The sequence below is a fragment of the Rutidosis leptorrhynchoides genome, chromosome 6, assembly GCF_046630445.1.
Source record: "Rutidosis leptorrhynchoides isolate AG116_Rl617_1_P2 chromosome 6, CSIRO_AGI_Rlap_v1, whole genome shotgun sequence".
In the NCBI taxonomy this organism is placed as follows: domain Eukaryota; kingdom Viridiplantae; phylum Streptophyta; class Magnoliopsida; order Asterales; family Asteraceae; genus Rutidosis; species Rutidosis leptorrhynchoides.
The window spans coordinates 416,395,124-416,467,212 of record NC_092338.1 but is presented as its reverse complement, the minus strand read 5'-3'; the positions used below and the strand labels follow the sequence as shown (position 1 = coordinate 416,467,212).

Genomic DNA, 72,089 nt, shown 5'->3' with positions numbered 1-72,089 from the left:
ATTCCAACTAATTGGGGATTCGAATTGTAACAAGGTTTTAATACTTTGTTTAATGAATACACCAGGTTATCGACTGCGTGTAAACCAAGGTTTTACTACTTTGTTAACAATTACACCAATTACCCTTGAATGTAATTTCACCCCTGTTTTAATTATTCTAGTGGCTATTAATCCATTCCCGTGTCCGGTTAAATGAACGATTATTCGTACATATAAATACCCCGCCCATCGTGTCCGATTGAGTGTATATGGTAATTTATAGGGACGCCCAATTGTAAATCTTTATATTAACATTAACAAACTTTCATTTAGTTAAACAAATATAAAGCCCATTAATAGCCCATAGTCTAATTTCCACAAGTGTCGTTCTTTTGTCCAAACCCCAATTATGGTACAAAGCCCAATTACCCAATTTTAGTAATTAGCCCAACATCATGATTACTTCGTTTTAAATAAGCATAATAATAACTTAGCTACGAGACATTAATGTAAAAAGGTTGAACATAACTTACAATGATTAAAAATAGCGTAGCGTTACACGGACAGAATTTCGACTTACACCCTTACAACATTCGCTAACATACCCTTATTATTAGAATTATAATTAAAATTAAAATTAAAATATAAATTATATATATATATATATATATATATATATATATATATATATATATATATATATATATATATCGTATAGATAGAGAAGAGAGAAAATAGAATATGAAAAATGATCAGAATTCGGTTTGCTTTATAGCCAGAGTTGAAATTTGGGGCTCCGCGACTCGCGGCAAAAGCCTCTTCAAACTCCGCGAGTCGCGGAGAATGTATTTACAGCTCACACCCTTGGAGTTTCTCTGCCGACGGTTTTTTATATATAAATATAATATATATATATAATTAATATAATTAATTATATATTATATTATATTTATATACATAGTTAACTTGTAATTTTTAGTCCGTTGCGTCGAGCGTTAAGAGTTGACTCTGGTCCCAGTTCCGGATTTTCGAACGTCCTTGCGTACAATTTTATATTTTGTACTTTGCGTTTTGAATCTTGTACTCTTGTAATTTCGAGACGTTTCTTATCAATAATTGGAACCTTTTTTATTGTCTTTTGTTCTTTTGAGCTTTTTGGTCGTTTGCGTCTTCAATTCGTCGAATCTGTCTTTTGTCTTCACCTTTTATTATTTAAACGAATATCACTTGTAAATAGAACAATTGCAACTAAGAGCTTGTCTTTCTTGAGGAATAATGCTATGAAATATATGTTCGTTTTTAGCATTATCACAGAGTTTTGGGTATTTTTCACGAGCTTACCGACGCACAATTAAGGCAATATTTGGTAAGCTCAGAGTAGCATGGGGGAGTAAGTTTTAATGAACAATCCTTTTGGAGAAGGATTAGAGGGCCAAATTCATCTACCCCGTTCAAATCAAGCAGACACAGGTATACTGAAATAGCAACCCCTGACGATAAGCTACTCCATCGACTTATCGCATGTACCTTTAATGCGAGAGTCGAAGGACATGAAATGGTTAAATCTCTGGATCTATGGATAATGGATCAAATAAAAAGGGGTTGTCACACCGATATACCGGGGTTAATTGGGAACTATTTGCTGGGTATAGCTACGGATGCGCGAAGAGACAAACCGCTTCTAGGGGGCCACTACATTACGCGGATTGCCTGTCACTTTAATATTGATCTTAATTGCCTCATAGAATGTGACCATGCAATGAAACCCCTGAAAAAGGTTTTTTATGTTAACGCCGAGATTTTGATGTACGATGGAAATAGGTGTTTGGTACCTTTTGTGGTAGGTGGCGCGAGTGGTAGTGGCGCGAATGTACAACAAGAACAACAAGAGAAAGAGGAAGCAGAAATGGAAGCCCAGACAAATGTTCAAGGTCAAGGTCCTTGGTATCCGTCTCAATCTGGTTGGGATGATTTGGTCAATAATATAAACAACATGAGGGTGAGTCAGCAAGGAATGGAGCAACACCAGATTGCTCAAGTACATAACCAGGGATGGAACAGTTATGGTATTGATTGGAATAACCATAACACCGAGTTATATTATTCTAACCCCTATCAGTACTATGGAACAACACGTCTGACACCCCAATACTACACTGATCCTGAAAACCCACCTCCGCCTTACCCAATTTATAATGCTAACAATGCGATGCAGGATGCCAGGAACCGATTTGAGCAGGAATACCCGCGAGGACGCCAAAGCAGAGATGGCTCAGAAAACTACTTTTGGCCTTACGATAACTAAAGGCCTGCGAGCCAATGATCATCTTGTTACATTTTTGAACAATCTATTTATTTGTTATGGTGTGTATTAAAACAATATTGGTTTGTATTTTTAAACTAATTGTGTAGTTTGATAACGGATGTGATTGTAAAAACCCCGTTATTTTTATTATTATTTGTGTGGTTTGTTAATTTATGCAGCGTGGTTGAACTTCAAAGACTGGCATTAATTTCAGCAACATTTGATATTATGATGTATGTATGTTGATAATCGAGGAATGGACGATGCTCTTATGCTGGCAGTAAGTTCAGCGGCATTCGTCTACACGTTCCACGATTTACAGGTTAAAAATTTGAAAATTTCTACAATCACCCTATCACTTTGCCCTCTAAACTTAATCATTTTTCTGATTCCATGCATTGAGGGCCTTGCATGATCTTAAGTGTGGGGTAGGAGATAGAAATTTATCGGGAATTCATTTTACAAAAATTAAGGCGTTTATGATCAAAATTTTAAAATTTTCAGGTAGCCTTAGAAGCGAAAATTGTCCAAAACCATTTTACATACATTGTGTTCTAAAACTAGAAAAGAAATGTTGAGTTATGTTTTAAATTATTAATAGTCTTTGAAGTTGTATATCATTCAATTATTTGAATAAAAATCCTACTAGTTTAGTAAAGCTAACTTGTAGGTCACTTGTACAAAAACGAGTGTAAACCGTGAGAGAGCGGTGATTGCATAGCGTGGTCAGAAACCGGACCTCACGCCAGATCGAAAACTAAAACAGGACGATCCTCATTGTTTCTCCTAACAAGGACAATGTTGCGTCCGACCACTTTATTATTACCCATAGGATGTATCCATTCCATCCTCAAGGAAGTAAAGTCTTCTGAACGACACACTTGCTGATTTGTTTCAGAAGTTGTAGTCCAGACCAGTTGTAGGGTGACGAAAAATCTTGAAAAGTCATTGCTAAAATCGACTGGAAATCTACCAGGCCTCAACGTCAAACAGGGAAACTGGTAGTCAAAGCTTATCTCAATGAGGGAGATTTGCTAGCCAAATGGGAAACGCACCATGATACACGAAATGTCAGTGAATTGATCAGATTCCCAGTGGATAACCTCCGGAAAGGTAAGATATCAGCTTTTAAGCCTGATGAACCTCAATCTTTATGGTTGACTTAACGGATTAGATGATTACCTCATGATTATCGATGATATCTGGACGTAATGTGTATCCTCCTAAACGCATTATTTTCTTACCAACATCTAACGATGTTAGGTACTGTGGGAGGGATTGGCTTGACCAATAGCGGAAAGCCCGCACTCATTTTCCAAAAATTCAGAAAATCCGACAAAAATCGGAAAACGTGCCTAGTGTAAAAACTAGCATTATATTTTCAAAAACATAAAACGTTTTTTATAAGGTCCTGATTTCTGTAGGATCAAATTTTTCGGATACTTGGCTCTAAAACTCCCAAAAATATGTGCTTGTGTTCTCATTGTGTATATAGCGTGAGTGTGATTACAATAAATGTGTGTGTTATACTTAAAGCATGTGTTTCATATAGCGTGAGTTTGCGTTTCAAATAAACGTGTGTGTTTCATGTGTTTTGCGTTACTTGTGTGATGTGTGTACTCTATATTGTGTAAGTGTGTTTGATAGTTTTCTACTTTGTAAGAATGAATTGCTTGAGGACAAGCAAGGTTTAAGTGTGGGGTGTTTTGATATTGCTCAATTACATCATATATATATCTCGCAATATCGTGTAAAATACTCTCGAATCAAGGATAGTTAAGGCGGTTTCTACAAGTAATACACAAAGGTATGAAAAGTGTATCGGAAAGTGGTTTATAAAGAGTTTTGGTGAATTATGACCATTCTATAAGTTGTGATTTCATCATAGTTGATCCCGATACAAGTTATGGTCAAATTAGCACTCTAAAATGATAAAAAAAAGGCTTCAGGTATGTTGGACGCCGTCCAAAATGATTGGGACGCCTTCCAAATGAAGGGAGATTTGGAAAAAACGAGACAGAACAATTCAGCACAAGGTGTATATCAATGCGTATAGCAATATAAAGACACGGGAGAATGAAAAACACTATAACCCCAAGGTAATGGTAGAAGAAAATAACTTCCTTCGGTGGTAGATAAAAAAGAAGAATGACAGATATGAAAGTTAGGAGTATATCAAGAATCAGAACTGGATGAAGCATTTTTCACAATCTTTTGAAAATAGGAAATGAGGAAGAAGATGTAAGAGTGATGAAAATAATGAAACGGAAGAGGTCAATTTATAGCGAAATATCAAACATAGCAATCGAGGCAAATTACGCATTTAATCAAAAGAAATCTTAATTTCCTTAAATTCCGAAGAATCAAATCTTATTTAGATTATGAAGATTTTCTATTCTTTAAATTACGGAAATCAATCGTTAATATGTCAAGAGTTAAGACGAATCTCTATTCTTCACTTCACTCTTTTACGATAACTTCTCTCATACGCTTCGAATAATCGGATTGTTTTATCCATATTATTCAACGGTGATAAAACTCTATTTATCAACACATATACGTCATGAAAACATTTCTATTGTTAGACATGACGACCTCACTCAAATTTCGGGACGAAATTTCTTTAACGGGTAGGTACTGTGATGACCCGGAAATTTCTGACCAAATTTAAACTTAATCTTTGTATAATTAACATTTCTGACACGATAAGCAAAGTCTGTAAAACTGAATCTCAAAATTTTTGAACTACTTTCATATATTCAAATACCTTTCAGTTGTTCTTGACGATTCGCGAACAATTATATGTATATAGATACATACATATATATATATATATATATATATATATATATATATATATATATATATATATATATATATATATATATATACTATAACTTGAAAACGTAACAATGTATTAATTGTTTGATACCGTACATTAAACTTATTGGTTTAAATATTTATTTGAATATATATGAAAAGTTGGAATATTAATTGTATGAATAACTTGCGACGTATATTTAAAACGTGTTTATGAATGTTGAAAATATGTATTAACTTGGTCATAAAACGATTTGTTATTATATATATATATTAACAAATAGCGAGACAATGATTTATAGGAGTAAATGACCAAAACACTCGAAAGTTTTAGATACACTTAAAATGATATAGTTTATTGATAATTTAAGACTATATTTTGACAAAGGTACGAGTCACAAAACGTAAATTGCGAGTTTTCTAAGCGTACGAAAATGCGTTCGAGAAACCGGAACCGGGACATAAGTCGAGTGACAACGTACGAGTCATCGGAATGAAAATTACAAGTCAACTATGCACATGAATTTAATATAATATATAATTAATTATTTAAATTATATATATTATATTTAATTATGTCGACAAACAAGAAAATAAAAAATATGTGAGCTGGATCTGACGGTCATGCGATCGCATGAGAAATAGGCATAAAACCCATGCGATCGCATGGGCATCAGAATAAGGAATTATGGCTATAAATACCAGGTTTCTGCTAGAGTTTTTTTACACTTATATTACTCCCTAAGTATTTATTTATTATAATAATTATTATTATTATTATTATTATTATTATTATGAATATTATTATTATTATTATTATTATTATTATTATTATTATTATTATTATTATTATTATATTATTATTATTATTATTAAGATTATTATTATTATTAATCTTAATATTTTTAGTAATATTATATATAAAATATTACGACTAGGTCATGAGCGTGTCACTTTCAAAACAAGCTTCAAACGGGATAGAACTAAGAAAATTATGGGTTATAGCTATGGAGGTTATGGGTAATGTTCATGGGTATTGTTCGCAAGTCAAACCTAGTATTTATCATCTCTGTTGCGTCTACGTACTTTCCTGCAATATTGAATCTCAATATTGATATGTGAGCATTCATATCTTATCTTTTATATATTAATAGTGTATACATGTCTAGTGCTCGAGTATATATTTATACATGCTTGTATGCTAAATTTCGTCGTTAAACAGTTTATAATGAATCACGAATTAAATACATATATTACTGGTAAAAGGTATATGATATACATGTTTTCGGAAAGCTGGCGAAAAATCAATAACTTTTCATTTAGAAATCGAGTAATTTCGATGAACGAATCAAAATATACGGTCAACTGAATTATAATTGACGTTAATTGGAATTGCTTTTGAATCTGCAATTAATATTTAAACAACCTGTTTATGAGATTGATAAAATACTACTAGCCAAGTAAATGAATCCTTATATAAGGCACGTCTCGTTTTGTTGAACAATTGTCAAAATTGAATTTTTGAAATGACTTTTGATAACTTTTGTATGTCGATCTCGAGCATTAGGATTGTGATACACTATAACCCAACCTAGTTTATTAGACATGTATTGACCAACATATGTTCTCTAGGTTGAGATCTACGGTTAATCTTGCATTCCGAGTTACGGTCACTTTTTGATGAATGACCTTATGTGCTGCTAAGGTGAGTTTATAGATCCCTTTTTAAATGCTTTAAATATTTTGGCCTGAGAATACATGCAGTTTATTTTAAACGCAATGGATACAAGTACATACTTAATTCTACACTGAGTTTGAACCGAAAATCCCTTAGCTTTGGTAACTAGTAACTGCCATTTATAAGAACTGGTGGGCACGAGTAGTAGTATATGGATCCATAGGGCTTGATATCCCCGTTCGAGCTAGAGCGCTAGCCTTTTAATGGATGTATGCTATTTGAGAAGCGTACACGTTGGTTTGTGTGTATTATTAAGATGATTATACAAAGGGTATAAAATATATATACGTTAAGTTTAGTTACCAGGGTGCTCAATTTCGTAGAATATTTTGATAAACGTTTCTGGATGAAACAACTGAAAACTTGTGATTCACCTTTATATACAGATTATGCGCAACATTAAAATTATGAACTCACCAACCTTTGTGTTGACACTTTTAAGCATGTTTATTCTCAGGTTTCTAGAAGTCTTCCGCTGTTTGCTTATATGTGATACAAGCTATGTGCATGGAGTCATACATGCTCTATTCAAGAAAACTTTACATTCACAAAATCATCACCGTGTATCTTATTTTGACTTCATTGTCAACGGATGTATTATGGTAAACTATTATTTATGGTGATTGTCTATATGTAGAAATCATCAAACATTGAAAACCTTAGAAATTGATATTCATTTATTGTGTACCTTTTGAAAAGAATGCAATGTTTACAAAATGTATTATATAGAGGTCAAATACCTCGCAATGAAATCAATGAATGACGTGTTCGTCCATATAGATTTGGAGCGATCGTCACAGTTGGTATCAGAGCGTTGGTCCTAGTGAACCAGGTCTTGCATAAGTGTGTCTAACTGATAGTTGTTAGGATGCATTAGTAAGTCTGGACTTCGACTGTGTCTGCATGTCAAAAGTTTTGCTTATCATTTCTTGTCAGAAATTACATGTCTATCATCTTAAGTCTAAACGCGTCTTATTGCATTGATTGCATAGATAGTGTATAGATAAAATTCATATCTTGGCATATCTATTACAGTAAACTTTGACTGCCATCTTCCGAAAATTTCTCTGTAATTTACGGGATTTTGGTATTATATATATATATATATGTAAATTATGTATTGAAGAGTACCAATCTAAATTCTATAATCTATTTCATATCAAAAATCATCTCTCTAATTATACAAGATAGATCCCGTATCTAGTTCAAATTCCTTAAATTCCGACAACTATTCCGATATGGATATTTACCTGAACTCTGAAGAAAGTGTAACCGGAATGGATCAACCAATCAGCCATCACCTATTCTGGATGAATTGGGGATGGGTTCGTAGCCTACTTAATCATTGGAGACAAGAAGAAGGTGATCCCTTCCATCCACCACATTCACCTCTTGGCGAAGAACCTGAAGCACTTACCGGCGAACCTATTCGTAATACTATTTTCTCTCTCATTTCCAGAGTATCTCATCATGATTATATACTATCCCATATTATAAATCTTATTTATACGATCATCCGAACCACCGATCATCCCGGTATAATAGAAGACGTCAACGATCTTCGTGCTCGGGTAGTGGCTTTGGAGAATATGGTGCAAGGGTTACGAACACCAGCAGCAGCACCCGCAGCATAACCGGTACCACCATCATCCACACCAACAGGATCATTACCACCACCAACAACCACATCCGCATCACACGCCTCAACATCATAATCTGTACCTCGGATATCAACATCATACGCACCATAGGTACCAAGAAGTACCAGCAACGACAAACGATGAAGTATGGATTCATAACTTCATCGGAGAAACATTCTACGGCGATTATGTAATTTCTAAAGTTTAGAGATTATCTATTCTAGCCTTAACCCTAAATCAGATAGAGTAGAAACCCTTATCTGAATGGTGTAAGATACAAGCTAGACTTATTTTACCAACAGCATCAACAGTACCCTTAGCCTCATCGGCACAGTCAGTGCTGTCAACATCGTCAGAATCAGCAGCACCTCTAACATCACAAGCTCCGTCAGTTCAAGAAAGCACTGTGGACATCATTACGAGTCAACAACGAGTATATTGTATTAATGAATTATGAAGTAATAACTCAATTCCTCTAAAGAATTTATATGTATATCTTATATATATAAATTTTAAAACCATCATAAATCTTTTCATACTAAGCTATTATGTATGAATTGAAAAAGAGTAAATACTACTCAGTTAATTCATATTACTAATATGCTATGATGTACATCCTTCGTTAACGACTTAACCATCGTTAACTACAATCTCTGTTTCAACTCAATGAATTCCATTTCATAATGAACTTAGTGTATTAATCAATTACATGTTTGATTTTACCCTTTTATCTTCGATGTACTCGAAACTTTCTAGAAAACATCATTTATATCTTATGAAGTTCATAAGAATTCCACGAGCATCAACATCCTTCACCGAGGAATAAGAATAAATAATGAAGTATTGATTTCATTAGTGAAATACTCCGCGAAGATTATGTAATCCTTAATATTTTAGAGATTATTCATTCAATTCAAAAATCAAATGAGCTTAATATGATATTAACTCATCAAATCTGTATTACATCTGAAGAAGATATACATACATATATTTTCATAAGGATGGTAATAAAAAAAAAATTCTTTTGTACAAAGTATTAATTGTGAAATCTTTAACGGGTAGGTAATACTCGGGAAATATATAAGTTCACAATTAATATGTTATACTGTACATTCTTCAACTTTGATTCAAAAATTATTAACTATGCTCACAGCGATATACAATCGTTTCCATACAAATTCAATTACATATTCTGATTTTGAAAAATCAGAATCCAAGCCAAGATTTAACAGAAAACATCACTCTTAGATTCTTACATCTTTCAAATGCTATACTTTGACTTCAAAACTGTGCTAGAACATCACTTCTATTCATAAACCCAGGAAAAAAAAATTTGTATCGTTCAAAATTCTAGAACATCATATGTATCTTGACAATTACAATCTTCATGCAAACCCTTCAAACTTTTGAAAACACCTTGGATTGATAACCAACGATTCGGTTATGATAACTTTGAATGCTGATGAAGCAGCAAAAACTGTAAACGACCTTAACAGACAAAAGTTTGATGATAAAGGATAGTGTGCTGGTAAAGCTCAGAAAAAGAGAAAGTTTGGAACTGGAAAACGGATTGAGCAAAGTATGAAAGAGGCTGTGGATAAATCACAAGTACGAAACCTGACTTCAAAGAATCCAAATGATTCAGTATCTGCTGAAGACATTAACGAATACCTTGTTTCCGAATCTAAACCTTTGCGGACAATATTCTTCATCATCCTCTGATATTAGAAATTCTAAGATATCATCGTATCTTTCATTATAAATATCCTCCATATTTCTGGAGATAATTCCATAATCATTCTTATCGGAAATCAATTTTCTCCTTGCGATATTTGTGTAACATCATAAAAGAAACTATTTTAGTTTCTAAATTCTGAAACCTTCGAGTTTAAAATATGAATATTTTTGAAGAGGTGTTGGGAACTGAAGCATGAGTTAGTATAATATAATGACACTTGATCAACGTGATTATATTATAGTAAGTCATGCTGAGTTTCTAATGGAACGTGATAAAGGTTCACATATCATACCCTCATTATAAACCATGTTACATAACTCTTTCATTCTATTTAACCTCTAAACTATCAAGAAAATATTTTCTTAATGATTCGGTCTTTTTCGAGGTATTCTGGTAATTTGACAAGTCAGATTGTGCTATTACCGTTTCTTTTTAGAACATTAATTATGTTCATTCCGAAATTCATACCTACGAATTCTGGACCATTATTCACTTGATTTAAAGTCGGGAAGATAAAACAAAAGCATGAAGCTTCAAAATATCAATGGGAGTATATGTAAATCACAGTAAATTGGAGAGAGTATTAACTGTGGATGTCAATAATTATGGAAAGACAGAAGCAGAGACATCGAAATATAAGGGAAGATATAAAACCCAACAACCACCCAGAAATTACAAACCATGTATATCAATGCGTATAGCAATATAAAGACACGGTAGAATGAAAAACACAATAACCTCAAGGTAATGGTAGAAGAAAATAACTTCCTCCAGTGGTAGATGAAAAAGAAGAATGACAGATATGAAAGTTAGGAGTATATCAAGAATCAGAACTGGATGAAACATTTTTCACAATCTTTTGAATATAGGAAATGAGGAAGAAGATGTAAGAGTGATGAAAATAATGAAACGGAAGAGGTCAATTTATAGCGAAATATCAAACATAGCAATCGAGGCAAATTACGCATTTAATCAAAAGAAATCTTAATTTCCTTAAATTCCGAAGAATCAAATCTTATTTAGATTATGAAGATTTTCTATTCTTTAAATTACCGAAATCAATCGTTAATATGTCAAGAGTTAAGACGAATCTCTATTCTTCATTTCACTCTTTTACGATAACTTCTCTCATACACTTCGAATAATCGGATTGTTTTATCCATATTATTCAACGGTGATAAAACTCTATTTATCAACATATATACGTCATGAAAACATTTTTATTGTTAGTCATGATGACCTCACTCAAATTTCGGGACGAAATTTCTTTAACGGGTAGGTACTGTGATGACCCGGAAATTTCTGACCAAATTTAAACTTAATCTTTGTATGATTAACATTTCTGACACGATAAGCAAAGTTTGTAAAACTGAATCTCAAAATTTTTGAACTACTTTCATATATTCAAATACCTTTCGGTTGTTCTTGACGATTCGCGAACAATTATATGTATATAGATACATATATATACTAACAATGTATTAATTGTTTGATACCGTACATTAAACTTATTGGTTTAAATATTTATTTGAATATATATGAAAAGTTGGAATATTAATTGTATGAATAACTTGCGACGTATATTTAAAACGTGTTTATGAATGTTGAAAATATATATTAACTTGGTCATAAAACGATTTGTTATTATATATATATTAACAAATACCGAGACAATGATTTATAGAAGTAAATGACCAAAATACTCGAAAGTTTAAGATACACTTAAAATGATATAGTTTATTGATAATTTAAGACTATATTTTGACAAAGGTACGAGTCACAAAACGTAAATTGCGAGTTTTCTAAGCGTACGAAAATGCGTTCGAGAAACCGGAACCGGGACATAAGTCGAGTGACAACGTACGAGTCATCGGAACAAAAATTACAAGTCAACTATGCACATGAATTTAATAAAATATATAATTAATTATTTAAATTATATATATTATATATATTATATTTAATTATGTCGACAAACAAGAAAATAAAAAATATGTGAGCTGGATCTGACGGCCATGCGATCGCATGAGAAATAGGCATAAAACCTATGCGATCGCATGGGCATCAGAATCAGGAATTATGGCTATAAATACCAGGTTTCTGCTCGAGTTTTTTTACACTTATATTACTCCCTAAGTATTTATTTATTTATTTATTTATTTATTTATTTATTTATTTATTATTATTATTATTATTATTATATTATTATTATTATTAAGATTATTATTATTATTAATCTTAATATTTTTAGTAATATTATACATAAAATATTACGACGAGGTCATGAGCGTGTCACTTTTAAAACAAGCTTCAAACGGGATAGAACTAAGGAAATTATGGGTTATAGCTATGGAGGTTATGGGTAATGTTCATGGGTATTGTTTACAAGTCAAGCCTAGTATCATCTCTGTTGCGTCTACGTACTTTCCTGCAATATTGAATCTCAATATTGATACGTGAGCATTCATATCTTATCTTTTATATATTAATAGTGTATACATGTCTAGTGCTCGAGTATATATTTATACATGCTTGTATGCTAAATTTCGTCGTTAAACAGTTTATAATGAATCACGAATTAAATACATATATTACTGGTAAAAGGTATATGATATACATGTTTTCGGAAAGCTGGCGAAAAATCAATAACTTTTCATTTAGAAATAGCGTAACTTCGATGAACGAATCAAAAGATATGGTCAACTGAATTATAATTGACGTTAATTGGAATTGCTTTTGAATCTGCAATTAATATTTAAACAACCTGTTTATGAGATTGATAAAATACTACTAGCCAAGTAAATGAATCCTTATATAAGGCACGTCTCGTTTTGTTGAACAATTGTCAAAATTGAATTTTTGAAATGACTTTTGATAACTTTTGTATGTCGATCTCGAGCATTAGGATTGTGATACACTATAACCCAATCTAGTTTATTAGACATGTATTGACCAACATATGTTCTCTAGGTTGAGATCTACGGTTAATCTTGCATTCCGAGTTACGGTCACTTTTTGATGAATGACCTTATGTGCTGCTAAGGTGAGTTTATAGATCCCTTTTTAAATGCTTTAAATATTTTGGGCTGAGAATACATGCAATTTATTTTAAACACAATGGATACAAGTACATACTTAATTCTACACTGAGTTTGAACCGAAAATCCCTTAGCTTTGGTAACTAGTAACTGCCAGTTATAAGAACTGGTGGGCGCGAGTAGTAGTATATGGATCCATAGGGCTTGATATCCCCATCCGAGCTAGAGCGCTAGCCTTTTAACGGACGTATGCTATTTGAGAAGCATACACGTTGGTTTGCGTGTATTATTAAGATGATTATACAAAGGGTATAAAATATATATACGTTAAGTTTAGTTACCAGGGTGCTCAAGTTCGTAGAATATTTTGATAAACGTTTCTGGATGAAACAACTGAAAACTTGTGATTCACCTTTATATACAGATTATGCGCAACATTAAAACTATGAACTCACCAACCTTTGTGTTGACACTTTTAAGCATGTTTATTCTCAGGTTTCTAGAAGTCTTCCGCTGTTTGCTTATATGTGATACAAGCTATGTGCATGGAGTCATACATGCTTTATTCAAGAAAACTTTGCATTCACAAAATCATCACCGTGTATCTTATTTTGACTTCATTGTCAACGGATGTATTATGGTAAACTATTATTTATGGTGATTGTCTATATGCAAAAATCATCAAACGTTGAAAACCTTAGAAATTGATATTCATTTATTGTGTACCTTTTGAAAAGAATGCAATGTTTACAAAACGTATCATATAGAGGTCAAATACCTCGCAATGAAATCAATGAATGACGTGTTCGTCCATATGGATTTGGAGCGATCGTCACAACTATAGAGAAAAGAGAACCCTTGATCTTGTAATCGAGTTTGCGTGTTTACTAAGAGAACTCTTGGTAAATCTATTAGGTAACTTACACACATATTCATTCAATTAGGTTTTAACAATATAACTTACATCCAATACCGAGGGTAAAATATCTAGATGAACATTTCGTATCTTTGATCTTAATCAAACTATCTTATTTGTTTTCTTTGCACTTGTTTTCATTATATAAACTTAAAAGACTAAAAATATTGTTTTTACTTTTAATCTTCTCTGATTTGGCTAAATCGTTAAATAGCCACAAAAACATAATATCTTGTACCTTTAAGTTTCATTTACTTAGTAATCATAATATAGTTCCTAATTCTAGTTTGACTAATCCAACTGTCCTTGGAACGATACACGGAACTAAACCATTATTTATACTACTACACGATCGGGTACACTGCCCGTTAGTGTGTAACAATCTTTAATTGGTATTTTTCCATATTATTTCATACATTAATTCATATACCACATTTTGCACATCAGCGCCATTTAGAGCTAGAAGAAGATCGGATTGAGGCCGGTAAGTCAATCACTGAGGTGAATATGACGACAAGCTCTAAAAATGCGTTTGGGCATAAGCGCAAGTTTCATCACCATAAGGGTAAAGAAACTTATAAGTCCAACAAAAGGCCAAACACCAATCATCGTGGCAAGGGAACACGTCCCTCCAAGAAGGTGAACATTGCAAAGGTGAAATGCTACAATTGTGGCAACAAAGGGCATTTTGCTCGTGATTGTCCTGAGCCTAAAGAGGTATATTCTTACGATGCTTATGTTAGCAAACTTTGTGTTGCTAGTTCTGTTTTTTTAACTGAATCTCAACCTTTGTGGATTGTTGACTCAGGAGCAACAGACCATGTAGCTAAGGACAAAGACACCTTTGTAGAATTTCGGCGAGTTTCTCATGGAGCTATGTAGATTTATGTAGGAAACAACTCAAGAGTTCCAGTTGAAGGGATCAGGTCATGCAAGTTAGTCATGCGTGAAGGACGAACCCTAATCCTACATGATGTTTTATATGCTCCTCAAATTCGTCGAAATTTGATTTCTGTTTTGGTTTTGTTAAGACTTGGTTTTCATTTGTACTTTCGTGATAATGTTGTTGAGTTGTCTTTGGGAACAAACTCTTATGGTTTTGGTTACGTCCTTAATAGTTTTATCGTAATGGATGTTGATTATCTTAATAATAAACCAAGTTTTTCCTTAGTTGCATCTTCTAATAAGTTTGATAATGATGTAAACAACTGGCATGCTAGACTTGGTCATATCGGCCAACAAAGAATGAATAGATTAGCTAGAGATGGTTTACTGGCTAATATTGATAAAGTGGAATTGTCCACTTGTGAGCACTGTCTGGCCGAAAAAACTGCGAGAAAACCATTTGAAAAAGGAACTCGTGCCGATTATCCATTACAACTAATACATTCGGATATATGTGGTCCTATGAATGTTCGAGCAAGGCATGGAGCTTATTATTTCATCACATTCATTGATGATTATTCTCGATTCGGTTACGTCTACTTGATCTCTCACAAATCCGAAGCGTTTGATTGTTTTCAAAGTTATATGAATTTTATTGAGAATCAATTAGAACGTAAGATTAAAGCATTAAGAACCGATCGAGGACGTGTATACCTATCTGATTAGTTTAAAGCTCTATGTGATGCTAAAGGGATTCAACGTCAATTAACTACTCCTAGGACTCCACAACAAAATGGTGTTGCGGAAAGGCGGAATAGAACGCTTCTTGAAATGGTTAGGTCAATGATGGCACAAGCAAATTTACCTATCACCTTTTGGGGTGATGCTTTGTTAACTGCCACATTTGTACTTAATCGCGTGCCTTCAAAATCAGTAACTTCCACACCATATGAGTTATGGACGGGTCGAAAACCTGACTTGAATGTGTTAAGACCTTGGGGTTGTGCAGCATATATTTTGGATTCCTCGCACAAATATGGAAAATTAGGTCCAAGAGGAAAGAAATGTGTTTTCATTAGATACTCTGAACAATCAAAAGGTTATGTGTTTTTGGGTGAATACGAAAGTGGGAGCATAACTGAATTTGAATCTCGAGATGTTACATTCTTGGAAAACGAGTTTCCAAAACAAGGGGATCTTGATAAAGATTGATCTTTATTTGAGATTACAGAATTACCTCATTCGAGTGGGAGAGATTTGAGGAGTGAAGATGAAGAATTTGTTTCTTTGGATATAACTCCTCAACCTATTGCGAATGAAGATAATTCTGATCCGAGTAGGAGCAATATAGCAAACCAAGAACATGTTTCCGAAGAATCTCAACCCGTTGCTACTGAGCATAATTCTGATCCAAGTGGGAGCAATTTGGTAAACCAAGAATCTGTTTCATTGGATAACCAACCACGACGAAGTAGTCATCAAAGTAAACCTCCACTTCGGTATGAGATCGAAGATGGTTATACTTTTATGGTTCAACTAGAAGATGATGAACCCAGAAATATAAATGAAGCTCTCACTTATCCTGCAAAGGATGAATGGTTTAAAGCAATGGAAGAAGAGACGGAGTCTATGAGATCCAACAACGTTTGGAAATTGGTTGATCTTCGAAAAGGAAGAAAAGCCATAGGGAGTAAGTGGATTCTCAAAATAAAGCGTAAAACTGATGGTAGTATTGAAAGATACCAAGCTCGACTTGTGGCAAAAGGCTACAATCAACAGGAAGGGATTGACTATGAGGAAATGTTTTCACATGTTGTAAGACTCACATCAATTCGTTTGATTCTAGCAATAGTGGAAAGTATGAACCTTGAATTACATCAAATGGATGTAAAGACTGCTTTTCATTAAAGAAATCTATATGGAACAGCCGACGGGTTTCATTAAAGAAGGCCACGAACATAAGGTTTGTAGATTGCTTAAATCAATATATGGCCTTAAGCAGTCATCAAGACAATGGTATATACATTTTCACAATGTGATCACGTCACATGGCTTCAGTGCGGTCAATGAAGATAATTGTGTTTATACCAAAAGGTCTAAAGGAAAACTAGTCATATTGTCATTATATGTTGATGATATATTGATTGCTGGAAATGACAAGGAGCATGTTTTCGAGGTTAAAATATGGTTATCATCTAACTTTGAAATGAAGGATATGGGTGAAGCTGAAAATATCCTTGGAGTTAAGATTTCAAGAGATCGATCAAGGAAGTTGTTGGCTCTTTCTCAAGAGACTTATATCAACAAGATTCTTGAACGTTTTAAGATGCATAAATGTAACCCCATAGACTCTCCTATGGCGATTGGTGATACGTTGAGCATTAGAGAGTGTCCGCAAACTCCACAAGAGAAACAGAAAATCAATAATGTTCCTTATGCTAGTGCGGTTGGAAGTCTCATGTATGCTATGATGTGTACCAGACGGATATTTGCTTTGCTGTTGGCATGGTAAGCCGATATCAATCCAATTCAGGTTTAACCCATTGGAAAGCCGTGAAAAGGATACTTAGGTATCTTAAGGGTACTAGTCATTACTCTTTGTGCTACGAAGGAAATGATCTGCAAATGAGAGGCTATACTGATGCTGATTGGGGAAGAGATATGGATGAAATAAAATCCACCTCTGGCTTTGTTTTTCTGTTAAACAAAGGTGCTATATCTTGGAGTAGCAAGAAACAATCATGTATAGCATTGTCTACAATGGAAGCTGAATTTGTGGCATTTTCAGCTGCTGTACAAGAAGCTGTGTGGCTTAATCGATTAATGAGTAGTTTGGGGGTTGTTGGCAATACCATTGATCGAGCATTGATATACTCTGATAATGAGGCTGCAATTGCATATTCAAAAGACCCCAAGTTCCATAGTAAAATAAAGCACATTGACATAAAGTATAATTATGCGAAGGACAAGGTTGCAAGAAAGGAAGTAAGTATGGAGTACATATCTACGCATGATATGGTAGCAGATCCTTTGACAAAACCTATACCTAGAGATGCATTTGTTAAGCATGTTAGGTCTCAAGGATTGCGTAGATTGTGATGAATGTACTATTTAATAAATGTACTTACAAATTTTTGTTTATATCCAATGCAATAAGTTTTCTTTTAAATCCTTGTTTTATTGTTTGCTCTTTGTGTTGCGAATCGAGAAAAGTATATCGGACAGATACAAGATTAGCCCACTCACATGGGTAATCAATTCCATGTCATGTGACAATTGGAAAAGTGGTGTATATTAAGCACATTGTTTTAGTGACAATTGAGAGCTCAAGATTGAGATAATTAGACGCCACATTCGTAAGTGTACAAATATTATGTGAATTTTCAAAATTCACCCTATCTGTCATGAGTATCCAGATGTGAGTTCTTAAGAGTTTTATGAGTAGATGAGTGAACTCGAGTTTTGAACATTGAGTATGTTTGAACAATCATCTGTGCAACATTGATTTAAAGACATACCTCCATTGTGAAAGGAGAAATGTTGCAGCATGTGATTCATACCACATGTGATCAAGACGACCAAAAAGGGAAATAGAAGAAACAATCTCTACTTCTATGTTATGTGAGTCCCTTGAGGTATTAGTAACCTCAATTTAATGTCCTTATGACTTTTTCTTGTCTCTTGAAGCTTAGTTTAATGTTTGCTATCTTAAGGCGTTGCTTAAGGGTTATGAGTGATTCAACCTGGGTGAACGTTCTTAGAAAATCAAGTTGAGCTAAGGCCAATGGATTCTAAGAAAAGGGAAGATCATTTGAAGTTCACATTAGCTTGTATTCACCGGTCGACCAATTATCTTTTGTCTTAGTGACAAGTCTTAGTGATAAATGATAATTGTGAATACATGTAACAACCCAAAACAAACCACGACAATTCCCGTTAAATTTCACAACATAAAAAAAAAAAATTCTGGTGCAGTTCTTTTGCGCGGCGCGCCAGGTGGGTGCGCGGCGCGCCAAACCACCTGGACAGCCCGCTGTCCCCGGAAGTCAATTTAACGAAAATGTTTGACTAGTTCCCGACATTTTTAGCCAAAACGCTTTTAACCATACATTCATATATGTAAAACTAGCACATAACTAAGGTATGAACAAGTTTTACAAGGTGGGGCCCACACGTGCCCAAAACGCCACTAAGTTTAAAATACAATGTTTAATACAAATTAGAGTTTCGACCACAAAAAGTTTAATTGCCAAACGACACAACGAGCATGGTGTTTGGGGTTAAACTACCCAAGTCTCGGTCAAACTCCAAGCCATAACCCAAAAGTGCTTCCTAATCATCGAAGCGGGAAACTCAATCCAAGGTAATGCCCTTACCCTTATCCGCACACGAACCTATAAAAAGGTAAACAACGAGAGGGTAAGCAAAGCTTAGTGAGCACAATAATTATACATACACATATATAATCTACTTACTCGCATCACTTACACAACATCATATTCGAGTTTAACAATTCATCAAGCATGCTACATTAATAAGCATATACCAATAATTCACAATCCCACAAGTAGCTAATAGTACAATAGCATACGATTCATAAATTAATACTTCCAATACATAATTCTCATAACCTTGGTTAACCAATTCGAACACGGGAAGCGGTACTTACAAGACCGTTGGAGTTCATAACGTCCACTAGTGTTACTTACACACCGCGTAATCACTAGTCCCCGGGTGATGTCTTAAACACCGCGACTAACTCACCCTTACAACAATGTGGCGTCTTAAACACCGCGACGAATCCACACTTCATTCAATACAATGAGTGGTGTCTTAATCACCGCGACACTTCCACTCCCATGACATTGTGGTGTCTTAAACACCGCGACAATACCACAAGTCAATCATACCATGAGTAGTGTCTTAAACACCGCGACAATGCTACTCGTTACTTAGAATGTGGTGTCTTAAACACCGCGACAATACCACATTCGTGCAACACAAATAAATACATTATATACACATACGCATAATTATTCCACTCACCTTAAACCTTCGGTGATTATTAAACCAAGCTTGAATTCCGAGGTAACGTACCTATTTCACAAGCATAATTAATCAATCAACTTGGTCTAATCTCATAACACACACCATCCTAGGTCATCTTGACCCATTTTGACAACTAACCCTAAATTGGGTCGTTTTCACCAAAAACCCTAACACTTGGCACTTATGGCCTTCACGCACACTAGAACACTAGGTTTTAGCACAAAACACTAATATTGACCCATCTTGGTCCATTTTGACCCATTTGACTCGATAAAAGTCAACACACCCACTTTGGGTCATTTATACCCAAATCACACCCATTTTCACTTCCTTAAGGTGTTCTAGCAAATTATTAGCCAATTAGGGTTTCATAACAACAATTAATACATTTAAAACCCTAGCTAACCCATTATTGAGTCTACATGACCCAATTTACCCAAAACACCCAATTTACCTACAAATGGGTCTTAGTGTTCATCTTCAACACAAACCCTAACCCATACACAAAATCAAAACAAGAAATGGAAGTTAAGGTATACCACAACTATCAAAATGTATCAATGGATGAGATGAACAACTTTAGAACTTGGACTTTAGCAAGAAACCTTCTTCTTCTTCTCCAAAATGGGATCTCTCTCTCTAGAACTCACTTCTCTCTCTAGAATTGAATTAGGAAGATAAGGTTGGTGAAAAGGGGAGTAAATGAGCTCCCAAACAACTGAACCAAGCCTTAAAGTCGGCCTTGAAGTGAATTTCCCAAAATGCCCTTGATTTAAATTTAAATAAACAAGAGGGGCTGTCTGCACGATTTTGCGCGGCGCGCCATTAGGCCGCGCGGCGCGCCAATGGACAGAAACTGGTTCCTAGCTCCTTTTGAAATATAAAACCAATCCCACAACAAAGTTAACTTCTATACATTATTTACAATAATTACACGGGTCTTACAACTCTCCCCCACTTATTCGGATTGCGTCCTCGCGATCCAAGCCGCATGACAAGCGGGAAGATAAACCAACACGAACTCTTCGGGCTCCCATGTAAACTCGGAACCTTTATTCCGTCGCCATTGAACCTTATAGGTCCTAACCTCTTTATGCCTCAACCTTTTGATCTTCTCATCAAGTATAGCGATCGGCTCTTCAACATACTCCAACTTATTGTTTAACTCAATTTCATCTAAAGGCATCCATGAAGAATCATCCGCAAGGCACTTACGGAGGTGAGAAACATGAAACGTGTTATGGATCCCCGCAAGCTCTTCGGGCAATTCCAATCGATATGCAACTTCACCAACACGAGCTAAAACTTTAAACGGTCCAATAAACCGAGGACCTAACTTTCCCCGTTTTCGAAATCGAATAATACCCTTCCATGGCGAAACCTTAAGCATAACCATGTCGCCCTCTTGGAATTCGATCGTTCGTCTACGTTTATCGGCATACGACTTTTGCCTATCTTGAGCCTTCTTCAAATGCTCCCGAATAATATCAATCTTGTTATTCGTCTCTAAAACCAAATCGGTACTTCCGATTTCTCTTTGACCTACTTCTCCCCAACAAATGGGAGTTCGACACCTTCGGCCATAAAGCATCTCGTAAGGTGGCATCCCGATACTAGTATGAAAACTATTATTGTATGAGAATTCCACCAAAGGTAAATGCTCATCCCAACTACCACCAAAATCAATGATGCACGCCCGTAGCATATCTTCCAAAGTTTGATTCGTACGCTCGGTTTGACCGTCCGTTTGAGGATGATACGCCGTGCTCAACTTTAATTGTGTACCCATATCTTCATGAAACTTTTCCCAAAATCGAGATGTAAAACGGGTATCTCGATCCGAAATAATAGATATAGGAACGCCATGTCGCGAGACCACTTCCTTGATAAACAACTTAGCCAAGGCCTCCGACGATATTGCTTCTTTAATGGGAAGAAACAAAGCGCTTTTCGTCAACCGGTCCACGATCACCCAAATCGAATCATATTGAGTTCTCGCCGTCTTAGGTAACTTAGTGATAAAATCCATGGTAATGTGCTCCCATTTCCACTTCGGGATTTCTAACGGTTGCAACTTACCATACGGCTTTTGATGCTCGGCTTTAACTTGCAAACAAGTAACACATCGTTCGACGTATTTTACAACATCGCGTTTCATGCCCGGCCACCAATAATCTTTCTTCAAGTCATGATACATTTTCGTCGCGCCCGGATGAATGGAATATTTCGACTTATGTGCTTCATCGAGTAGCACCCGTCGGTAATCACCCGTCTTAGGCACCCACACCCTTCCTTGAAAGGACAACAAACCCCGCGGACCCATAGTAATAAACTCCGATTGGCCCACAATTCGTTCCGTGTGCTTATCGTGAACATAAGCCTCTATTTGGTCTTCACCCATCTTTTCAAGAAAGTCGTTAGTGATAATCAAACGTAACGATGTTATACGTATCGCCGGATGTTGAGTCTTTCGACTTAACGCATCCGCGACCACATTCGCCTTACCCGGATGGTAAAGTATCTCACAATCATAATCTTTCACCACATCCATCCATCTACGTTGACGATAATTCAAATCCCTTTGAGTAAAAAGGTGTTTCAAATTCTTATGATCCGAATATATCGTACACTTGACACCATACAAGTAGTGGCGCCAAATTTTCAACGCATGCACAACCGCCGCCATTTCAAGATCATGAGTCGGGTACCTCGTTTCGTGTTCCTTTAATTGCCGAGAGGCATAAGTAATGACTTTACCCCTTTGCATAAGAACGCACCCGAGCCCATTTAAGGAAGCATCACAATAAACCACCATGTCTTCGACGCCTTCCGGTAACACTAACACCGGAGCTTGACACAACTTCTCTTTCAATAATTGAAAAGCAATTTCTTGCTCGTTTTCCCAATTGAACTTAGCACTCTTCCTCGTCAACTTTGTTAATGGAGAAGCAATCTTAGAAAAGTCTTGGATAAACCGACGATAATAACCGGCCAATCCGAGAAAACTTCGGATCTCCGTGGGCGTAGTCGGTCGTCCCCAACTCTTCACCGTCTCAATCTTCCCCGGATCCACTTGGATACCGCTTTCGTTCACAATGTGACCAAGGAATTGAACCTCCCTTAGCCAAAATTCACATTTAGAGAACTTTGCATACAACTTTTCTTTTCTTAGCGTCTTCAAAACTTCACGCAAGTGGCGTTCATGTTCGTGCATACTTTTCGAGTAGACTAGTATGTCGTCAATGAACACAATAACCGACTTGTCCAACATAGGTTGGCACACCCGGTTCATAAGATCCATGAATGCCGCCGGTGCATTCGTAAGACCGAAGGGCATAACTACAAATTCATAATGCCCGTAACGCGTTCGGAAAGCCGTTTTCTCAATATCTTCCTCACGGACCCGCATTTGGTGATAGCCGGACCGTAGGTCGATCTTAGAGAAATACGTTGCGCCTTGAAGTTGATCAAACAAATCGTCGATCCTAGGTAGTGGATAACGATTCTTGATCGTCACTTTATTCAACTCACGGTAATCAATGCACATACGCATACTACCGTCTTTCTTCTTCACAAATAAGACCGGAGCGCCCCATGGCGAAGCACTCGGTCGGATAAAACCCTTCTCGAGCAATTCTTGAATTTGATTCAATAACTCTTGCATCTCCGTTGGTGCTAAACGATAAGGAGTTTTAGCAATGGGGGTAGCCCCCGGAACCAACTCGATGCGAAATTCGACTTGTCTTTCCGCCGGAACACCCGGTAACTCATCCGGAAAGACATCCTCAAACTCATTAACTACCGGAATTTCACGAATTGGTGGTGGCTCATTACGAGTGTCGACAACATGAGCAAGGAAAGCCATACCACCGGTAACAACGTGACGTCGTGCCCGAGCAAAAGTGCATATCGGCACCGATCTCCTTCGTTTGTCACCATGAATAATCATCTCTCCCCCACTTGGGGTCTTTACACGAATAAACTTGTCGTGGCATGCAATATCGGCTCTATAACGATCGAGCCAATCCATACCAACGACAACATCAAAATCACCCAAAGTCATCGGAATAAGATCAATTTCGAAACTTTCGGCGCCAAACACAACATTGCAATTTTTACACACATCAACCACTAGCGCCGTCTTGCCATCCGCTATTTCAACTTCTACCGGACGACTCAACTTTACTAGCGGTTTATTTAACTTAGGCACAAATCTTGGAGATACGAAAGACAAATTAGCACCACTATCAAAAAGTATCCGAGCCGGATTAGAATTAACCATGAAAGTACCTGAAACGACTTCATTGGATTGTTTAGCTTCTTCATTAGACATCAAGTAGTTACGACCCCTAGCCGTACCCGCTGCCTTCTCTATCCGCTTAGCATTATCATTACGCAACTCGGGACACTCGGGTTTCTTGTGTCCCTCCTTCCCACAATTGTAGCAAGTGAATTTTGTAGTAGAAGATGGTTTGGTACAATCACGAGCCATATGCCCCCTTCGCCCACAATTATGACAAGTATAGGGGAAATCCCCCGAGGCACCTTTCTTCACACTCCCCACACTCTCGGTTGGGCCTTTCTTTGACTTCTTGCTTGAAAAATTTGAGTGACTCGAACCTTCATACTTTCTCTTCCTCAACACAATCGCTTCAAACCCTTTCGCCATATTAAACAACTCATCGAAGCTCTTCACCACGTTTACGCTAATCTTTTCTTGATAACTATCATTCAAGGTTCGATAGAAATCTTCTTTCAACATTTTATCATTCCCGACATACTCCGGGCAAAATTGCGTCTTGGACAAGAACACGGATTTGAGAGTGTTCAAGTCCATCGACCCTTGCCTCAAGGTACGTAGCTCATCCTTAAGTCTTGTAAGATCGGCCGAAGTTCGGTACTCATCGAAGAACTCCGCTTTAAATTCCTCCCAAGTGAAGTCCATACATTGTTCTTCACCATAGAGTTGGATCTTAGCATCCCACCACAATTTCGCGTCACCCCTTAACATGCTACAACCATACCTAGTCTTCTTGTCGGGTGGACACTCACAGGTACGGAAGGCCCCCTCCATATCGGAGATGAATCGGGCACTCTTGAGTGGGTCCCGATCGCCCTCAAAAGTAGGAGGTTGAGCATCCCTAAAGTTCTTGAAGAAAAAGTCACGCCTTCCCCCATTTTCTTCTTGAAGAGCAATCTTAATTTGCTCCTTAACCAAAGTGACGACTTGTTCGTCAATCGTCTCGAGAAACATCTTCTTAACATCTTCGCGAAACTCCGCCTTTTGGCGTTGAAAGATGGCCTCAACCTTGGCCGTGAACTCGGGGTCCTCGCTCGTGCCCCCAATATCGGTGTCGTGTCCGTTTCTCATCTTCATTCTATAAAACGGAAAAGATTAAACAACGAAACTAAAGACATGACACATATATACATATACACCATACCACTCCATCTCGCTCGACAATCGTCGTACATCGCTTGTTTGACACGATTTGCACCCGTAGTAAGGGTAGCTAATCATTACTACGCGAGCACGTCGCGTAACTTGCTAGTACAACGTCCGTTCCGCTTGATGATTGCTATATAATACAAACAATAACGCATGATTAGTTCATATAAACCTATGCGCTAACCAAGACCCGGTCCGACCCAAAGTCCTACAAGTCCCGCACGATACGCACACAAAAGTCTAAGTCTAGGCGCCTATCTCAAGTCACCTAAATCCCTTAGACCATGCTCTGATACCACTTGTAACAACCCAAAACAAACTACGACAATTCCCGTTAAATTTCACAACATAAAAAAAAAATTCTGGTGCAGTTCTTTTGCGCGGCGCGCCAGGTGGGTGCGCGGCGCGCCAAACCACCTGGACAGCCCGCTGTCCCCGGAAGTCAATTTAACGAAAATGTTTGACTAGTTCCTGACATTTTTAGCCAAAACGCTTTTAACCATACATTCATATATGTAAAACTAGCACATAACTAAGGTATGAACAAGTTTTACAAGGTGGGGCCCACACGTGCCCAAAACGCCACTAAGTTTAAAATACAATGTTTAATACAAATTAGAGTTTCGACCACAAAAAGTTTAATTGCCAAACGACACAACGAGCATGGTGTTTGGGGTTAAACTACCCAAGTCTCGGTCAAACTCCAAGCCATAACCCAAAAGTGCTTCCTAATCATCGAAGCGGGAAACTCAATCCAAGGTAATGCCCTTACCCTTATCCGCACACGAACCTATAAAAAGGTAAACAACGAGAGGGTAAGCAAAGCTTAGTGAGCACAATAATTATACATACACATATATAATCTACTTACTCGCATCACTTACACAACATCATATTCGAGTTTAACAATTCATCAAGCATGCTACATTAATAAGCATATACCAATAATTCACAATCCCACAAGTAGCTAATAGTACAATAGCATACGATTCATAAATTAATACTTCCAATACATAATTCTCATAACCTTGGTTAACCAATTCGAACACGGGAAGCGGTACTTACAAGACCGTTGGAGTTCATAACGTCCACTAGTGTTACTTACACACCGCGTAATCACTAGTCCCCGGGTGATGTCTTAAACACCGCGACTAACTCACCCTTACAACAATGTGGCGTCTTAAACACCGCGACGAATCCACACTTCATTCAATACAATGAGTGGTGTCTTAATCACCGCGACACTTCCACTCCCATGACATTGTGGTGTCTTAAACACCGCGACAATACCACAAGTCAATCATACCATGAGTAGTGTCTTAAACACCGCGACAATGCTACTCGTTACTTAGAATGTGGTGTCTTAAACACCGCGACAATACCACATTCGTGCAACACAAATAAATACATTATATACACATACGCATAATTATTCCACTCACCTTAAACCTTCGGTGATTATTAAACCAAGCTTGAATTCCGAGGTAACGTACCTATTTCACAAGCATAATTAATCAATCAACTTGGTCTAATCTCATAACACACACCATCCTAGGTCATCTTGACCCATTTTGACAACTAACCCTAAATTGGGTCGTTTTCACCAAAAACCCTAACACTTGGCACTTATGGCCTTCACGCACACTAGAACACTAGGTTTTAGCACAAAACACTAATATTGACCCATCTTGGTCCATTTTGACCCATTTGACTCGATAAAAGTCAACACACCCACTTTGGGTCATTTATACCCAAATCACACCCATTTTCACTTCCTTAAGGTGTTCTAGCAAATTATTAGCCAATTAGGGTTTCATAACAACAATTAATACATTTAAAACCCTAGCTAACCCATTATTGAGTCTACATGACCCAATTTACCCAAAACACCCAATTTACCTACAAATGGGTCTTAGTGTTCATCTTCAACACAAACCCTAACCCATACACAAAATCAAAACAAGAAATGGAAGTTAAGGTATACCACAACTATCAAAATGTAGCAATGGATGAGATGAACAACTTTAGAACTTGGACTTTAGCAAGAAACCTTCTTCTTCTTCTCCAAAATGGGATCTCTCTCTCTAGAACTCACTTCTCTCTCTAGAATTGAATTAGGAAGATAAGGTTGGTGAAAAGGGGAGTAAATGAGCTCCCAAACAACTGAACCAAGCCTTAAAGTCGGCCTTGAAGTGAATTTCCCAAAATGCCCTTGATTTAAATTTAAATAAACAAGAGGGGCTGTCTGCACGATTTTGCGCGGCGCGCCATTAGGCCGCGCGGCGCGCCAATGGACAGAAACTGGTTCCTAGCTCCTTTTGAAATATAAAACCAATCCCACAACAAAGTTAACTTCTATACATTATTTACAATAATTACACGGGTCTTACAATACAAAAGGGTTTTATGAGTAAAACTGAGATCATGCGAGTTACTAATGTGATTAATGATCTAGGATATTGCATACTAAATCTACTCTTTCCAAGTTTATTGAGATGATATATACTCCTAACAGATGTATAGCAATTGAGCTCTCAATGTATGCCGATCGCACAGACTAATTCCCAGTATGAATGGTTTGCATATTACACAATAGTTTCTCGAAATATATATTGAGTATATATATCAAATTCGTTTGTGTGCGAGTGGGAGATGTTGAAAATTATTTGTGGTACACCACAAACTCATTGTGTTTGACCCACCATTAATGAGTTGTAAACTTATTTAATTTGGTAATACACTAATGGTAATAAGTACCATTTAGTACACTTACAAAGGTAATAAGTACAATGTACTTTTGGTAGTACATGGTAATAAGTACTCTCTTGTATCTATAAATAGAGATTCACATGATACACACAAAAAAACACAAGAAACACACAACAAATCATTGAGAAAATCATACACTAGTAAATAGTAAAATTGTGAGTATAATTGTTCAAGTGGAACATTGCAAACCGTAGAAGGCACTTAGGCCGTGAAACTAGGAACCGGTGATCTAAACGTCGATCCTACTCGTTTCCGCTGCTCGTATTCGGTATGTCTCGAATTTATATTTATACAACAACTAGTTTAATTATTTATATACTTAGAGCGTGATTCATAGCGAGTTTTTTATCATCACAATCTGAAAAGACGAATAATCTATTACTAATGTTTGGCGATAATATTTTGAGATTGATTCCGTTCATGGACTATCAAAATGGAGTTTTAGAGAAGTAGCCTCCCACCTACAGCAGCAAAACGCAGTTATGTTAGTCATAAAATTACTCAGTTACCCTTAAATAAATGTGAAAAAACAAATTTAATTTACATGCTAAATTTATTTCAATAATATAATGTCTATTTTAGTCATTTTATCTATTAATTATTGGATAACCTGGTTTTCTTAAACATCTGCTGTAATTGAACAAAAAAATCAAATTCAGAAATCATTGATTTATGTATAACATGTTTTGCTACAACTTATAAATATCTAAATGCATAATTTATTTTAAAAACGTAACCATAACACTTCTAAATTATTTTCAATGATGTGATTCCTAATGCCTTGGTCAATAACATGTTTTGTGACACGTCTCTAGTGCTACCAACATAGAACTCATATAATATTAGGATTTAGGGTATGTTCCACGCATTGATATAAAGCTTATGAAGGTTTGTGAATTAATTGTGCCTGAACTTGAATTTACCAAAATAGCCTCATTTTAGGGATTAGTCATTGTTCCTAAAATGTTTTGCATATACATGAAACGTTATATGCAATTTTATTTATTTATTTATTTATTTATTTATTTATTTACTTATTTAATTTATTTTTTTTTTTTTTTTTTTTTTTTTTTTTTTTTGAGTTAAATGCTAACTCAAGAAATGCTAGTAAAAGTTAATTTTCCCTATATATTAGAGTATCCAAAAAAAAAAAAGATATTATCCTTGAGCTTATTATTATGCTGGATTTCATTATCTATATGAACCTTAAAATAAGTAAGACATACATCATTTTAAGTACACTTTTGACAGCTTAATTACTTTTTATCATGTGTTGCTTTATAAGATTAGGTGTAGATAACGAGTATTATCAAATAATATGTATATCAATTGAGTTATATCACATAAAATTTTTACTAGTGATGAGTCCTCACGACAAAGGAAAGGTTTAGAAAGAGCAAGATATAACATGACAGATAGACACGTTATCTCTTTGGTAGCACTCTAAAGTTGCATTTTAACAAAATGGTTGGTGGTCAAATATACCTCAAACCTATATATATTCAATCTTCATTGCTTGTTTTATGCACTAACAAAACCACACATTCAGCCCTTTTTAGTTAAAGAAATGGGTGGTTTTTCGGGTATTATCTTTTTGTTGTTAGCATTAACTTCACTGATGTATGTAGTTATTGGTGGTACTACAAGGAGCTATGAGTTTAATGTATGTATCATTAGCTATATGATTACATATTCAGAAAGTCAATCTTTATTAAGTTTTAGTCACATACTAATTTTGATCAAAAAATTTAAAATTTGTGTAGATTCAACTGCAAAATGTGACACGATTATGCCATACGAGGAGCGTGGTTACTGTTAATGGAAAATTTCCAGGTCCACGAATCGTTGCAAGGGAGGGTGACCGGTTACTAATCAAAGTTAACAATCATGTCTCCAATAATATCACAATCCATTGGTATGATGAAATGTACATTTTGTATTTGTACCATAATGGTGGTTTTTTTAACAATCATGTCACCTTTTTATGTAATCATATTGTTCCATGTTTCTTATAATATATAGGCATGGTATCCGACAGCTTCGAAGTGGATGGGCAGATGGGCCAGCTTACATAACACAATGTCCCATACAAACGGGCCAAAGTTACGTGTATAACTATACGGTTGTTGGACAAAGAGGAACGTTATTTTGGCATGCACATATATCATGGTTACGAGCGAGTGTTTATGGTCCTCTTATTATTCTACCAAAGCTTGATGTACCATACCCTTTTACCGAACCATATAAAGAAGTTCCTATCATATTCGGTATGCAAAAAGCTCTATCCGAATATATTTGATTATTGCTACAAAAGCCTACAATTATCATTTTGTTATCTGGTATTTAATACTGCATACTGCAAATGAGATCAACTAAAATGCTTTGTGTGTACAGGGGAGTGGTTTAATACTGACCCAGAGGCCATAATTGCACAAGCAACACAAACAGGTGGAGGCCCAAATGTTTCTGATGCATATACCTTTAATGGGCTTCCTGGCCCATTGTATAATTGTTCAACTAAAGGTATTTCTAGCATTTGAACCCCTAAAATGTTAAAGTTGTAATTTACATTTCAATCAGACTAGATAAAAGATACAAATAAAATCTAATTAAAATAGTAACAATGTAATTTGCAGATACATTGAAGTTGAAGGTTAAACCTGGGAAGACGTACCTTCTTCGGCTCATCAATGCAGCACTCAATGATGAACTCTTTTTCAGTATCGCCAACCACACGCTCACAATTGTTGAAGCTGATGCCATTTACGTAAAACCTTTTGACACAAAAACAATCAGACTAGCCCCTGGTCAAACCTCCAACGTCCTCCTTAAGACCTTATCGAAATCTCCAGGAGCCAACTTTTTAATGTTAGCCAGACCGTATGTAACGGGCCAAGGAACCTTTGATAACTCCACGGTTGCTGGTATTCTTGAATACGAGTCATCCACTCACATGAAAAATCTTCCACTCTTTAAACCAACATTACCATCTTTAAACGACACCTCATTTGTTACCAAATTTTCAAATCAACTTCGAAGTTTAGCAAGTGCTCAATTTCCAGCGAACGTTCCACAAAAGGTGGACAAAAAATTATTTTTCACCGTCGGACTTGGTACAAGTCCTTGTGAAAAGAATAAAACTTGCCAAGGACCAAACGGAACTAGATTTGCAGCATCCATTAACAATGTTTCATTTGTACAACCAACTGTGGCCCTTCTTGAGTCGCACTATTTTGATCAATCAAAAGGTGTTTATAGTCCTTATTTTCCTATTAATCCGTTACATTGGTTTAACTATACGGGTACCCCTCCAAATAATACCTTTGTGAGCAACGGTACAAAACTTATGGTTCTTCCATATAATACAAGTGTGGAGTTAGTGATGCAAGATACCAGCATTCTTGGTGCTGAAAGTCACCCTCTTCATCTTCATGGATTCAATTTCTTTGTTGTTGGTCAAGGGTTTGGTAACTATGATCCTAAAAAGGACCCTAAGAAGTTCAATCTTGTGGACCCTGTTGAAAGAAACACGATTGGTGTGCCTTCTGGTGGATGGGTTGCTATTCGATTTCTTGCAGATAATCCAGGTTAGTTACCTACTACTTTCTTATCATACATTATGTGTTAATATAATCTCGTATTGACATAGGATTCGTGTTACAGGGGTGTGGTTTATGCATTGCCATTTGGAAGTTCATACAAGTTGGGGATTGAAGATGGCATGGCTAGTTTTGGATGGAAAGCTTCCCAACCAAAAGCTATTACCGCCGCCAGCCGATCTTCCCAAGTGCTAATGAGTTTATTTTTCAGAGTTCCTTTTTCACTTTTTGTCGACAATTCAAAGTTGTGGGATTTTCTTGTTCTCTATCACTTAATATTGTATTTTACTTCTAGTGAGTTGATAAAAGTTATACCAGGATCGAGTTACGTTATTGAAAATAAGTTGAATAAAATCTAATTCTTTAATCATTCTCAATATATCAATCCAGTTTTCCTTTTATATTGTGCCTATGGAGGAATATAAAACCTTACTTTGAACTCTTAGTATTTATTTAACAGAGTTGTTTGACCAGATTTATTATTTCAAGATCCACATTACTCGAATTGTACACAACTTAAAATTTTTTATCAAGTACGATATGAATATGATAAACAAATTAATAATGTAAAATGGACTTATCAAATAGACATAAAAATTGAATACATTAACAGGTATTAATACTTAAAATACATAAACATTATATGCAATAGTGATTAAAACATGTTTTGACATGGCATTTTTTACCCTGCGAAGTCATACACATGGCTCAAACTCTACAAATTAATAAGTTTATATGCTTCAAACTATCTGATCAATGATAAGTTAACTTCAATTATGACCTCAGGAATCAAATTTGATATGGCCTGAAACTTATGTATCATTAAGCATGTTCATTAATTAATAAAACCCATCAAATATATGTAACGACCCGCCAAAATCGCTATTGACGCAGTACGTTATTCACCGGTTTCATTGCGAGGTATTAACCTCTATATGATACGTTTTGTAAACATTGCATACTTTTGAAAAGACACACCATAAATGAATATCTAAATTCAAGGCTTTCGACATCTGATGATTTCTACATATAGACAATCACCGTAAATAATAGTTTACAATAATACATTCGTTGACAATACAGTCAAAATAAGATACATGGTGATGATTTTGTGAATGCAAAGTTTTCTCTAATAAAGTATGTATGACTCCATGCACATAGCTTGTATAACGTATAAGCAAACAGCGGAAGACTTCTAGAGACCTGAGAATAAACATGATAAAAAGTGTCAACACAAAGGTTGGTGAGTTCATAGTTTTAATATTGCGCATAATCTGTATATAAAGGTGGATCACAAGATTTCAGTTGTTTCATCCAGAAACGTATATCAAAATATTCTACAAGATTGAGCACCCTGGTAACTAAACTTTAACGTTTATATAATAAGTACCTCTGTTTTAACATACATGCAACCAACATGTACAATACACGCAAACCATCGTGTACTAACCTCAAATAGCATACGTCTATTTTATAGTTCAGGCTAGGGTTTCTATACCTGGAACAGACGAGGATGTCAAGCCCTATGGATCCATATATAACTACTCGCGCCCACCAATTCTTATAACCGGCAGTTACTAGTTACCAAAGCTAAGGGATTTTCGGTTCAAGCTCAGTGTAGAATTTAGTATGTACTTGTATCCATTGCGTTTAAAATAAAGTGCATGTATTCTCAGCCCAAAAATATAGATTGCAAAAGCAATTAAAAAGGGAGCAAATGAAACTCACCTGACAACTTCAGAAATAAATCACAGAGAGGTGACCGAATATCGGAATGCAAGTAACCGTAGACATCAACCTAGAGAACATATGTTGGTCAATAAGTGTCTAATAAGCTAGGTCGGTCCATAGGGTAAGTATAGTCCTATTGCTCAAGTCCGACTCATAAATTTAGCAAAGTTTAGCAAAAGTTAACAAAAGTCAACAGAAGTCAAAGTAAGTCAAACACAAGTCAAACACAGTCAACATGGTCACCACAAATAAACAATCTCATAATATTACCCAAGTTGGTCAAATAGTCAAACATAAGTCAAACTTAGGTTATCTATTTTTACTTAGAAAAAAAATATTATTTACATATATGTATTTTTTAGATATTTTGTAGCTGATTCCAGGTCCCACCAACTTTGATATAATACCTTAGGTCCTGACCATTGGAAAGTATATCATCCCACCTTTCTATAGACAGTTTATTTGACAAAAACGGAGTTACGGTTTGAAAGTTATGGCCTCGCAAAAACAGCCTCCCGAAACATAAACTGCTGATAAAATATAAACTGCTGATAAAATGTCAAGTGTTCAAAATCAGCAACGATTACCCATTTCACGCTTGTTTTAAACCTTTTTAGACTTAACAAAATTATACATATAATATATCATTTTAAAGCATATCGTAAATACTTTCAATACCAATTAATAGTTTTTATCCAGACTTAACTGATTTCAACTTACGTGTCCGCAAAGTAGACCCAAGAGTCATTTTTGACACTTTACCAAAACTAAAAGTCAACCTCAACATCCTGTTTTCAGGCTCGTTTTAAACTAGTTTTGACTCGACAAAATCATACATATCTTATATCATTTTGAAGCATCTCATATCTACTTTCTGACCCAATTAATAGCTTTTGCCATAACTTAATCATTTATAATTTACGAGCCTACAAAGTGAGCCCGAGAGTCATTTTGACACTTTCACTAAAATAATAAAAATTTTCCATTGACAACTCAAATTCCAAACCATAATACTTGAGCATGTAAAAATCATGTCATAAGTTTAAAAATGATATTTTAGACGTGTTGCATACCTTTGATCCACAAAATTTCGCATATTGGTCAAAGTAGACGCGTATGACTCAAATGGGTCATAAATACCCATTTTGATCAAAACATGCCAAAAATCATTTTTAAAACATTACAAACTTCAAACTTACTTAAATTGATATATCGGACGTGTCCTCGATGCCCGTTACCCATTTTGACACTTTTTGGCTTAAACGGGTTAAATGTTCAAACGGACGGTTTAAATTACATGGTTTATACATATACAAAATTACCACTTTAGAATACCCCACACTATATGAAATAGTTAATATAAGTGTATTAAGTTCATACAAAAAGTTTCAAGTCTCAAGTATTGGTCATTATTTTTAAAACCCGAAACATTTGCAAAAACACAAGTTTAAAACAAGGTTTACAGCAGCAACTTCTGTGATTTTTAGAAAAATCATCGCAACTCCAAATCAGTCACCGCCAATTGAAGATGCGGCGTTTTTAAGTGGAGAATCTACCCAATTTTTCGTATAGTCTGATTTGTCCCAGAAAAGCCCCAGTTACAGAATACGTTAAACTATGTTCGTGCAGTTTTCAGAAATCAAACAACATTTTTATTAACATGTACCAAACTTTGAACGAGCGTAAAAGTCTAAAGAAAATTCGAATCGACCCGATTCTTGAGTCTAATATCAGTGGTTTTTCAAGTCCAACAACCCTATAAACTTATATTATCAGTTATATGTCATTTAGCATGCCAAAAACGTTCACCTTTAATCATACAAAAACATAACTTCAATCGTTCATAACTTAAGTTCTATAAATCGAAAACATATGATATCTAAACGAAAAGTTAATAATTTTTCAAGATCTTTTCAAATATTATCATGCCAAGAACATATTGTAAACTCAACTTTCCCAGATTAGCAATATTAAATACGAATTTTCAAACCAAAATCAATTAATTACAATTTTTGATCTAGTAATCGAAATCGCGCAATATCTATATGAAAAATTAACTACTCTTCGATAGTAATTCAATTATGAACTTTGATTAACTGTATTTAACATGTAAGAATGAGTTCATATCAGTTCAAAAATGGAATTTCATTATAACTACTCAAATGATCAATTAAACACCATTTCATTTGTAAATATTCAAGGACTTGAGCACTAGACACTATATCTACCCTAATATGTATCAAAAATATGAAAACTCAAAAATTAGAGTTTTTAAAACTTACCCTAATCAAGAAATTATTGGTATAGATGTGTAGAGCTCTTCGAGAGGAGTCCGAATATGTAAACGATTTTATGATCAAGTGATTTCTTGAAGGTGTTTTTGAGGAAGGAAGATCGATGAAGATGATGAACAGTAGATGGGTGTTCTTAAGAGAAAAATTGTGTACGTGGTTGTTTGATGAAATGAATCTGATATAGATAATATAGATAAGATAGAGTCACGGGTAAATATCTATCTCAATAATAGATATCACGGGGATTAACTGTATAGTCACGGGCATAGGTATATCATGGGTGTAATATTAAATAAACACGGGTTATAAATTTTTGTAGTCACGGGTTTAATAGTAAGGAAATATATATATATAATATATAGTCAAGGGTAATTAACGATGGCATTTACGGGTATCCCTAAAATATATATATTAGATATTTATTAGATTTTTATCCGTTATCTAAAATCCAATGTATTTTGCCTTAACATGTTTCTGTGATTGATAAATTTTATATTTAAAAAATACATCTATGTATATTGTTCGAAACCTTTTATATTTAATTCCAGTCAATTATTAAGATTATGTTTAAATATCACTATAATATTTAAATTATATGATAGAATAATTATAATGTTTATAAGTCATGTATTACGTAAATTATGGGAGTAGTTGGCAAGTGGGTTACGAATTTTTATATCCATTATATAATATAAAATATTATAGTAATAAACTGAATTATTAGTTTAAATTATTAAACCGAATTATTAATTTGAATTATTAATTCATTTATTAGTTTGAATTATTAGTGTATAAAACTATATATCTAAAAACGTTCGTATAATACGCGTATAAATACTTGTTGAATAAAAATATAAGTATCATCATCCTACTTAATTAAAATGATTTTCAAAACTCAATTGTTATATAACCTAATTATTAAAATTAATAATCATACATTTTGTTGTCTTAAAATATATTTTTTTTTTCGTTTTCACTAACCGTAGTGTTTTCAAAAAAAATGTAACCAATATTAATAGTAGTATATTATAAAAAAAAATTACATATAAAATTGTAGATTTTAAGTAACGGAAAAAGTCGGGTTATTACAATATAGGACAAATGCCAACAGTATTTAATCAATGTACTCCATATCAACAAAACATATATCAAGTCTGGATCAAGATTCATTGTAACCCCAATGAATTTGACTCAAAGATCATTAGTCCTATTGATTCAACCTAATCCGAACTTGAGCGTATTAAATAAGGTTATATGAACTGGTACCATGTTAGCAAACAATAAACTGCGTTAAACCACTTGTTCTTCATCACAAATCTCATGATCTGATCCTCCTGTACTTCTACGTTTTTTCACTGCACAAAAGATATAATCCATCAACCATTCACTCACTCAAATGTAATGTAATTCATGATGTAAAAGAATTTTACAATAATGACAACATACCAGGACTAAATACTTTAATGCATTTTGTTACAGACTTGACAGATGTCACTAAATTAGGACCTGCATCAACCCAAAACCAGTTCAGAAGTTGTATTCTAGACTGAAACATATGAATAAATAACAAAAAACTATAAAGAATATTTCATACCTGGTATGTTTGTGTCTTGCTCAGAATGAAATTCAGTTGATGTAGAACACATTCCTGAAAGAAGCTGATGATCACCCGGGCTGCCATCAACCAAAGCGTCTGGTGATCTGTTAATAAAAAAAAAAGCTTTAGAAGCATAATTACTATTATTGAAAATAAAGATGTTGAAAACAAACTGAAAGTGTTAGCTACCCTGAAAGAGACTCGGGAGTAGATCCATAATTATTATTATTATTGAGTTGGTCAGCATCAAGATCAAAATCACCCAACAGATCTAAAAAATTAAAATCTGGTCCTAAACAATCTAAATTAGGCAATTCAAAGTCAAAAGCATCATCTTCATTAGGAGATTGTGAATTCTCATCGGATGTCAACGTCTCTGAATTAACAGGCTCCGTTCCAGACGCACCATCAAAGTCGAGCCTACCTTTAACATGATCCCTAGTAGTGAATCTTTTAGTGTCTGTAGTTGTTTTCATAGGTGATGAAATACAATGATTCCTTTCAACTGAGTAGTAAGAAACTTGCTTTGTAGGACTAACTTGAATAGTTTCCGATGTGATGACAGTACGGTTAGTAGAGGTGAATTTTTGAGGTGTAAGGTTGGTTTTCTTGTAATTAGTTGAAGGTGGAGTCTGATGATCGAGTGATTTATCGGTTGGAGAAGGCGATGGGGTTTGAGGACCAGGATTGAACAGACATTTAGCAACACTTGAAGAACCTAAAACTGGTGCAGACAAATGAGAAACTGATGCAAGTGGTGTAATTTGTTGATCATTTGAAGATGTGTTTGGTGGTAATGTAATTGTTCTTGGGTTAGCACCAGATGGATTGGTTGATAGTTGAGAACGAGTCCGTTTTGAAGCTAACGGAGCGCCGGAAACATCTCGAGAACACTTCCTTTTCTTTAAAGTTGGTTGGGTTGTTGTAGTTGGTGGTGTGAGTTCAGATGATAACGAGATTGAAGAACGGGAAGTGGACATTAAAGCTCGGGCGTTGTTGTACACTGGAAAATTTACTGAAACAGAAACAAACAGCAGTCAGTATACAGAGTCATGTGTCCTACATTTGACCTAAAAGTTAACTTTTGATTACCACATAAACATTAATAATATAAATGAATGTAGCAATTAAGAGAAAGAACAAGTTACCTGCAGCAGTAGATGGAGGTATAGAATTAATAATAGGATTAGATTGATTAAGATTGTAGGTATTCATCACATCTTGCATTCCTGTTAATAGTTTTTGAACACGAAACTGCTCCTGATCCAAACGTTTTTTTTCCTGAGTAATAATAACTTTCTGCTCCTTCAAACATATATACTCATCCAACATATCCCCCAAACTCAACAAACTCTTAGGCGCCTAAATGATCACATTTAAATTCACTCAGTCACTCATTTTATCACTGATCTCTAATAATAATAAAAAATGAAAATAAATAATTAATAATTAACAATATATGGATACCTTGTGAACAGGTAATTTAGAGAGAAGATGAGAAGCTTCATTACGAAAAGAGGAACGAGTGTTGAGGAAATTATTGTCAGAGAGATACCGATCAACAATGAAAGCCACTTGAATCGCTGTAACCTTTCCTTTTCCAGATGCTGAATTTTTAGTGTTGTTCTCTGATGATTTTGTTGATTTGGACGCTTGTCCCTTTGCTCCGCCCATCTTCTCCTTTTGCAATCACCGATCTGTAGATTAAAATATGAATTAATTTACATCAAACAATGCTTAAAGCCACATCTATTCAATCCACGACAGAAGCACAATATTTATAACAATTATACAATGTATTTCCTCCATCAAAATTCAGATCATAATTACAATTAGTATAATACATCCGAACGAAAAATCGACATTAAGATGCAAAAAGTAAATCAACAAATGAATATTCGGACAGTTGAGACAATTGAGCCCTAACTTTCAACCAATTTTGAAAATCATGAAATACAAAACAAACTAGGTAATTAAAGGTACCTGATAAAATGCAACAGTGTGTGTAGTCAATTTGTTATCAGATTAGAATTAGAATGATCGATTTGAAGAGATGTGCAGCGTTAGATACAAGGAATGAGGTGAATAGATGAGATATACGGAGTAGTACTGTAGGTATAATTGCAGCGGCAGAATAGGAATAAGGGGGAGGGAAAGGGGCGCGGGAGTAATTTAAAAGTATTTTAGTTTTTGGTGTTGGAGGGAGGGAGGGAGGGAGCACCAATTTTAGAACGAGGGAGGGAACTGTGTTTTTTTTTTTTAACGGAGTAATATTTCCACCAAGCTGGTCAAAGTCAAATGCCGTTATTTATTTTCTTTTTTTCCATTTTAAATTTACTTTCTTTTTTTGAAAAAAAATATATATATATATATACATATACATGAAATTAAACTAGTGAAATGACCCGTGGAACCACGGGTTTGTTTAAACGAAACAGTTTAATGATATGTTTTAAGTATTAAGTGAACGTAAATACTAAAGTTATTTAGTTTAATGACCCGTGGAACCACAGAGTCTGACTAAGAAACTTGTCAACTGAACATTTCATCAAACACCTAAAATGCATATTAAACAATCCACATCCAATCATAAGAGATGATATTGGTTGTCATTTTATTTTAAAAGTGTAAATTAAAATATAAATTTAAAATTGGTTTACTTATGCCTAGCTTTTATACAATCTCGTACTCAATTCAAAATAATTAATTCAAATAATTCAAAATTATTTAATTTTAATAAATAAAATAATTATTAATAAGATTTAATAATTTAATAATAATAATTAATTAATAAGATTTAATTTTAATTCAATTATTTAGATTAATGACATCACCCACCATGCTTAGATTTTTTTCTTTTTATTTTTTATTTTTTCTTAACAAAAGAATTAGCCTAATAATGACATCATCATTTTAGCATTTTAATATTAACTATAGATAGGCCAAATTACATTAAAAGATCATCTTTTTACCTCACATTCCTATAAAATGCAACCAATTTGTATTTAGTATAGTTAAATTATTGTTTTACTAAATGTTAATAAAAAAAATTAGCATCGTTACTTTTAAATTAGACAATCCGTTAACAATTAACGATACTCCATTTCATATTCACATTTGATAAAATCGATTATACATTACGATTTTACTAATTACCCAAATCCAATAAGCTTGAATAGTATATGAAAATATGAACTAACCTGCATATTTCGATTAACAGCACGAATAAAACCAATCTCACAAACACCACTATAATCGCAAACTAAATTTCACCAATATAAGTACTCGTCGTCAGATTTCACTCTAAAGAATTATATTATTCAAGTATGAAATGTGAATATAACAATGAAGTTTCACTAAATTTTTTTAACCGACTTTTAACTTAAAAATAACAATAATTCTTTTTTTTTTATTAACATTTGATAAAATAAACATTTAAATAGTCAAATGAAAATAGGTTACCTTTTATGAGAATTTGAAGTCCAAATGAAAATATGTTACCTTTTATGATAATTTGAATTAAAAATGTTACCTTTTAATTAAATTTAACCAATTAAAAAAAATATGACTCGATTGTTCAAATAAGTTAAAAACGTGTATATCCAACAATCTACGTGAAAAAGCCACAAGCCTAAATACAAACAAACATACAAACTCAATTGAACTCTACCCATTTAAACAAACCTAGTTGGCTGATAATATTAATAAATTTCGAAACAAACCCGCATCTTATAAAGCAAGCTTACTTTCATTCGATGGAGGTTAACAATCATTATGGTTGTGTGTTGATTTTCAAATGTCCGAAAAACGATATAAAGTTGTTGGAAGCAATCACGTTCGAATTTTTATTTTGGAGGAAGTGGAGAATGGAGAAAAATGGTGTGGGATGGATAAGATTCTTATATGATTTCGTTTGAAAAGTGCAGAATGGGAATCGAAAGTTTGAAAGCGTTCAACCTCGTTCGCTTTCAAAAATGGAGGTGAAGATTGTTAACGCATTCGGACATTTTATCGTTGTGTGTTATTACCATTACCAATATAACTATTAGACAAAATCTTATGAATAGTACTATTCGGTTTTTCGATTTTCACAAACTTAACCCTTTTACTTTTATTAAAATACAAATCGACCCCCCACTTTATACTATTCGGTTTTTCAATTTTCACAAACTTAACCCCATTACTTTTATTAAAATACAAATCGAACCCCACAAACTTAACCCCTTTACTTATATTAAAATACAAATCGAACCCTCACTTTATACATATATTCTAAATTATTATTAATCTCATCACTAACACCAAAAATACTAAATAATAACACCCGCCACGCTTTACCGACTTGTACACTGCGGTCAAACAGTAGGACTCACATAGGCCACTACTGTGCTATTTTTTTTTCCCTCCAACGATAAAAGACGCAACTTTCGTAAAAGGAACACCCCTTCAATGCTACCAAAAGATGTCCAAAAACATTCTTTTTTACAAAATAGAACAACTAACTTTTTTTAAAAAAATAAAACCTGAACGCTAAAAGAAGCAACTTTCACAAAAGACACAACCCTTCAATGTTAGATGTCGAAAAAAATTCTTTTTTACAAAATAGATAAAGACTTTTTTTTTAACTCGCATTCAAAGCGGAGCCCCCGGCGCAAAGCGAGGGCTCCACAACTAGTTAAGTCCATTTAAAGAAATGAAGCAGGTATTCTTATTCAAGGTTATGGTGGAAATGGAGTATAGCCATCCATCCCGTCCATGAATAATCGCAACATTAATCCCATTGGAGTCGATGAGCAGCATACTAGGGGATGGTCAAAGTATTCGATTCTTGAATTGGCGGTGGATGCGAGACAACTTAGGAAGCCGTAATGAAGAATGCATTCATGCAATGGTTTCGATAATTGACACGCTTAAGTTTTGTAATCGGCCAGATTCATGGTTATGGAAGCTGTTGGTTGATGGTGTATATTATGTGCACTCATTGATGAATCACATAGACAATTGCTTTCTTCCTTCAACGTCTCCAAGTACTCGATGGTTAAGATAGATGTCGGTTGATGGTGTATGTTATAAACCGACCCAACCAAACCCAGCCTATTCAGTCTGTTGGTGCATTATAGTCCCCAAGTTCATTACGATCATGTTGGAATGCTAAAACATTTAATCTTCACTGCTGGAATGCAACCGTACGGATACACAGGGCAACCGCACGGTTGCAGGGGTGCAACCGCACGGTTGCACACGCTGTGTATATATAAAGGGAACTTCGGGTTAATTGTTAGGTTAACGATCCTAGCCGCACTAAAACGTCCAAACCAATTCTCTGGTCATCTAGCATTCATCTAGGTCGATCTTTAACACCCTAAAGTTGTTCTATACCTAAAGATCAAAGTATAATTGTGTGTTTTGAGTATAAAACCCTATATCGAAATTTTCTGCACTCGATATAGAAGATTAGATCGTTTAATCCTGTTTACACGATCCTACACAGTCCAGAACCGTTTGACCAATCTAAAAGTTCTGACCCATTTGACCCATGACCTGTTTCAACCAAAATTCATTCGGTTCTCGACCCAACCCGACCCGTTTGCCAAGTATAGTTTAATGCATACTTCTGAAAGTAAACATTTTTTTGTGGCGTCTTAATCTGGACAAACTTCCACATTGTCTATATCTGTCTTTGCAGGGATTGGAGTTGGAGTATACTCGTGTGTGATGTCAGATGTGTGGGGAGTCGGAAATCTTAAGCACGAACTTCTTTACCTATGAAGTTGTGCGTGCTTTATGGAGACTGTAAGGGTGTGGGTTAATTGCAATCTGCCTTCATTAAGACCAAACAAAAACACACATTTACCATAATATGGAGCCTCAACCCACAATCACTGTCATTAAGATCAATTCATATCAAACATCAACCTGTTGAACGCTTAACAAAAACTTCGAAAGCTTGCAAAATACTATGTCAAATTATTATATCCCCAGCTCACGGTTTGAGTATAGAGGTAACAGAAACACGAAACTACAAAAAAGAAAAAAAAAAAGAAAGAAAAAAAAAGATGAAGATATTTCACATCTTTGTTTACTTGAGACAGGAAATTTTACTGCTGTTATACACATTATGAGAAAGATATTACATCACATGATGTATGTTGTCATTTCTTGCGAGATAAGGCGGCTGCTAGTCCACCAGCCAGAATACCAACAGCACCAAGAGCAGTGGCAGCAATACCTATGCCAATCACTCCATCTGTGCATGTCATACAACAAAATAGTGACAAACCATCAAGTTCATTTCTTCAGGTCAGTATGATACGGGAGTCGTCTAATCCTCATTAAAAATCGAAGAATATCAAAATTAATTTTTAAGTCAGGATTACCTTTCTTGATACGATCTTCAATTGCTTTCTTGAGATTTATTGCCTGCCTCCAGTCAGGTGCAATCTGCAAAAACCACAATTTATAGCGCAGTGAGCAAAAAAATTAAGTAGCAAATAGATGACTTGGTATACCAGTGAATAAAGAAAAACGAAGGCAAACACACCCAAAGCCAGGATAGTTAAAATCAAGTGAAACATATCACCGTGATCTAAAATGCATAAGAAAACAAATCTTGGCAACTACCATGAATGTAAGTAAGTTACTGAATCACCTAAGTAACAATTAATATTACTTCCCTGAAATTTATAATTATGTGACAGTTGAATACTTAAATGGACCAAGTCATATCAGATTTGCACCAGGGCTAAAAACGAGAAGTCTAAGCAAACATATTCCGTCACATTCAAGCAGATGCGTGTTATTGACCTAAGAGTTAGAAATAAATTACCAATTTTCTAATAAATGGAATAACCAGTAATACTGGATAAGTTCATTAAGAGCTAAAAAGATAGAAATCATACCTCCAAACAACGATCAGCAAGTTGCCTACTCCTCGAGTAGTCTCCACCTCTATAGAACCCGACAGCAAGTAGATACATCTTTTCTCTCATTTGCAAGGGGTTACTAGTGCTGGCCAATGAACCTACAACAGCCAAATTCAATTAAAAACATATATCTTGTTTTAATTAAACATAGATGTTGAAGGAAATTAAAGACTATCTCCAACCAAGCACAAGAGAACTTATCCCTTTCATACATGGTCAAAAGTTTTACTAAAAATTCACACATATTCAAAATTAATATGTTCACCTTCAAGCATAGCTATTCCACGTTGAACATCTTCAGGTCGTTTTGAATGAACAAGAGCCCACGACAAACGTAGAAGACACTCACTTTTACGTTCATCAGAGGATTCTTTTTCAGCTTCAGCAACCTCGCGCTCACAACCCTATGTTATAGAAATGGATTTAAATATAATCAAGAGCGGGCACAAGAGGTATTTAATGAATGAGCATGTCTAGATACACATAACTATGATCTATTGCTTGTTTCGTCACTAGCATTTGCTTGATAGCTGACACATATTTCAGAGATTCAACTGATTATCATCATATACAGTTGATACGTCATTATTACTCATTATTACTTACAGAGACTAATAAGCATTTGTGCAAACATTTTGTAATAACAAAAAGTGTATTGCACATATCACGTTTACGTATTTGAGACATATTGCAAAGATTCTACTGATTACATCAGATACAATTAATTAACCTCATCACATACAGAAACTAATAAGCATTTTTTTTTTTGTAAGAATTTGTAATAACAAAAACTATATGTGTGCACATCAGTTTTACATATCGACATACGGAGTATAATTTAGGGTTTAAAAATCAAATCAACTTCAATTTCACATCACGGCTAAACCTACTTCTAATTATAATTCAAACATCACAATAATTCTACCTTAATTCGATTATTTCTAAACCTAGAAAAACACAATCCATAGAAGATCACATCTCAAAATTACGCAATCAATAGAACATCGCATCTCAATTCAAATACAGATAGCAAAATACCTAAAAACAAAAAAGAGTTACAGTATGTATTTATGGCGCTGATTAGCACATCAGTGACATCAACAATGATAATAATAAATAATGTTAATAATTGATTGATAAAATAAGTAAATTGGAGTATTAGTAATAATCATAGCAAAGTATAATCAAAATACTTCGTATATGTAATGAAATGAAGAAAATGAGTAACACTTACAACAACAATGTCGGAATCGCACCACGGAATAGAATCGCCGCCGGAGAAGAAGTTGCCTACGGAATCGAAGAAGTTACTTATCTTCGCATCCATCAATTGACCGATTTAGTTGTTTCTGTTTTCGTGAGCTTTATGATACAGTATATGATGATATGATATGAGTGTTCGTTTATAAGAAAAGAAAAATCCCCAAACTCTCAAGGGCTAATATATAGGTAGTATCTTAGACTATTCCTAACCTGACGGGTGATGTCAGAGGTAAATTGTGTACTTTTTGGTAAAAAAATGAGTTTTTGACTGTCACTGTATTTGACTCACGTTAATCCAAAATGTCAAGTTTTTGTGTCAAATATTTGTAGGGTGGTGTGGTAAAATCTGATTGAAAATTGAGTAATAAAAGAAATAAATTATTAAATTAAAAATGAGATGTTAAAATGTGATAGGGTGTCAAATTTCCATTGTTTCCGTCAAAAATTAAACAAACGCCGGCTTCCGTGAAAATTTGACGCTGCTTTATCCTCGTTACAGTCCGTCACTCTTGATCCACCTCATTTGACGACTCATTTTGAGTCTGGGATAGAACAAGTCTTAGGTGTTAAGGGTCTGCAAATAGTCGTCTACACGCCATTTCTTTCAAATTTAGTCTTTTAATTCTTTAATAATTATTTTATTTCTGCAAATAATTCTTTTAATTTAATTTAATTTTTTAAATTTATATTTCTGTGAACAAATTTAGTCTTTTTAAATTTATACATCATACATATACATATATACATATACAGTAGTAAAATAAGATATTAAGATATGGGGAGTGATATATCTATTTGTAGTTTTGATAAATCCATTTACTCTGAAATATGATAACAATGGATTTATCAAAATCAAAAATAAAAATGTCAAAATCGTTAAAATATAATAGAGTAATAATAATAAAAAGCTTCTTAGCTCTTAGCAGTATCAAAGTGACTATTATAATTATGGAGTTCAAGGTTCAAATTGTAAGATGAGACAATTATATATTTTAGATTGTATATACAGTAATTGTCTTATCCGTGGTTTGTGTATTTGCAATTCTATTAAAAGTATATATATACATATTAGACATATAATATATATTATAATATATATTATATATAAGAAAAATAATATTAGTAAATAGGAAAGTATATAACCCGATATTATACATATACATATTTACATATATAATATAATTACAGATATATTACATATACATTTTAAGAAAAGTATAGCTTATTAGAAAAATGTTTTCTAAATTAATCCGTCAAACACATAAAAAGTTTGTCATCGAGGATATAAAGAATGGAGGTGATATTTGACAAATTTCTTGTCAAAAAAGTAATCATAAAGAATATTGGAATAATGGTAGGTGATAATTAATAAAGACTAAGCTTAATAATTAATAAAGACTAACCTTGATAATTAATAAAGTTGAATTTAAATAAACCTAATAATAATATAGCAACTATGATACGAACTAATGAAAACAGTATTGATGTGTATTGAATTGCATATTTCCATTATGGGAATTGTTAAATTGTGCGTCTGGTACATGTTTATTTTAGATACTTTCATGTTTATTAAATGCATTTTAACTAATTTATTGATATATCTAGTATGTTATTACGGAGTAATACATCTGTCTAGTTGAAGAAACAAGCAGTTTTTTTTTTTTTTTTTTTTTTTTTTTTTTTGGACAGCGATTGGGATCATCCGAGAGGACTAAACAACCCGTTGCGATCATCTCCCGTTTTGACTATGCCGATGCAGCGATAATAACCCTGCCCCCATCGCTGCCCGGGAGGAAACCTTGAAACCGATCCAAGGGCACGGCCAAGTAAAACCCCCCCCCCCCCCCCTTTACCCCCAAACGATATAGGAAAGGTGTCATTGGTGGATACTTCATGGCAGAGATGAAATTGTGTTTTAATATGTAGCCAACGGGGGTCGAACTCCTGACCTCCCCTAAGGGAGGCAGGCCAACCGCTGGACCACATCACAACTTCAGAATGAAACAATCAAGCTTTTCGCTTATAACATAAAGCGATGTAATATCTGTATACAAGTCTATAATCAGGGTTCACAACTTCAGAATGAAACAATCAAGCTTTTCGCTTATAACATAAAGCGAGGTAATATCTGTATACAAGTCTATAATCAGGGTCACAAATTCTGGACTCTTGAAATCAATACCTGTCAGTAATGGTTCTGTGTTGACACAAAAGATAAGAACAAAGAGCAGACAGTACAAAAACCGAATATCATCGCATAAAGCCGAAAAATGTACAATGAAGTTAACATGAATAAATGTACAAAAACCGAAAAAGATACCATCGCATAAAGCTCATTGAAGGATTGGGTCTTCTAGAGACTTTTCTGTTCTACGCTGTCAATAATGTCCATGCAGCTCTTTAATAATGACTTGGCCTGCTCGTTCTTTTCAATTTCCCACTGATGAACAAGCTCGCTTTTAAATGGTATTTCTGATATCGGTACTTCCGGAAGGTCTCTATATAGTTTAGTGAGTTCTTGAAGACACTGCGAAGCTGCTATATGAACCTGAGTTTGTGACGAAAAATTTTGTGTCAGACAGTTGCAAGCTTTTGTCAAACAAATAGCAGTTAGCCAATTTGTTTTAGCTTTTTTATAAGTATTTTTAGTTTTATGGTGGTTCACTAAATGCAGATAGAGAAATCTTGTTGGCCCAAATGAATATCATCAATTGATTTAGATGATTAGCTACTTCTTAGTATTTATTCAGAAGATTTATGAAAACATGAAAAATAATGACATACCTGGGCAATCTTTACGATAGATATACAATCGATCACCTTCGGTGACAGCGAATTAAATAACTGCATGTAAAAACCAAAGCATAATTAAATTCTAGGAATTGTAGGTTAAATATGTCAAAAATGGTTAACAATGAAGTTGCATTACCTCTATAGCTAACAATGAAAAATCAACATGTTGGCTAGATTTATCAACGTCCTTCAACCCTTCGTTTAATCTCGAACATAATTCTTTAATCGATGTGAAAACCGACACTTTAACTGTTTACAACTGCTTTTAGTATCACATCAAATGCATACTATATCATAGTGAAAGTTAAAACGTATGGAATAAGTCTGTATACCTATCCAAGGAATACCAGGTGCAAGGGAAATTGAATAAGCATGCACCAAGTCCTTTTGCCGTTCGATAATATCACTTAAACGGGCAAGAACGATACACGATGTAATGCAATCAACAATCTTGTCATGGGGAACAGAAGCTTCTTCCGTTTGATCAGCATCTGTATTACACGAAAGTAGAGATAAATCAACATCGGCACAAAGTAATATAATTGCTGCTCTTTATAACAATCTACTAAAAGATCTGATGGTCAATCATGATCAGTATACGAGTATATCTGACCTTTGTTTTCAGCATCGTTTGATGAAGATGCTTGTTTGGAAACAGAATTGAAGGCCACGTTGCACATTTCACACAATAAAGGAAAGACCATGCTGAAGAAGTCTGGATTTTTTAGGGCTTTTAAAACCTATTTACAAATGTCAGTCAGGTCATAACACAAATCATTGCTTGAGCATATGATAATATTATGCAAGTTAATTTGAAGATGATTCTGCGACTAACAATACAAACCCTATTAGTAGACCATATTTACCTTGTCTAGACAGTTAAAGGCTGCACCACGAAACTTTTTGACTTTCTTAGAACATGCTGACATCACAATGTTCAAGATGGCATTTTCAAAGGACGGATCAGCTGCAGAAATTGCTGAATGACAGGATGTACAAAGCGAAGACAATGCTTCTAGAAGATCCTCTTTTCCCTGCCAGGTATTACTATTAGTTAGTAAGGACCAATAAGTAATTTCACTTATACTCGTAATAATTGAACATAAGCCTACCTCCCAAATGCGGCCAGGAATTTCATTCATTAAAGAAGTGAGCAAAACTTGATGATATGCAGAAACTGATTCATCCAATACTTCACAAAGCTTTACAATTGCTTTGGCGGCCTACAGAAGATATACGATACAAAAGTGTTAACCTTGCGAAATTCGTGGTCATCAAATAAATGGGAACATAGAAGGAGTGCATATAAATAACATTACCTTCCTTTTACTAGCCCATGATGATGATGCAATTCCTTCAGTTATTAGAGTAACGATTTCACTTATATATAACTGAAGGGTGAGACGTTCACTAGTCATATTTTCTTCCCATAGTTCCTCATATAAACTAGAGACATTCTTATCATCCTCAAACCTGTGTAACAACCATAGCAAATAACATATGACTCCAATGGTATGATATTAAATGCTCCAAACGAAGTGTGGTGTGTGATCTGGAAGTAGCTTTATAATTCAAACTCTGATGCCTAATGGAATAAGAAAAATGTGTAATAATGGTAATGACATCAGAATCAAAAACCAGTCTCGTTATCCAACCCTACCATTAAATCTACCAAATACCCTCACACGTATGGCATATGACTGGATTTAATGATATAAATCAACGCCCATTAGAGACTCAGGGACTAAATGTGCAAGATATGCAAACCACAGGACTACCTTTGCAAGAAAAAAAAGCTTAGGGACGAAACATGCAAGATTTGACAAACCACAGGGACAATCCGTGTAATTAAGTCTAGTGAATAATGAGGTTACCCACCCTAGACACATAGGGCCCACCATTGAATTACCTTGTTCAACCTTGTTAAATGACTATGTAAACTAATCCTAGATAGATAGGGCCTTTCATTGAATCTATATTCACTTCAAAGGGGTCCTTGGCTGGTTAACTACACATTTATAAGTATGACAACAGCGTATTACGTATGTAGATTCAAAGCAACATAATCGATACAATAATGGTAAAACAGTAAGATATTTGTGAAGCTAACCTTGAAAGGAAGATAACTGGAACAAATGTTGCATAATACGCATTCAAGATATCAGAAGCTGTAGATGCATAGCTTTTTAATAAAAGTGCACATGCGACCTGTGAATTTTTATCACCCGTATGCAAAGCAGCAGTTTCTTCAATAAGCTTTTGCACTTGGGAGGGAGCTGCATATTTTAACACAAAAGCACATGAATTTGCAAAAGCACGCTTTGATGCTCCACTACGCTCCTCTTTGGCCACTAGAAACAGAAGCCTCAATAGCATGCTCGTGAATGGTTTTATACTGACACCGACCTTTTGAACTAACTGGCTGATAAAACTTGCAACACCAACCCTGTGCAGATGTGTAAGATTAGAAGAATATGAGTACAACTGATGCAAATGTCCTTCATATCATAAGAAATCCACTCTACCAAACTAATGCAATGAATTGTTGTATAAATATATCATTTGTGTGACTGTCAGCTACTCATATACCTAGTATTTAAGCCAACACCAGATCGAGCCAACTGAGAAAGACGAGGAATTAATTGCTCTAGTGATTTGTCATCAACAACCTCTATGCATATATTAAGAGTTTCCCACAGCGGAGAGCCCTTAGCGATTGAAATTCGTAAGTTTTCAAGCTTTTCTGTTTGTATTCCAGCATTTTCCGCATGCCTCTGTTATATTAGAATAAATAAAACATTAGAGTATAAAAACCACCTATATAATTGCTATAGTATTGACATAGGATTAAACAAACCTCAACATAATTCAGTCCTTGGTCTTCAAGGCTTGATAAACTTTCAAGCATGCAGACAACTAATTCGGATAAATGTGGACGGATTGCAATGCCAGCACCCTGGAAACATCAATATAAAGCTCAGTAGAAATATATTACTGAATGAACTACACGGTTTCAACCTTGTTAAGCCATGTTTTACGTAATACGTCGATTAAGAAAACCGCCAACACACAATTATAATGTATGACGTGTTTTTCCTTTGCAGTTAAATCCCACCACCAGTCAGTGTCAACAAAACAACTTTTTGTTGATTGGGTTATAAAATAAATTATTGGTTGCTTTTGGTTTTGCTTAAAGGGGTTAAGGTCACGTTCTCATCGTGATAATCAAAATTTAGTTTATGGGCTGCCATCTTGCAACCACTCATCTATATTCCCATTTTGGATCTTTTATATCCAATATCAACTTAACCTAAGTTTTTCGGAGATTAACTAGACTTGTGAACAATAGTTTAGAGTAAGTTACAATATTAAAGGCAAATAGAATCCGGCAATTATGCTATATTATTACCTTTGCAAGCTTTGTAACGATTGTAATAGATGCCTTTCGAATATCATCTACTTTACTCATGATTCCATCAGTCAGCAACATAGGCAAAACAATGTCCATTGCTTTTCTTGCATCAGAAATTTCTGTGAGAGATATGTCACATAGCCTCAATGTTAATGAAGTAACAGAACGGCATAGTCTTTCCCCAGATGTTCGGACAGTCTCCTTTATGTCATCCATAGCACGAAATGCAGCTGTCCAAATGTTCTTTAAATGCTTTTCAACCTACAATGTATATGTATCAAGTAAACTGAAAGAAACAAAGATGTGGAATTTTTATTCACAACATTTTAAACATTCATTAACACTGATGTTTCAATGACCGTAAGCAAATCGAAAATCTTGCATTGTATCAGAACTGATAACATAAACAGAAGTAAGAATTGAAGGAACATAAAAACTGCTCTCCATTTCTCGGTGTAGCAATTGACGAAACATTAAATTAATAACCAAGTGATTTTGTGCAACTAATAAGCTCTAAAAACTGCATTTCAGACTTAAAAACAGAAAGAGTTTACATTATACATGTCTTTAAGAATCAAAGAAAGACATCGGTTTAAAATATAAAAACGTCTGATATGTTCATATTAGCATCTACTGTTTGTCAATGACATGCAGTTCGATTGTCCATGTAACTGGTTAAAGCCCATAAGGTCTGGAATAAAATAACATAAACTAATAACCTGATTAAATTTACGCCCTTGAATTAAATCCGAAAGAGCAAGACAAGAAGCCTCTCGGGAGCGCCAAAGCCTTGATCCACATTGTACTAACAAATCTTCAATTATAAGATCCAAAAACTCATCAATAGTTTTCTTTGAATCTGCAACAAGTGATTTCCATATATGTGCCATCGCATCCTATATAGAGTTATCAAAACGATATTAGAAGAAATTCAAGAAAGTTAATGAGAAATCTTGATCATAGACAAGCTGGACCATTTTTACCTGCACATTTTTGTCAGGGTCATACTGGTAGCGTACGAGCCTCGGGACCAATTGACGAAGATATGGTTGTAGTGCATCCCCTGACAACTTAGCTATCTTCGAGAATCCAAAAGCTGCACCTCTTTTAGAGTTCAAAGAAGCTTGATGATTGGCCAAGTCCATAAATTTATATATCAAATCCGGTTGTCCCATCTCATTTGCGAGATTGCAAAGCTCCTTGTAAGTACCAAGTTTCCCTCCACTAAGTGTTCCCCCGATTGCACCCTCTTGGAACACTTCGGTGTCATCAACAAGCTAAAGAACCAAAACCTCAAAGGCTTAGTACCAAGACGTAACGACAAAAGATCAAAATGTTTAACTTTCAAGTGTTACCTTCACTGCTCTTTTTCTCTTTCCAGAACCAGTCAGAGTGCCAACTAGTGCATTTACTAAGTTCTTCTTCATCGATTCATCACCAAGTTCGTAAACAATACTTAGGCCTTGAGATGCCAGTTCTTGCGTGAGTTCGTTCTGCTCGCCAATTAGGTGTGAGAATGCTTCCTGCAATTATTCATATTTTATTAGAAAATATATAAAAATTCTTACCATTTAAGTTTCTAACAGCATATGAATGCTATTTACAAATATTTAAGGTATGAAGACAGTGTCTCATGAGTACCTGTATATCTGGAATTAATTTCTGAATAGACGGATGACGACCACAATACATCGTCAACGATACTAACCAGACAGTTCCGCTGCAACGTTCTTCCTTTCTGGTACTGTACAATAAACCATCAAAAAGCTTTTTAGTAATTATATCTCTTGCAGTTACATGAAACTCTTCATTTCCTTCAAGCCCCATAGAGTTAGATATAGGCACGGCTGATGATATATCCCCCATCAAAAAATTTGAAGTCATAGAGAGAGAACTGTAGTCGGTTTTCAGAATCGTATCGGTGGTTACTGGAACTCCACCCCATAAAAACGAAAGAGCTTCACCAGCAGCAAACAGGATATCCTCAACCTGCTCAAATGGTCCCATTAATTTCACATACAAAAGTAACCTAAACAGTGCAGATAACAAAAAAAACAAAAAAACAAAAAAATGGAAGAAAACTGTTGTACCTTAGACCGGGCAAGACTAAATATCAGGTCAAGTGCATCACTTATAATGGAGGAAGATGATTCCTTTACACACATATGCCCCAAAGACAGAACAATTTTTTGAATTGCTTTGGTATCATCACCGGAAAGGATCTTGCTTAACTTTTCACGCAAGAATTTCAAAACATCATCTGAAGTTAAATAAAAAAAGATCAGCCAATAGTTGGGACCAATACAGATAATCAACAAAGAATTAATAGATTTACTAATTCACCTGTGCGAGAGTCGGTAACTAGTTTTGGTAATGGGGCAGAAAGTCCAATATGACCTAGCCCTTGCATTGCAACAGAAGCTAATGTAGCAGTCTCGGAATTGACAACGTCAGATAGACATTTGAGCGTGTCCTGAATCAATGAATCTGTGATCTGAAAACAAGTTAAACAGTGTCATGTGCTTATCATATTAAAATGGGAGGTTAACAGTTACAAAGATCAGAGGTGACTTACAGTAGGAGTCCTCAACAAACAGTTTGCAGTGACGTATCCAAGAGCACATATCATTCCATGTTGAAATTCAAACCTGGTGAACAATGTTAAATTAAACCAGTAAATTATTTTTCCTATAACATTTTCAATCGGAAATACATGACCCATAAGTATTGATTGTAAGTAACAAAACAAGTAACGTTGTGAAGCACGAACCTTGACTTAACCGATCCTTTAATAGATGAAATCAGTTCAAGAATAAGATCAGAAGCAGCAGACACAGAAAGGCCGCAAGAAGCAATTCCAAGTAACCGAGCTCCACATTCTCGTGTGTCTAGATCCACATGGGCTAGTAGTTGCTTTAACCATACTAATTTAACAGCATAACGAGATGCTAACATCTAAATATAAAATATATATATCAGAAAGATATTCACAAATAAGAAACAAGACAATAATAGGAGTCTCAAATATAATAATACCTCTGGAACATGAGATCCGATTTTGATTAAAGCTTTGGAGGCAGTAGCATGCAACTCAACAGAACCATCATAGGCCATTGCATGCTCTAACAGTAAACACATGTTCCCTAACGCAGACCAAAACTCGGAAGTTCGTTCGGTTGCAGCGTTTTGATCCACATCCGCTTCAAAGCACTGTAACAAAAATCTGATTGCAGCAATATATGTCTGGGATGGGAAAATAAGCCGGTCTTCCCTTATTCCACTTGATTCTAACAATTGAGGTTGTTGTCTAACAATGTAACTTAACATGTCTGTCAGTTTAGGGAGTTTAAGATTTAGGTTTTCACTAGTGGATCTTCCTTGATCTTTACCAAGAAAAAGACCTTCCAATGCCATCTCCCTGAAAGATAACACTCGGTAAATGTAGTCAAATATTACTTTATTCAGAAAACAAAGCAAATATAAGAATATATACCTTATATCCAGTTTAGTGTCTGCAGCACCAAGCATGCAGATGAATCGGCTTGGGCAATGCTTTGAGTCAAATAAGGTTGTCGCCCATCTCAGAGCACAAAATCGTACTTCACCTTGTTCCTTTAGACCAATACATCATGCATTAGAAGAATACAAATTACATCAGTAAGTAGCATGAGTTGAAAAGAAGAAACAAGAGACCCAAACAATGTACATAAAAGAGATGTAAATTACCACTTGAGAATTTTCCAGTAAAAGAGACTCTAAATCGTGTAAGACAGTTGATGGTGCATCCTGAAAATCAACCAACAGAGACTTAAGAACTCAATGCATGTTTAGAAAAAGGTAAGTAATACTTAAAAAGTTAACTTGATCCGTTATGTACCTTATATGCAACAGCAAGAGAGTTGGTTGCATCTTGAACAATCAAACGGATTGATGGAGACTCCACTTTCAGTGCATTGAATAGCCGAACAGCCATGTCAATTTTGTCTCTGTAGAGTAAGTTTACAGCATAACAATGTGTACTTAGTATGCTAATGATACATACACATGCGAATGGCCAATCCAAAACAAAACGAAACAAAATATACCTGAAAAGTTGAGGCAACCGCTTTGCAAGCAATCCAATTGCTTGGAAAGCGAAGGTTTTCGTGTCCCGTGAAATTGTATCTACACGACGGTGAGATTTTATTACACAATGACTGCAAATTTCCATCCAAAAAACAAGCATGCAGAGAAACACGTGTGTTTATTAACATAAAAGGTTTTAAGAGAGATACCTGATTCTGAACCTGTAAAACCATCAAGGGATTTAACAACACCGCCAAGTATAACAGGGCCCATAAGTTTGAGTTGACCTATTTCTGCCTGTATATTTTAAGTAAAAGAAGTGCAAAAGATGTCAAATGATTTTGAAAATTCTCAAAATAACAAGAACATAACCTACATCAATACTTACATAACCAAATATACCAAAAAGAAACGCTTTCGTTCACTAATAACAGACAACCACATATAAATAAGAATGTATGTTGTATCTAGACCAGCATAACTAGGCAGAATGCTAAGTAATGATAATTAGATTCTTAGAGCTTAATCCATTCATCTGGTTATTGGTCTTTTACATTCGAAAATTCATAATTGGAACATCACTTATTACAGATCTAAATTTCAAGCTTTGTTGACTACATTAATGTAGCTTCTTCATATATTTATATCCCTTATCCCCTTAAGATGATTATTTTCTATATGCACAAAAAATGACATCTTTATGTGATTATTTCTTTTTACTTGGTGACGAAAAATGCAACATGGCTTACTCCAAAGTAATTTGATAAGGAACATATCACTTACATGCTTAAAAACCCATACAGTGAACTCCATTCCTAACTGCTTCAACCTTGATGTGGTGCCATTTCCTATAAATTTACAAATTCAAACGTAGAGGATGTATTTCAGCATTTCGGCACATTGTTAGCGTTACAACTCAAAAACAAATCGATTATCTGAAATAAAAAATGTAAGGTTCGACAGGGAAAAGAAAGCATATTCTATTCAATCATTTACATGCACATAAAAAATAATATTTCTAATACTATTTCTATAATCGACCAACAACCCAATTTCAGATTAGTTAGTCCCCACAACATGATGGCTTAGGGAAGTGACTTACTTGATTAGATAAATGTACAATAGAAAAAACAACTCTAATGGGTGATTAATGTACCAATGGAATGATCTCCATTTGATAAATCCTTTAACTCAAAGCACACATACAGCCTTGAATTGGAAAATCAAATGGCCCATACTAAATCTATATGCATATCAACATATTTAGAATCAACTATGTGATCATAACAAAAAAGCATATTTTTGTCAGAAACTCATGGGTGCTATGAAGTCAGAAGACAGGCTCAAGCCCTAAAAGAATGAAGTAACCCGACAAGATTTTTGGAAACTAGCGAAATGCACAAGCCATAACACACATACCATATATGCAGCCAAATATGCACTGTAAAGTTGAAGGAAAACTATTGGCTGCTGTGACTGACCGGCAAAAAACCGACATCAGCCTCACTCTTAGGGCAGGATTCCCAGGACTAACTCTCAAATCTGCAGCTACATTCTCGGCTCCAACATTGCCTGCACAACAAAATCAGGAAACATTGAGTCTCGTAATAAGAAAACATGAATCTATAATAAAAGGAATTTGAAATAATCAAAATCGATTGAAACTAGTCACTGATCAAGAAAAACACTCACTGCACTATAATACATAGACATGTAGTAGTTTAAAGACCTAACAAATCCTGACCAATTTAGATGGGCTCACCATGACAAAAATGGTTCTCGAATTAGTGTTTCTGTAAATCAATCAACGTGAGATTGATGATCAGGATGTCTTTTTAACATTCTCGGAACTAGGGTAATACTTAAAATATGGAAGCAAATTTGAAATATGTCTCTGGTATTAAGCTTGTTTGTGTATAGCAGACTGTTATTTCAAAGATTAAAGATAAAACAATAGACAGATATAGCCCAAGTTGAAGAAGTAACTCCTTTATTTCCTTCTCCATACAGAAAACATTATTGTTCAACATTCCTTACCGTTAAATAGCAAAAACAGTCTATTTATCAGCTTCGCATCATCTAACTGTACTCCTGAGGTTTTTTTCTTCAGTAGTTCCTCGCCTCTCTTAATTACCGGCTCGTGTCTGAAAGAAGAATGCCAAAAAAATGAATTACCACCTCAACATGAGCTAGCAATAATGCACAAACACCAAAAATTAATGCATAAATTGGTATGATACAACTCATTAAATAAAATATAAACAACCATGTACCTGTCTGCACATGCAGCAACATAGAGAGGATACACAAGTTCAGCCGGCAGCTCCATGATATCAGTAACATTCAACAAACCCAACTACAAAACAGAACAAGCTGAATAAAATAAGCAACAATACTAATAGAGGATAGAATAGAGGAAGAGAGATATTGAACTTGTAAGTTCTGTGTGTATTATTCAGAGTATTGTGCCTTCTATATATAGAAGGTGTAATTACACTAAGTATCCCTAAACTATAAATAGAACATAACCTTATACAATTATAGTTGTCTAATATTCCCCCGCAAGCTAAGGGCGGGATACGACTTGTAGCTTGGATCGTAATAGAAGAAATCTTGGTGAGGACAACGGCTTGGTGAAGATATCAGCAATCTGATCGTCAGTAGTTATAAACTGAACTGAAAGTTTTTGTTGAGCAACTCTTTCTCGAACAAAGTGAAAATCAACTTCTACATGTTTTGTACGTGCATGAAAGACTGGGTTAGCTGAGAGATACGTAGCGCCAAGGTTATCACACCATAAGGTAGGAACTGATTTAACAGGCACACGAAGTTCACGTAATAAATCTTGAAGCCATGTTAGTTCTGCAACTGTGTCAGCTAGGGCCTTGTATTCAGATTCTGTTGAAGATCGAGAGACAGTCTTTTGTTTTCGTGCAGACCATGATACTAGGTTTGAACCTAGATATATAGCATATCCTCCCGTGGATCGACGGTCATCTGGACAACCTGCCCAGTCAGCATCAGAGAAGCTAGTCAGTGAGTTGTATGTGGAATCAGTGTAGGCATGAAGCACTGTTCCGGAGCCGTGTATAAATCGTAACCCATAATTGGCAGTGCCCTGTAAGTAACGGAGAATTCGTTTAACTGCTGACCAATGATTTATCGTGGGACAATGCATGTACTGACAGACTTTGTTGACTGCGAAAGTGATGTCCGGTCGAGACAATGTAACATACTGAAGGGCACCTACAATTTGACGGTATTGAACGGGGTTGTCAAATGTTGCACTATCACCAAGAGCAAGGTTTGTGTTGGTTGTCATGGGAGATGAAACCGGTTTAGCATTAGATAAGTCGGCGCGTTCCAAAAGTTCATGTATGTATTTGCGTTGTGATAGGATCATGTCGTTACCATTCCTTGTGACTTCAATCCCGAGAAAATAAGACAAGTTACCCATGTCTTTAATAGCGAATGAGCGGCTGAGACTTTGTACCACCCTATCTATTTCCTTTGTATCGTTTCCTGTTAAAATAATGTCATCAACATACACAAGCATATATAGAAGAGTGTTCCCATTAGAGTAGATGAATAAGGAAGTATCCGTTTTCGACCCATGAAATCCAAGAGAATGAAGTGCTGTAGAGAGTCGATGAAACCATGCTCTAGGTGCTTGCTTTAATCCATATAAGGCTTTGTGAAGGAGGCACACATGATTTGGTGTAGCTGAATTGACGAATCCTGGTGGTTGTTGTAGATAAACTGTTTCGTGAAGATCACCATGTAAAAAGGCATTTTGTACATCAAGTTGCCTGAGGGACCATTTCTGAGACACAGCCAAGGAGAGAACAACACGAATGGTTGTTGATTTTACAACGGGGCTAAATGTTTCCTGATAGTCGATGCCTGGTTGTTGTCGAAACCCTTTAGCAACTAAACGTGCTTTGTAGCGTTGTACTGCCCCTGTTTGATCCCGTTTTAATTTGTATACCCACTTGCAATCAACCACATTAGAATTTGGAACACGAGGTACTAGTGACCAAGTACCATTCCGCACCAACGTTGAATACTCTTCAGTCATGGCTTTACGCCAGTGAGGATCTTTGTTAGCAATGCTAAAGTTTGCTGGTTCAGTGTCGGACGAGGGACCTCTTGTATGATAGGAGGTGGCCTTATGTTGGTGGATTTGTTTTGGATTGGGGCGAAGATTGGCTGGTCGAGAACGAGGAGGTGGCTCAGTGTTTGTGGAAGTGGTGGTAGTAGTAGCAGTAGTCTGAGGTAGTTGGTTGTGACTTTGTTTAGGTGGTGATGAGGAGGTTTTTGAGCGACGATGATATGTGTGAATGATAGGTGGTTCGATCGTGCCGTGTACAAGCGGTGTAGTGGTGGTATTTTGTGGTTCTGGTGGGACATAATGAGCTTTAGGAACTGTGGAAGGTGAATCTTTAGTTTGTGAGGTAGGATTTGGATATTTAGAGATGTAGGGATTGACTGGATGTGTAGAAATGGTTGTATCAGATTGTTTAAAAGGAAAAGATTGCTCATTGAATCGAACATGACGGGCTATATAAATATGATCCGACTTTGGGTCGAAACATCGATAGCCATGATGGGCAGTACTGTAACCAAGAAATACACAAGGTGTAGATCGAAAATCCATTTTGTGGTTGTTGTATGAACGAAGATGAGGGTAGCATTGGCACCCAAAAACTCGAAGAAATGAAAAATCAGGTTTATGTTTGAACACATGTTCAAAGGGTGAGGTTGCTGAGTTTGTTCTGGATGGCATTCGATTGATAAGATACACTGCAGTTCCAAAAGCAAAATGCCAAAAACGTTGTGGTACATGTGATTGAGCGAGTAGAGTAAGACCGGTTTCAACAACATGGCGATGTCGTCTTTCAACCAAACCATTTTGTTCACTTGTATGAGGACAGGAAAGACGATGATTGATGCCTAGTGGAGAAAAGAATTGACGGAGATTTCTAAATTCACCTCCCCAATCAGTTTGGACAGATTTGAGTTTGGTCTGAAATTGTCGTTCAACCATTGCCACAAATTGCTTAAAGGTGGCGTAAACATCAGATTTGAGTTTTAATGGGAAAAACCACATAAATCGTGAAAAGTGATCAACACACAACAAAAAGTATTTGTGACCATCAAAGGAGGTAACAGGCGCAGGTCCCCATACATCACAAAAGACTAAATCCAAAATGTGCGAACTTTTATAAGTAGATGGTAATAGATGAAGTTTAGAGGATTTTCCAACATTACATGAATCACAAAAGGTGGTGGTAAACTTATTTTGTAAAGGCAAATGATATTTAGATAACATGGACTTCAAAAGTTGTGGATGTGGATGTCCGAGTCTTTGATGCCATGTAATTGAAGATGCACGGGTAGTGGAGAATGCTACTTTGTGAACTGGTGAAGACTGAGGAAGATGGAAGGAGTAAAGACCACCATTACTTGGACCAGTGAGGAGGGTAGTGTGTGTAATCTTGTCCTTCACAGCAAAGAAAGTTGAGTGAAATTCAAAATACACATTGTTATCAAGACAAAACTTTTGTACAGAAAGTAGTTTATGTTTTATTTCAGGAACATGAAGTATGTCTTTGAGGGAAAAGGTTTTGTTTGGAGACGAAAAATGTGAGGAACCAACGTGTAGAATGGGTAAACCCTTACCATTGCCAACATGAAGATTGTCCTCACCGTAGTAGACCTCGGAGTTGCCAAAGTTGGATAGGTCTGGAGCAACATGGTGACTAGAGCCTGTGTCTGGGATCCAAGAGGTTGACGCTTGGGAGCGATATTCTGTAAAGTTGGTTGAAGGTGACTGTCGTCTCATAGTAGCAGGGTTACGATTAGGACATTGAGATGGGATGTGCCCAATCCCACACCTGTTGCATGTGCCAAAAACTGTGTTTTGATTAGAAGCCCAATTAAATGAATTTCGATTACCTGCTTGATTTCTGTTGTTATAGTTACCTCGTCCACGTCTGTAATCACGTCCACGACCACGGTTATTGCCAAATCGGTTAGTGTACATAGCTTGTGCAGCCGGTGTATGGGCAGGTTGAGCTTGGAGTCCAAGTTGAGATAAAAGCAATTGTATGGCTTGAAGCTGATCTGTTTGTGAAGCGGGCAAGACATTATTAGGAGCTGGTGAACTGCGACTTTGTGTGCTAGTCGTGAATGCTTGAGCCGAAGGAATGTCGGGTACAGATTTCTTGATCATGTAGTCGTGGTCTGATAGCAGACCATGAAGGTCTACAAAGGTAGGGGGCTTTTCGCGGCCCAGAAGGCTTGATTTTAAACCGTTGTATTCCTCTCGTAGTCCTGATATAACTAGCATCACCAAATCTTTTTCTTTCATCTTTTCACCTATGTTAGCGAGCGCAACATCGTATTCTTGAGTCCTAGTTAGGTAATCTGCGGTTGTTTCATATGGCTTCATCTGTAGTCTGAGAAGCTGGGTTTTCAAAGTGTATTCTCGAGAGGAAGTGTGAGGAGCGTAGGCACGTTCAAGGGACAACCAGAGATCACGAGACGTTACTCCTTGAACATGTTGAAATGATGCTTCGGATATGGTAGAAAGGAGGAGCATTCTTATATGAGCATCATTAGAGACCCAATTAATGTAATTGGGGTTTGGTGGTTGAGACTGTGTTTCTTCATCTTTTTCTGATGATGGTACATTTGTAGGTGGACAAGGGATTGTGCCATCAATGTAGTCAAATAATTTGTTGGTGACGAAGAACGGTTCAACCATGGTCTTCCAGTAACCATAGTTCGTGGAAGATAAGGTGAAACCAAATTTGTGAGAGTTGTGTGCGACTTTCTCTGTTGGAGTAAAGGAAGCTAGCATTGCCATTTTCAGATATAGAAAAAAAAAAAAAAGATAAGGTAATAATAAATTTTTTTCTTTTTTTTTTGTTTTTTTTTTTTTTTTTTGTTTTTTGTTTTTTTTTTTTTTTACTTAAAAGAAGATAAAAAAGTAAAAGTAAATAGTAAATAGTATCTAGGTAGGTAGGAGAGATATAAAAAAAAAGATAAAGGTTTTAAAAGTTCATTCTCTTTTTTTTTTACTCTCGTTCCAGACACAAAAATAGAACAGGCAAGTACAGTGGCGGCCGGCGGTGAATAGTTGCCGGAAAAAGCTGAAAATTTCAGCGTTCGATTGGAATTTGATTCCGAGCGTATTGGTGTTGGCGGTTTTCTCTGATTTTGGCCGGATTGATGTAGATCGAAAAAGAAAGTCGAAAATTTCTGGCGGCTGTGGTGGCGCGTGGTGGCGCGTGTGGTGGCAGTTGCGGCTGAAATACTTGTGCGTGTGTTCGGAATTTAATTCCGCATGTAGTTGTGTTGGTAATTTGGCTGATTAGGGTTGTATTTGAGTTGCGGTGATTTTGTGGGTTACCGGATTTAGTTATGACCTGAAAAAGCTCGTTTCTGATGTGAACGTTCCGACAACGCTGCATTCACAGAGCATACTTTGAGTTTTAAAGGTCAGTTTTTTTTTTTTTTTTGTTGTTGTTCCGGAACTGCTGCCGGAATAGTAGCTGCCGGAATTGTTACCGGAATAGTGGCTGCCGGAATTGTTGCCGGACTTAGGCCTTTACAGCTCTTGATACCATAATAGAGGATAGAATAGAGGAAGAGAGATATTGAACTTGTAAGTTCTGTGTGTATTATTCAGAGTATTGTGCCTTCTATATATAGAAGGTGTAATTACACTAAGTATCCCTAAACTATAAATAGAACATAACCTTATACAATTATAGTTGTCTAATAAATACAAACACTTGCTTAAGAAGCCAAAAATAAGCAACTATAAACTAGTTATATAACACTCCACCATATTTACCTTTCTGATTAAAAGCACGTCATGATTCAGTGGAGTCTTCCCTGTCACACGGTTGCTTTGAGAAACTGAAAGCCCAGGCGGGGAACCCCCACTGCAAATTTAAGATAAGTTATTGGGATTCAGGGTGAGAACATAATTTTTTCGTCTGAATAGTAAAAGATACTCCAAAGCAAACTGGATCCAAACCTAGTAGATGGAGGTTGATACAAGAGTGTATGAAGACAAAATTCAACAAATATCTCTCTGTCTTGAGATGCAGTTATAAGTCGATACTTTGCAGCAATTTCATCACTAACTTTACTTGAGTGACATTCACCAATCACCTAAAACCAAGGGATGTGTGTAAGCGAATAGCAGGTAGGCTTTAGAGACACCAACAATAACTAAAAAACTTCATAACACTTCAAGTTGTTTGAAACGAGGAAGCCAAACTAATGTCAATGTTATAGAAGATGCATATAATATTATATAGTTGTATAAAACAAACAGATAGTGTATACACATATGAGAAAAATATGTGATCTACAAATAGCTCGACTCCACATGTTGAAAGAAGATAATAATGTAGACGCAAGTGACACAACTATGACCACTTCGCATATGAATACCTAATGACAAGCATATAAATACATACACATATGGGATATGGATGCAAGAACAAATGTGAATTATAAAGTGCCGGAGGATGACGTGCATCAATCATCCTTTATAGAGTGACTAACAGATGACAGACAGTTTGTGGACTATATTGTTTAATAGAAAAAGTAAACACATACCTTAACGACTATTCTCAGTATTATATCTTGGTGTTGAGCAGGAAGCTTTGAGATATTAGCTATCATCATTGGGGCGATATTTTCTTTTTTCTGAAATTAAACATTAAAAAACAGACCATTTTTAGAAACATGGTTGCAAATATTTTCCCAATCCATACGACATACACAAGCAAAACATACATTTACTTGTCATTAGCAAAACATACCTCGTTGCTGACACGGTCGATTGCCATCTCGACATACACAATGCAAAAGTTTCTAACCATTGAAGCAACATTGTCTTCCATATACAATTGCCATAATTCTTCTAAAGGCAAACCTATCTGTTGCTGATGTTTCACTCTCTTGTTGACATGGCTTAGGATTTCCATCACCTATTATAACAAGCAAAACATACATTTACTCACAACTGTCTCGAAAGTAAACATAAGACCAAACACAGATAATGATTCCAGCAGATGGATTTAATACGTAGGAGAGACCTATCTCTAGTGGAGCAACTTAAGCTTAAAAGAGTTAATAGCGTAGCAATCAGCAAAATTTCAATCCAGCTTCCTTTTTGAGTTCTAAAACTTACAAAACTTTTAGGAAAAAAAAAAAACAAATACTTCTCGAAAAATAGATATAATTCTAACACAATTTCTTACTCTCTCAAATCACAAATGATATTAGAATGGAAGATAGTTCAAAGCTACATTACTGATACATGCAACCTATTAGTCTATAATTGTACTTTTCTTACAATGTGCGGCTCTGCATACAAACCACGGTTCATTGGTTATTAGGATACAAGTTGGCTAAAAGTTAGTGATGACTAGACAATTAGCCTTCTGAATACTTCTATTACATAGCCAACTCATGAAAGTAACAATCGGTGCAATAACAAGCAATACTACACTCACCGAAGAAGCCTAAGTTTGCACATTTAACCATGACAGGTAAACAAGAAACACATCAAATGGTTTGATCGTACTTCTTCATCAACAACATATTACTTTGAAATATATCACATATATCATTTACAGTGTACATTATAAACATTCAATCTTGATCACAATCATCACATAAAAATCCTAAAAATAACCTACTCAGCAACCTAGCAAACCTCACTGTCGCATTTTTCCAGTTTACAACATCCTAACACAACACCTCATTATGTTGCAAAGTAGATATAATTAAACTTGGCCCATATTAAATACACAGACAAAAACTGAAAAGTAAAGGTGTCAGTACAAAAAAGCAATTACAAACCACCAAGATAGTCCAATTAGTCTTATTTATTTCAAAGAAAGTGCAATATCGAATGTTAAACCCTAGTACATAAGAAATTAAGAATATGGTTACAATTCAAATGATAACAGATAGTTATAATTATAATATATATATATATTAACATCAAAATTCATATACTTTGTACTCCGTATTAATATAATAAAGGTATTAACAATACGAATCTGGATGAAAATTGAAGAAATACCTTGGTTCTGACGGCAGAAGAAGGACGAGAAAGTGAAGAAATTGTAACGGGGAGTAACTTGGAGAGCAAGTTTTGTAGGTTAACATCATCGCAAAGTGCGAATCGAGTGAGCATACGATCAAGCATTTCTTCGATTTCATCATCTGATTTACTTGAATAAGATGATGATGATGAAGATGTCGCCATTGTTTGTCTTTAGTTTCTGAAATTTGTTTTTGTTGCTAGTAATAGAGGGGATTTATATAGGCTTTGCTGGTTTATTGATTTCTTGAATTCTCAATTTCTTGATTTATAGAGGGGATTTGTAGTCTACGAACTTCGGTGTATTTCTTTGACCTCAACAAAACTTTGTTTGTTCTCACTTGCGTTAAATAATTCTTTTTTAACAATTTATTGATCAGCCAGCAAGAAACTACAAAAGACCTAAAAACAAATAATTACGCAGTACAGAAATTTTAGAAGATAATTATAATATAATTATATTTCCATCACTTAATTTGGTAAATCTAGCATGCATTTTTTTATTTGTTAAAATAATAATGATTATGTTATAATTCAGTAGGCTTATAACTACCTTTAGTGGCCTAGTTCTTGACTGTAGACTAATAAGTATATAGAGAATATGAGAGAATATGAGAAAATATATTTAGTGTGTGTTTTATAAACTCATAACACACATATTTATACTCAAAAAATCTACTATACAATATCTATAATAATAATAAAATTAACATCCAATTTAACTTTTTATAACACTCCCCCTTGGATGACAATTTTATTAGAGAATAACTAGTACTGCATCGTTAAAAACCTTGCTAAAGAAAACCCATTGGAATAAAACTTTAGCTAAGGAAAAAAGAGTGCAGCATAGAGTTGACTCCCCCTCAAGTAGGCAACGCCTGAATTGTTACATCTTCTGAACATGCCTCATGCCAATATTATGAATGTGTGTTCTGAAAATAGCAGTTGGAAGTGCTTTGGTGAAAAGGTCAGCAGAGTTTTTGCTGGACTGAACATATCTCATTTCAATCTGGTTGTCCTTAATGAGATTTTGAGTGTATTAGAAGAATCTAGGAGGTATGTGTTTTGTTCGGTCACTTTTGATATACCCTTCTTTCATCTGTGTTATGCAAGCTACATTATCTTCATAGATAGTTGTTGGACTTTTATCGCATTCTAGTCCACAAGAATCAGTAATGAGTTGTGTCATTGATCTCAACCAAAAACATTCCCGAGTAGCTTCATGTAATGCAATCACTTCGGCATGATTTGATGATGTTGCAACAAGTGTTTGTTTTTGAGAACGCCATGATATTGCGGTACCTCCATTTAGGAATACATATCCATTTTGAGATTTAGCTTTATGTGGATCAGATAAATAACCTGCATCTGCATAACCAACCAAATCTTGTTTCGATTCGTTAGAATAAAATAATCCTAAATCAGTAGTTCCTCGAAGGTATCGAAATATGTGTTTGATCCCATTCCAGTGTCTTTTGGTAGGAGCTGAGCTAAACCTTGCCAACAAATTAACTGCAAAAGAAATGTCAGGTCTTGTACAATTTGTAAGATACATAAGAGCTCCAATTGCACTAAGATATGGTACTTCTGATCCTAGGATATCTTCATGATCTTCACAGGGACGAAATGGATCAGTGTCAACATTAAGTGATCTAACAATCATAGGAGTACTTAATGGTTTTGCCTTGTCCATATTAAAATGTTTTAAAATCTTTTCAGTATATGTTGTTTGATGTACAAGTAAACCATTAGGCATATGTTCAATTTGTAAACCAAGGCAATACTTGGTTTTTCCGAGATCTTTCATTTCAAATTCTTTCTTTAGAAGTTGAATGGCTTCATGAATCTCTTTATTTGTACCTATGATATTAAGATCATCAACATAAACAGCTATGATTACATATCCGGATGTTGTTTTCTTAATGAAAACACATGGGCAAATAAGATTATTGGTATACCCTTTGCTTATCAAGTAATCACTTAATCGTTTATACCACATGCGACCCGATTGTTTCAACCCATATAAAGACCTTTGTAACTTGATTGAGTACATTTCTTTGGGTTTTGCATTGGTTGCTTCTGATACCTTAAATCCTTCAGGTATCTTCATATATATATCACTATCAAGTGATCCATAAAGATAAGCAGTCACAACATCCATGAAATGTCCCGTTCTTATTGATTAAAAACGTTCCATATTAATTGATTTCGTTGCGAGGTTTTGACCTCTATATGAGACGTTTTTCAAAGACTGCATTCATTTTTAAAACAAACCATAACCTTTATTTCATAAATAAAGGTTTAAAAAGCTTTACGTAGATTATCAAATAATGATAATCTAAAATATCCTGTTTACACACGACCATTACATAATGGTTTACAATACAAATATGTTACATCGAAATCAGTTTCTTGAATGCAGTTTTTACACAATATCATACAAACATGGACTCCAAATCTTGTCCTTATTTTAGTATGCAACAGCGGAAGCTCTTAGTATTCACCTGAGAATAAACATGCTTTAAACGTCAACAAAAATGTTAGTGAGTTATAGGTTTAACCTATATATATCAAATCGTAACAATAGACCACAAGATTTCATATTTCAATACATATCCCATACATAGAGATAAAAATCATTCATATGGTGAACACCTGGTAACCGACAATAACAAGATGCATATATAAGAATATCCCCATCATTCCGGGACACCCTTCGGATATGATATAAATTTCGAAGTACTAAAGCATCCGGTACTTTGGATGGGGTTTGTTAGGCCCAATAGATCTATCTTTAGGATTCGCGTCAATTAGGGTGTCTGTTCCCTAATTCTTAGATTACCAGACTTAATAAAAAGGGGCATATTCGATTTCGATAATTCAACCATAGAATGTAGTTTCACGTACTTGTGTCTATTTTGTAAATCATTTATAAAACCTGCATGTATTCTCATCCCAAAAATATTAGATTTTAAAAGTGGGACTATAACTCACCTTCACAGATTTTTACTTCGTCGGGAAGTAAGACTTGGCCACTGGTTGATTCACGAACCTATAACAATATATACATATATATCAAAGTATGTTCAAAATATATTTACAACACTTTTAATATATTTTGATGTCTTAAGTTTATTAAGTCAGCTGTCCTCGTTAGTAACCTACAACTAGTTGTCCACAGTTAGATGTACAGAAATAAATCGATAAATATTATCTTGAATCAATCCACGACCCAGTGTATACGTATCTCAGTATTGATCACAACTCAAACTATATATATTTTAGAATCAACCTCAACCCTGTATAGCTAACTCCAACATTCACATATAGAGTGTCTATGGTTGTTCCGAAATATATATAGATGTGTCGATATGATAGGTCGAAACATTGTATACGTGTCTATGGTATCTCAATATTACATAATATACAATACAAGTTGATTAAGTTATGGTTGGAATAGATTTGTTACCAATTTTCACGTAGCTAAAATGAGAAAAATTATCCAATCTTGTTTTACCCATAACTTCTTCATTTTAAATCCGTTTTGAGTGAATCAAATTGCTATGGTTTCATATTGAACTCTATTTTATGAATCTAAATAGAAAAAGTATAGGTTTATAGTCGGAAAAATAAGTTACAAGTCGTTTTTGTAAAGGTAGTCATTTCAGTCGAAAGAACGACGTCTAGATGACCATTTTAGAAAACATACTTCCACTTTGAGTTTAACCATTATTTTTGGATATAGTTTCATGTTCATAATAAAAATCATTTTCTCAGAATAACAACTTTTAAATCAAAGTTTATCATAGTTTTTAATTAACTAACCCAAAACATCCCGCGGTGTTACTACGACGGCGTAAATCCGGTTTTACGGTGTTTTTCGTGTTTCCAGGTTTTAAATCATTAAGTTAGCATATCATATAGACATAGAACATGTGTTTAGTTGATTTTAAAAGTCAAGTTAGAAGGATTAACTTTTTTTTGCGAACAAGTTTAGAATTAACTAAACTATGTTCTAGTGATTACAAGTTTAAACCTTCGAATAAGATAGCTTTATATGTATGAATCGAATGATGTTATGAACATCATTACTACCTTAATTTCCTTGGATAAACCTACTGGAAAAGAGAAAAATGGATCTAGCTTCAATGGATCCTTGGATGGCTCGAAGTTCTTGAAGCAGAATCATGACACGAAAACAAGTTCAAGTAAGATCATCACTTGAAATAAGATTGTTATAGTTATAGAAATTGAACCAAAGTTTGAATATGATTATTACCTTGTATTAAAATGATAACCTACTATAAGAAACAAAGATTTCTTGAGGTTGGATGATCACCTTACAAGATTGGAAGTGAGCTAGCAAACTTGAAAGTATTCTTGATTTTATGAAACTAGAACTTTTGGAATTTATGAAGAACACTTAGAACTTGAAGATAGAACTTGAGAGAGATTAATTAGATGAAGAAAATTGAAGAATGAAAGTGTTTGTAGGTGTTTTTGGTCGTTGGTGTATGGATTAGATATAAAGGATATGTAATTTTGTTTTCATGTAAATAAGTCATGAATGATTACTCATATTTTTGTAATTTTATGAGATATTTCATGCTAGTTGCCAAATGATGGTTCCCACATGTGTTAGGTGACTCACATGGGCTGCTAAGAGCTGATCATTGGAGTGTATATACCAATAGTACATACATCTAAAAGCTGTGTATTGTACGAGTACGAATACGGGTGCATACGAGTAGAATTGTTGATGAAACTGAACGAGGATGTAATTGTAAGCATTTTTTTTTAAGTAGAAGTATTTTGATAAGTGTATTGAAGTCTTTCAAAAGTGTATAAATACATATTAAAACACTACATGTATATACATTTTAACTGAGTCGTTAAGTCATCGTTAGTCGTTACATGTAAGTGTTGTTTTGAAACCTTTAGGTTAACGATCTTGTTAAATGTTGTTAACCCAATGTTTATAATATCAAATGAGATTTTAAATTATTATATTATCATGATATTATCATGTATGAATATCTCTTAATATGATATATATACATTAAATGTCTTTACAACGATAATCGTTACATATATGTCTCGTTTAAAAATCATTAAGTTAGTAGTCTTGTTTTTACATATGTAGTTCATTGTTAATATACTTAATGATATATTTAATTATCATAATATAATGTTAACTATATATATAACCATATATATGTCATCATATAGTTTTTACAAGTTTTAACGTTCGTGAATCACCGGTCAACTTGGGTGGTCAATTGTCTATATGAAACATATTTCAATTAATCAAGTCTTAACAAGTTTGATTGCTTAACATGTTGGAAACATTTAATCATGTAAATATCAATCTCAATTAATATATATAAACATGGAAAAGTTCGGGTCACTACAGTACCTACCCGTTAAATAAATTTCGTCCCGAAATTTTAAGCTGTTGAAGGTGTTGACGAATCTTCTGGAAATAGATGCGGGTATTTCTTCTTTATCTGATCTTCACGCTCCCAGGTGAACTCGGGTCCTCTACGAGCATTCCATCGAACCTTAACAATTGGTATCTTGTTTTGCTTAAGTCTTTTAACCTCACGATCCATTATTTCGACGGGTTCTTCGATGAATTGGAGTTTTTCGTTGATTTGGATTTCATCTAACGGAATAGTGAGATCTTCTTTAGTAAAACATTTCTTCAAATTCGAGACGTGGAAAGTGTTATGTACAGCCACGAGTTGTTGAGGTAACTCAAGTCGGTAAGCTACTGGTCCGACACGATCAATAATCTTGAATGGTCCAATATACCTTGGATTTAATTTCCCTCGTTTACCAAATCGAACAACGCCTTTCCAAGGTGCAACTTTAAGCATGACCATCTCTCCAATTTCAAATTCTATATCTTTTCTTTTAATGTCAGCGTAGCTCTTTTGTCGACTTTG

At 35.0% G+C, this 72,089-nt stretch overlaps 4 protein-coding genes across 4 annotated transcripts; 1 reads left to right on the top strand and 3 right to left on the bottom strand.

The window, feature by feature from the left end:
• The first annotated feature begins 29,893 nt into the window (after nt 1–29,893).
• LOC139853341 (laccase-17-like) lies at nt 29,894–32,252 on the top strand. The gene is made up of 6 exons (XM_071842724.1): nt 29,894–29,989; nt 30,090–30,241; nt 30,349–30,593; nt 30,721–30,849; nt 30,963–31,913; nt 31,990–32,252. Exons 1-6 carry the CDS (start codon nt 29,894–29,896, stop codon nt 32,118–32,120), a joined length of 1,704 nt encoding a protein of 567 aa, XP_071698825.1. The 3' UTR covers nt 32,121–32,252.
• A 4,967-nt stretch (nt 32,253–37,219) lies between these two features.
• Nucleotides 37,220–39,221, bottom strand: LOC139855127 (uncharacterized). The gene is made up of 6 exons (XM_071844375.1): nt 39,015–39,221; nt 38,696–38,909; nt 37,737–38,562; nt 37,545–37,651; nt 37,397–37,456; nt 37,220–37,305 (listed from the first exon to the last, which is right to left on the bottom strand). Exons 1-6 carry the CDS (start codon nt 39,219–39,221, stop codon nt 37,241–37,243), a joined length of 1,479 nt encoding a protein of 492 aa, XP_071700476.1. The 3' UTR covers nt 37,220–37,240.
• Nucleotides 39,222–43,601: 4,380 nt separating this feature from the next.
• LOC139853380 (mitochondrial fission 1 protein A-like) lies at nt 43,602–45,866 on the bottom strand. Its single transcript, XM_071842768.1, has 5 exons — nt 45,705–45,866; nt 44,736–44,874; nt 44,447–44,568; nt 43,925–43,988; nt 43,602–43,794 (listed from the first exon to the last, which is right to left on the bottom strand). The coding sequence occupies exons 1-5, from the start codon at nt 45,795–45,797 to the stop codon at nt 43,700–43,702; spliced, it is 513 nt and encodes a 170-aa protein (XP_071698869.1). The 5' UTR covers nt 45,798–45,866; the 3' UTR covers nt 43,602–43,699.
• A 1,936-nt stretch (nt 45,867–47,802) lies between these two features.
• LOC139855643 (uncharacterized) lies at nt 47,803–66,418 on the bottom strand. Its single transcript, XM_071844886.1, has 35 exons — nt 66,121–66,418; nt 64,850–65,017; nt 64,644–64,733; nt 64,054–64,190; nt 63,868–63,958; nt 58,277–58,359; nt 58,041–58,147; nt 57,423–57,575; nt 56,787–56,851; nt 56,213–56,300; nt 56,024–56,102; nt 55,816–55,924; nt 55,665–55,724; nt 55,432–55,550; nt 54,975–55,356; nt 54,709–54,893; nt 54,514–54,586; nt 54,282–54,432; nt 54,029–54,198; nt 53,580–53,927; nt 53,294–53,461; nt 52,922–53,215; nt 52,658–52,834; nt 51,936–52,199; nt 51,384–51,482; nt 51,116–51,300; nt 50,637–50,972; nt 49,846–49,999; nt 49,639–49,749; nt 49,393–49,560; nt 49,140–49,266; nt 48,859–49,017; nt 48,663–48,775; nt 48,518–48,577; nt 47,803–48,281 (listed from the first exon to the last, which is right to left on the bottom strand). The coding sequence occupies exons 1-35, from the start codon at nt 66,304–66,306 to the stop codon at nt 48,087–48,089; spliced, it is 5,454 nt and encodes a 1,817-aa protein (XP_071700987.1). The 5' UTR covers nt 66,307–66,418; the 3' UTR covers nt 47,803–48,086.
• Nucleotides 66,419–72,089: the final 5,671 nt, after the last annotated feature.

Excerpts from the sequence above, each read along its gene's own strand:
- LOC139853380 (XM_071842768.1), bottom strand. The coding sequence starts at position 45,797 with ATGGATGCGAAGATAAGTAACTTCTTCGATTCCGTAGGCAACTTCTTC. Across the intron at positions 44,875-45,704 it reads GCGATTCCGACATTGTTGTT|GGTTGTGAGCGCGAGGTTGC; the intron begins GTAAGTGTTACT and ends TCTATAACATAG. Across the intron at positions 44,569-44,735 it reads TGGAATAGCTATGCTTGAAG|GTTCATTGGCCAGCACTAGT; the intron begins GTGAACATATTA and ends TGGCTGTTGTAG.
- LOC139855127 (XM_071844375.1), bottom strand. The coding sequence starts at position 39,221 with ATGGGCGGAGCAAAGGGACAAGCGTCCAAATCAACAAAATCATCAGAG. Across the intron at positions 38,563-38,695 it reads ACCTCCATCTACTGCTGCAG|TAAATTTTCCAGTGTACAAC; the intron begins GTAACTTGTTCT and ends TTTCTGTTTCAG. Across the intron at positions 37,457-37,544 it reads GCAAGACACAAACATACCAG|GTCCTAATTTAGTGACATCT; the intron begins GTATGAAATATT and ends GGGTTGATGCAG.
- LOC139855643 (XM_071844886.1), bottom strand. The coding sequence starts at position 66,306 with ATGGCGACATCTTCATCATCATCATCTTATTCAAGTAAATCAGATGAT. Across the intron at positions 51,301-51,383 it reads AAGGACTGAATTATGTTGAG|AGGCATGCGGAAAATGCTGG; the intron begins GTTTGTTTAATC and ends CTAATATAACAG. Across the intron at positions 48,282-48,517 it reads CTATCGTAAAGATTGCCCAG|GTTCATATAGCAGCTTCGCA; the intron begins GTATGTCATTAT and ends TCACAAACTCAG.
- LOC139853341 (XM_071842724.1), top strand. The coding sequence starts at position 29,894 with ATGGGTGGTTTTTCGGGTATTATCTTTTTGTTGTTAGCATTAACTTCA. Across the intron at positions 29,990-30,089 it reads CAAGGAGCTATGAGTTTAAT|ATTCAACTGCAAAATGTGAC; the intron begins GTATGTATCATT and ends AAATTTGTGTAG. Across the intron at positions 31,914-31,989 it reads ATTTCTTGCAGATAATCCAG|GGGTGTGGTTTATGCATTGC; the intron begins GTTAGTTACCTA and ends TTCGTGTTACAG.